Source organism: Barbus barbus (assembly GCF_936440315.1).
Source record: "Barbus barbus genome assembly, chromosome: 10".
In the NCBI taxonomy this organism is placed as follows: Eukaryota; Metazoa; Chordata; class Actinopteri; order Cypriniformes; family Cyprinidae; genus Barbus; species Barbus barbus.
The window spans coordinates 14152148-14223959 of record NC_136738.1 but is presented as its reverse complement, the minus strand read 5'-3'; the positions used below and the strand labels follow the sequence as shown (position 1 = coordinate 14223959).

Here is a 71812-nt window from a genome sequence, read left to right as displayed (position 1 = left end):
AAGACGTTTAAAAAATACATTTAATAGTCAGTTTAATCAGATTTTCATTGGAATTATTAGGCATCACGAGTGTTCATGTGCGCATGTAGACGTGTGTGTGTGTGAGCACAAGTATAGTAAATTTGGACCTTGTGTGGAGAAAATTGAGGAAAAGGGCTTATAGATAAGCGTTTAAAAGACTTACAGAATGATAAAGTTTTGTTACATGCAGAATGATTTTTTATTTATTTATCTAAAATAGAAAGTTTTTTTTATGATGGGTAGAGATAGGGTAAGGGGATAGAAAATACAGTTTGTACAGAATAAAAATATATGACTATGGAATGTCTCCATTAGACATGGAAACCCAGCATGTGTGTGTTTATTTTATGTGTTTGTATGTGGTCATACATTCATTTCAACAAATTAATAAGTCTTTGAATGTATAAAAATATTTATTACAAAACAAAAAAAAAAAGATTATTTACAGATTAAAATGTGTACAAAATGTTATTCAAAAAGAACAAGATTACCATGTGAACCATATTTGGACACTAGACAGGGAATGTTTATGTGTGTTTTAATGATAGAGAAGATAATTGTGTAGGATATGTGGTAAGCAAAGCATCTTGGTTTTCTTTAGTCCTTTTTGTCCCAGGGAACGTCGAATACACCATCTGCACAGCTGAGACAGGGTGCACGGACCTGTAGAACCAAACCAAAATCAGTATCGCAGCACACAGGTGCACACTGAGTTTTCATATGATATCCTATGTTTTCATTTACCTGTAGTCTGCAAGAGATGTTTGACGCTCTGATCTGTTGTCAACTCCGGAGCTTTCTTTCCTTCAGAGTTCCTTGAGGTCCGATCAGCCCCGTGCTCTAACAGTAGCTCCACCTCTTTTGCCCCGCCCACCCTGATTGCAGCATGTAAAGGTGTGTCAAGACCCCGCCCACATTGTACATCAGCACCTGGAGGAAGACAAGAAGCAGTGTTAAAATTGCCACCAAAATTGTTATTACTTTTAATATGTAATCTGCAAGAGATGTTTGATGCTCTGATCTGTTGTCAACTCCAGAGCTTTCTTTCCTTCAGAGTTCCTTGAGGTCCAATCATTCCCGTGCTCTAACAGTAGCTCCACCTCTTTCCCCCCGGCCCCGCCCACCCTGGTTGCAGCATGTAAAGGTGTGTCAAGACCCCGCCCACATTGTGCATCAGCACCTGGAGGGAGACAAGAAGCAGTGTTAAAATTTCCACCCAAATTTTTATTACTGCATTTAATAAAAATAGTAATATAGTATAAATATAGTAACATAGTAATAAAAATTTGGGTGGAAATTTTAACACTGCTTCTTGTCTCCCTCCAGGTGCTGATCAAAGGGGTCTTGACACACCTTTACATGCTGTAACCATGGTAATAAAAATAATTTTATTACTGCATTATAAATTTTTATTTCTGTATTGGAAAAATCTTATTCTCATTAGCAGTTTTGGTATTATTAACTAAAACCTGGAGAGCTTTGATAATCTCTCCTATATTTTGCTGCTACTGCTGCTTTTTAATAATATTCAATTTAACTTATTATATGCATACTTATACATTCATGTACATCCAGTACTGTATATAGTGTACATGTCAATGTCTGTGTAGTTTGTTTTCACTGCCTGTTCAGAATTTCATTGTACTTAGTACACTGTACATATGACAATAAAAAGACATATATAGACATTGTTGACAATGTTTGTTTAGTACTAAACTTACTAAAACTAAAACTGAACTAAAATTAAAAATTAATGAAAGCTACACGTTGTAGAAATATAAAAAAAAACAACACAAATGTTCTAAAAAACAAAATTACTAAAACTAAAATTAAAATGTACACTGAAAAAGCTAAAAATAAAAGCTAATAAAAATATTAATAAATGCTGGAACAGTACATTAAAAATAATGTATATAATGTATTTGTTTGTGTGTGTGTGTGTGTGTGTGTGTGTGTGTATGTGTATTTAATCTACTTACAGCTAAAAAAATAGAAAACATGATCTCTATAGGATATTTTTTATTATACTACAGAATGTAATGAACCTTTTAGAACACGCAAAATTAAACACTGTATTACTGTAAAATGCATTACCAATTTCTGTAATGATCGTAATGGCCCTAAAAATGTATTTATTAACCTTTTAAGAGAGGTGTGTGTGTGTGTGTATGATTCTGACCTGAGATCAGCAGGCTCTGTACACATTCTGTTGCCTTGGATTCACATGCACAGTACAGCGCTGTTCCTATGCTGGGAACCTCCATGTCCACATTCACACCATGAGACAGCAGCAGTTCAACACATGCTGTGTGACCTGAAACATATACAAAACGACATCTGGTTTACCGATATCCCAATGTTTTCAGTGCATTGCAAATTCACACAAATCATCACACATACCTCTCTTTGCTGCTTCATGGAGAGGCGAGCTCTGCAGATGAGCTGGATGGCGGACAGAGCTGTAGATCAGAATGAGGCTGACGAGGGCGGGGTTTCCACTACAGCATGCATTGAAGAGAGGAGTGGCTCCATCAAAAGAGATAGCATTGGCCTGAATGCATATATATGTTAGCCATTAATGCATGTTTATGCAGAAACCATGAGCAAAATAAAGGCAGATATTGTAAATAAAGGGAAAGGTATATACATACATCAGCACCATGTTCCAGGAGAAGTTTAGCACAGGTGAAATGGCCTCCAACACATGCTTCATGCAGTGGTGTGATTCCATCTAATGTAGCCATTCCCACATTGTACCCCTTTAAACATGCAAACATAGACAATTCATTTCCTTCATTCACAAAAGGGAGTATTCAGTTCATACAAAGTCTGTTTTTAAGGACTGATTTTTGTTATAGTGTTATGATACATATTTAAGTGTCCAGATATTGTTGTGAACTATTCAGTTTGAAAAATGTTATGCCAGTGTTTCTTCCATCAGTACCTGTGAAAGCAGTCTTCGCAATGGCAGCAATCTTCCTTGCAGAGCAGCATCATGTAGAGGTGTTCTGTCATCCCAGGAATCTAATAAAGCAGAGAGATATGGATATTTAAATGAAGATGTGCCATATACACTTTGGTTGTTTTTATGTAAACTGATAATAATGTATATATACAGACAAAACAAATCTCTACTCCTAAAGAACACTTCACCCAAAAATGAAATGTTATCATGAACTCAAATAGTTCCAAATCAAACAGTTGACGCCATTGACTTCCTCAGTATTTCTTTCTTCATACTATGGAAGTCAAAAGTTACCATCAACTGTTTGGTTACCAACATTCTTCAAAATATCTTTTGTGTTTAACAGAAGAAAATTTTACAGGTTTGGAACAATTTGTTTCAAAGTTAATGATGACAAAATGTTCATTTTGGGGTGAACTATCCCGTTAAGAATACATAAAAAATAATATTATTATAATTGCATTTTTTATTGTTATTTCGTATGCATTTGTTATGATTATTTTTTATGACTTTTTAAATCCTTTTAATATAAGGCACTTTGAATTACTATTGTGTATGAAATTTTCTGCATAAATAAACTTTGTCTGTTTATTAATAATTTAATCTTTTAATGATTAAAGGGAAGGTTAAGGGTTTTTCCATTAGTATTATTATTTGATTTATTTTCAGTTTTTGCTATTGTTTATATAATAAAGTATAGTCAGGAAAATTGGTGAGTTAGGGGGACTGGAATTGGAAAATGTACCAGGGCAAATTTTTCATTTGAAAGCCAATGGTTCGTACATGTTTTGAGCAAGTGCATAGCCCACCAAGTCACAACTCTGACCTCAATAAGAGAACATCTGGAGACTATTTCATCCCCAAAGTATAACCAATTAGTCTACACACAATCCATTCTTTTAGAATAAATGTATCCCTTAAAAACATTTCAAACTAAGCCAGAAGAACCAAGACAAGTTAAACAGGCCCCTGGTTTCACAGACAAGGTTTAAGACTAGTCCCAGACTAAAATGTAATTCTGAGCTGTTTACACTGAAATAAACTTGCACTGACTGATCTTAAAACATATCAGTGCCTTTGTTTTGTCTCAAGATGCACACCATTAATGTTTTTTCTAAGGCATATTAATAAAAATTACTTAAATATCCTAATGGAACTATGGCCTAAACCTGGTTTAGTCTAAGCCCTGTCTGGCTTATAGACCATAATTTTAAGCCAAAGTCAAATTTCTTTTTCTATTTTCAGTGTGTATTATAATTGAATTGTATGGACTTGGTATTACTATCATAGCACATCTTTCTCAAGGTCCAGTAGTGACAATTCAGTGGATATCACAGCAAAAAATATGTAAAGAAGTGAAAAGAGACATTGGTTCTTGTGGTGAACATGATAAGTCTGACTACTAAAAACATTCAGGAAGAGAGAGAACAACAGAGGTAGAGGATGAAAACTTACCTGCCATTAGTGTATTACACACATGTCCTCCATACAACTGAAACCTGTAATCCCATGGCTTTTCAGCATGAACCACAGCCATCTTTAAATTTCACAAGAAGCCAACTCAGAGACCTCGCAGGAACAGAACAATTGAGATAATGGAGCACAGAGAAACTCTTCAGAGGAGTTTATATGGCCTTCAGAGAAACAAGAACCCCCCTTGGCAAGAATGCACCTCCCACTGTTATCAGTGATATGTGCTTGCACCCCCATCTCCTTAAACTAGAGAGGTGAGCATCCCCCGCATAAACACATCCCTTCAAAGTGTCAAAAACATACACATACAAAACCCCTTTAACCAGTTTCAGAGAATAAATCAATGAAATAAATTAAACTTTCATTACAATGAATTCATCTTAAAAGTACAAACTTTGATCTATAACCTCAAAAACAGATATGATTTTGCATATACAGCAAGCAAAATAGCTAAAACTTAAAAAAAGACAATGAGCCATGAACCTAAGCCAATATAACTGCAAATGTGATTGGTGATACAGTATCTGCGACTCCAGCAAAACATGATTTACATGCAGTGTTATGCAGGAACAGGACCATCCAAGCTGGATAGGGTGGCTATTGAACATGCATGTGTGTGAAAGCAGTCAGAACGGGCGATAAGTGTGTGTTAACGGCTCCTGGTTTTAGCCTTGAATGGGTGAGGGTGTGTATTATCTGCCCTGTTTGGGTGTTAGCATAAGATTCCTGATCCAGAGAGACCCTGAGGGTTATCTACAACAAAAATAACTTTACCATAATGTACCAAACTTATACTCAACAGTTGCACATTTCGAGTAGAATTTTACATAGATTTTATGTTATTGCATGGACAGAATCCCAATAGCACCCACAAATGCATTCATATCAACATTAAAAAAATAAAGGAATGTATACTTCTGGTATGTTAAAAAAGTTTATAGCAGATTGTGTCAATACAAATTATTTCAATTCACACCCACTTCAGGTAGTCTGAACTTTTGTGCATTATTATAATCATGTTCACAATACTCACAGAGAAGGTCAATATAAAATAGGTGCAACAAAACAAGCAGGTATGAAAAGTATAGCCCCCCAAATCAAGTGTGCTGTATGTGAACTGCACATGTGTTATGTTTGGGTTTAAATAAATGCATTTACACCATTATTCAAAACCTGACAATAAAAATAAACAATTTAAGTAAGAGCCGATTTATAAAGAAACAAGCACTATCAGATCATTAATAAAAAAAAAGAACAGATATAATGCACCTTACATTTCATAACTCCACTAGAGCTCAAAAACCGTGTTTGGCATTAAAACGTTCAGTTCAGCTCATTTATATCGGTTTAAAACACATCTACACCATACAGATGTACTGTTAGAAGAAAAATGTAAAGGTGATACAGGAAAAGCTGGCACTGTTTATCATTTATCTTAAATCCAGACATTAAAACATATTTGTGCAATAATTTCAACAGGTTTAGACTATTTTCTGATGGGGATTCAGTTAAAGGCAGCTTGTCGGTGTGCAAAAGCAGGCGTTGGACTATAGGAGTGGCTGAGGATAGCTTTTAAATGCTTTCTCTTCACCTGAGGTGGCTGTTTTATACAGGAATGTAAACAGTAGTCAGTACATGTTTTGATGTACCATAGCACACAATGGTGTACCGGTACGACAGGTTTAGTTCAGTTCACTACTTGCATCCTTCCCCTTCTAAATAAAGTACATTATGAGACTAATGTGAGGTCATGTTAGATCATTAATCCGGACACAGCTGTGTTTGGTGTTTTACTTTTCTTCTTACTAAGCTGCTTCCCCATGTGGCTGTGGGGACCTGATAAGTCTATAGCAACATCAATCAGATGATCTGGGCGGAGCCACTGCAGGAGAAGCAGGAAGAGGAAGTTAATAACAGCAAAAAAGGAGAAAATGGAGCCTGCCACAGCACCACAGTGAGAGCGCAGTCTATGCAGTCGCTCAGATAATGGCAAAACAGGCTTCCTGCAAACCCAATTATACACCTGAAACACAGAGAGAGAGAGAGTGGCCTCAGATTATACAATTATTCTAATAACATATAATAATAAAATACACTACCTTTCAAAAGTCTGGGGTCAGTAAAATTCATTTCTATATAAAATGTATATTCTAAAGATAGAAAAAAAAAAAAAAATACATTTATTTGAAATAGGATTCTTTTGCAACATTATACATTTCTATGTAAATGTAATGCACATTGATCAAAGTTGACAGTATAGAAATTTATAATGTTCTACTCATTAAAATATTCATGAAAAAATCTGAATCAGTTTCCAGTTTCAGCCTTGGTGAGCATTAAACTCTTCACCAATCGTTACCCAACAAATGTGCATCCAATTCAAGCATGGTATTAAAACTCACCTTTTCTGTGCGATCCGCAACATTTCTCCAAGTGTACAGTGTTCGGACCTTGCGGTGAATGGTGGCAGGAGACACCACGTTTCCTGTGCGTATTCTTGTAATTACAGTTTCCAAGCCATCACAAAGTGAACGAACTGATGGTTCACACAGAGTCACCAACTCATCAGGCAGGACTTCAGGTATACCTCCAACACGGGTGCTCACCACCTGTACACACAGTGCAGTGGTTATTTAGATTTGATCACTGATGAACATCCGAAAATCAGGGCTCAACAATAAGATGGCATGTTGGCCAGGGGATTCTTTTCTTTTTGTAAAGAAAAAAAAAAGTGGAATAATAATAATAATAGCAACAATTCTAGCAAAAACAAACAAAAATACAATAAAAATTGCATTTATTTGTGTGGGAAATAAACTAACAAAGCTGAACTACTAGCCTGTCTGAGCCAAAAGTCCTTGCTGTTCAGTCCTGTCATAGATTAATTACATGTAGGCTATTTAGATATTTTCAATTAAAGAAGCTTACAACATGAAAACCAGTTAATTGTGCATTTAAAACATGTATGCATCTAACATTCATTGTGCATAATGTGACACTATATTCTATTGCACAACTTGCAGTCGACATATGTCATTTGTAAACCATTTTACTTCTATTATGCGTTTTCATTCATACATATTAATAGAAAAAAGAAAAAAAGAAAAAAAAAAAACACATACCTGCAGTCCACAGCTGGCTCCCTCTACTATGGCCATACAGAAGGCCTCAGTGAGAGAAGTGTTGAGAAAGATATGACCCTGAACAAGAACATCCCTCACATCTTTATGATCCAGAGCTCCCAGCAGACGAACTCTTTATATATATACAAATAAGGGAGTGTAAAAGAAATTATAAACAAACTCACATCTAGAGATTATTTCTCATGCCCGATGACTTTCATACCTGTCATGAAGCTGATATTTTTCTCGAACCTCTTCCAGTATGATTCTTTTGGGTCCCTCTCCACCAATCAGAAAGCAGAGATCTGGATGCTTTCCACATAGTTCAGGAATGATTCCACTTAGTAAATCAATCCCTGTAAACAAATTACAGGGTCAATGAGATTTATTTTTTTCCAGATGTGTTTTTCTTTACCTAAAAAAAGGCAATTCATACATTGAATGCACCTCTTCAAAGAAAAACACCTTTTTTCATTTCTAAAATGAATTCATAATAGTTCATTTAATAGTTAATTGAGCATTCATTTAATAAAAAAAAATACTTATTATAATTTTTGGAAAACAATTCAGGGTGGCAGTACAACTGTCCTGATATCAATTTAAAAATGCCTAAAAATAAAATTCTTGAAAAAACCCCTCATTAAGTAGCTTGACATTAGCTTTTATTATTATTGTTTTTAAAATATTTATTAATAACTCATGACTTTTTAAAAAACATGTTTTTTGTTACTTTTTTTGAAAAATATTATTTTCCAGAAAAAAAATCTGATTTTACTTTTAATTTGATTTACTCTTACATGTTTTCAAGGAGTAATTGGGCATTTATTTACTTCACATTAAATTTTTTAGAACTGTTAAATTAAACGTTTCTTGAAGTTTAAATTTTTATTATTACTCCCAAACAGAACTTGCATATATCAATACATTATTCTGTAATGCAGGGGTGTCAAACTCAGTTCCTGGAGAGCCGGTGCCCTGCAGAATTTAGCTCCAACCCCAATTAAACACACCTGATCCAGCTAATCAAGTCCTTCAGGCTTATTTGAAAACTACATGGTTTGTGTGTTGGAGCAGGGTTGAAACAAACTCTGCAGGGCTCCAGGAACTGAGTTTGACACCCCTGCTGTAATGCAAATAAAAACACCATCCTCTACTTACCTTTCCTGTAAACCAGTCGACTGATGACCACAATGGTAATCTTGCTGTTGTCACGGCGACAGGGGTCAGGGGTGAAGTCAGTGGGGTCGACAGCATTAGGGATGACAGAGACGATCTCAGGGTCAAGAGCGGCTCGCAGTACAGTGTTTTCTTTACTAGTGTACGACACACACACAATGTGATTGGTGTCGCACAGAGAGACAGTCAGCAGCTTATTGGTCAGTACAGAGCTCAGGTCTGCAAATCCAAAGAGAGAGTGATCAGTGAATACGGTGTTGAGTCCCATAGTCTTGGCATGGAACAGAGCATCATGGGCCATCGCGGAGAAGGAGCTGTGAGCATGCACGATTGTGATGCGTTCACGCACAAACACACACCGGAGTAACGGCAAACTGTGAAAGCAGGTGGTCGCTGTGGACTGATTATACATGACCTTGAAAGAAAAACACATGGGGATGTGAGTGGTACGTGTGATATGTATGACACTTTAAAGTAATGTAATATATTGTAAAACACACCTGCAGTGGTAGATAATACACCTTCAATCCTTTGGTCAAGTAGCGAATCCCACGGCGGTCTCCATATGCATGAGTTGCAATCACAACCTTATGGCCCTTCTCTATGAGGCACTGTGAGAGCTGGTAGATGTGACTCTCCACACCACCCATATTTGGGTAGAAGAAGTCTGACACCATACATATCCTGTGCTTCATGCCCTGCTCATGATCAGTGTGCCGCAGTGTGCTGCAGGAGGGGTGTGTGTCCAAAGATGAAGGGGTTTTAGGTGCATGAGTGTGACCTCTCTTCCTGTGGCCCATGGTGTTGTGAAGTCCTCAGTGCTTTACAGTGTCATTCAAAAGTAGAGATGCACCTCAGCACAAGACAGTCACACACTTCCGCTCTCCGTCATACTATATATAGATTGCAGTATATTGTGGTTGAATACTTTACTACAGCACTCAAAACGTTCACACACTATTACGGATTATGGTGATGAGTAGCCGGATTTAATAGACGGAGACTTAACAGACAAACGGATGAATGAAAGAATCTTGAGTTTTACGAATTTAACACACTTTACGTACATTAACACTACGTGTCATTTACATGAATGGCACTAAAATACTAAAACACTCACCCAGTCAATCGCTAACGTTAGTTGTTAATATACGAGACTGAATCTTCAACGAATGAATAACGACTGGTTGAAGATGTGTGCTTAAATCCATTGTTAATTCGTCATGTTCTGCCATCACAGAAATTAAAATAGTCTTTTTCTGGAATAAAATACAAGCGAAACAGCAGACCATCACGTCTAAGTTACTTCCGTGGTTTTTGGAGTTTTTTTTCTTCATGGGGTAAAATAATTTAATGCGATGGTAAATGCTGCCCTCTAGAGGGAGTAGGGGGAGGCTGCAGACCTGGAGCAAGGCAGATCTGCGGCCCAAGACAGTTTTACGGCCCTGTTGTTCCTGATGCGTCCAGTAGGGGGAGGCTGTACATTATGAGCCTCGTGCGTTCACGCCGCCGCCGGCGAGAGCGTCAAAGTGGCCGGAAGTCATTCATTTTCAATGTGAGCCGGCGGCGAGCTCCGGCGAGAGCGGCGCGTCTTGGACGGTGAGGGCGTCGAGCGTCGAGCGAGGAGAGTTGATGTCAGGTCAACTTTATGGTAATGAGCTATGACGCGGTTGGGCGGCAACCAATCGGAATGTTATTTGTGCAGGTCTTAAAAAATGTCTTAAGTCTTGCATTTGAGCATAAAAATCTTAAAAATACTGAGATTAAGATGATTTAAGGGAGCTGTTTTGGTCCCTTAAATTTATCAAGGTGAAATAGTTACTAAGGACTTTGTCGCAACGCTTAAGGGAACGCTTAGATAATTAAGTGGAATACTTAATGACAGCCTTAAGGTTCCTTAAGTTGACCCTTAGGATTTTTCTTGCAACCCAAGTTTCACTAAGGGTTCCCTTAACCTTATAACTAAGGGATTTCTTAGCTTAAGGGCTTTCATGCAACCGGGCCCAGGTAAATAGTAACATTTGCATGTAACGTTATGCTATTAGATTCTTTGTTTAAAGAAAGAGCTTAGACTTTTGTGTGTTTGCTAGCTATTTTGATTGTTATCTCTTGCAGATTGGAAATGCCTGCATGAAACTCGTCTATGAAGAGGTTTGAGCACATGTATAAATCTTTCACGTTATTTTATATCAGCTGTAGTTTATCTTCTGTAGTTCTTAATTTCATATTTGAATGGCAAGTGGTAGTCTGCTTAATTTTTCGTTTTACTCTCACAGGGCAAAGACATGGCCACTGCCAACATGCATGTTATTACCACAATCCTCTAGCCTACTCTCCAGTGAGTATTGAATACATAAATCATACTATTTGACATCTACCATAAGTGAGAAGTAAAATAAAAGGTATTCTTTATTGGTGCTATGTGTTTTTTAGGATAATGCTTTCATGAAGGATGCCCTTGTGTTCCCTGCATGAACACAGATAATGCAAATGATTTTACATGGTGTAGCTCATAAAAATATAGTAATTATTAAACATTGTGGTTTGGAGGGATTGTTCTTTTATGCTGGTTTTACAGAGGGTGATTTTTACCCCAATATAATAAGGCAAAGATAATGCAAATGTGAAATGGATTGTCATAGCACTTTTATATGCATCCCTATAGATACAGAAGCCACTCTGAAGAGAGATCCTCCTTCTAGTCTCCCTGTATAGTAATCAAAGCCTGGTTTTGGAGATGACCAGCACAGAGACATCTTTAGGTCCACAGCTAAGGGACGATTGCCATGTTCCTATGGCATATAACGCTGACAGTATGGCCTCTACACCGGGCTGAACATTCCAGTCAATTTCCCTCAGGTGAGCTTTTCTGTTTTCTTCATTAAAAGGTTGCTAGAAAGTTGTTGTACTTTATTGCTGGTCATTGAGTCCTAACAATAGGATCTGAGTACTAATCCTGTAACATTTCAATTTCTGTTAGCTTGACATTCCTGCAATCAGAGTCTTATTGAGCAGTTTGAGACAAAGGGGTATGTGTACTAGTTTCTGAACATCTCAGTTTGTTGTTTCATTGGAAATAACTGACCAAACTGAAGCAACACAGCACAGATGAAAAATGCAATAAATCATCAGTATAGTCATAAGGCATCAATCAATCATGCCTCGTCATTGTTTTCATAATCACCTTAGTAAAATGCCCACATGGCAATACTTACATTTCTATTCTTGATAAACAACATTCAAACAATTTAAATGAAATAAAAAAAAAAAAATTATGAATGTGCCTGTTTAATGTTTACTGAGTTGTCGTATTGGGGGGTCAGCAAATTAAAATGTTTTCTTTCTTTTGAAAGGCAAGGCAGTGGCCAGAAGAATTCAAAGTGGATTTACACTTTTTCCAAGCATTCCTCCAAGTCACCAGTGCCGATATACACTGAAGATCAGGAGCAGATTGATGCAATCCACTCTCACCTGACTTCAATTCTGGACAGCACACCCACAGTGACCAGATCAAATTCATCATGAATGCACTTTTTTCCAGAGGTTGGTCTCATGTGTTAGCTGAGCTCTGCATTATGTCAGATTCACATTGTTTTAAATGTCAAATAGTTTATCCATAATGTGAGACCATTGCTCTAAAAACAATGTTTTTTGTGGTTATTATAGAAGAGACACTTTTCATTTTGTTGTAAAAAGCTAAACATGTGAAATGATACTTGGCTACTTGGGATGTGTGATCAATCTCAGTTCTTTCTCTGGTAGTCCATTATCTGTGCCCTGGCTTTTGTGGAATATTTGTCCATCCTGGAGGCTGAGGAGAAATATCTGCGAGGACCTGTCATTTACATAAGGTACTGTAAGGATACTATAAAGGAAAATGTAGTCAAACATGACATTCTGCAATTATTCACAAATAACCATTTCTTTCTACAACTATCCAGCTTTAGTTTTTTTTACCAGTGAGTGGGAGCATTTTGACAGGAGGACCGAACAACAATTAAAAGAGAGTCATCAACCGGAGTCATCCTAGTTCATGTTTCTAAATGTTGTTAATAAATAAGGTTGTTGTACACAAAAAAGTTGTCTTTTTCTTCTCAGATGGCTAAATGGCCCCAGGAAAGGGGTGAATTGTGTTTGTCTTTATAAAATGCTTTGTAGGACACTGTTCTGTAGCTGTATGACAACCATTAGTGAATACTAAAGCATAAATATTAAATATTTAATTGATGGTTCATATGATTACACTGTAAGTCTGATGGGCTGAATATGGTTAATATCTGAATGTAACTTTATATATAAATTCACAACAACATATATATTACTCCATCTCCTGTATGAAAACCTGAATATAAAGGCTAAAGTGGATCATGTACCATTACATTGTCCATTTGATCCAAATATGTATATAATTAAGTTTTTAATTCACTAATTAAATGTTTAAAGAACATTTTTTTTTTTCTTCAAAAACACTAATTAATTTGTCTCCTGTAGGCTATGTATGTAGACCAACATTGAATATTTGCAGATATTTTAATCTGTAGTGCAGGTCATCTGATATCTTAATGTAATTTTTATAAATTCACACAAAAACAACAAAACTCTCAATTAGTCAATGTTTATGGACGGGACGGTTATCAATGAAATTTCGAGCGTCGTAGTTTAATAATTTTGCTGTATATCCTCCTCCCCCTGCTGGACGCATCAGGAACAACAGGGGCGTAAAACTGCCTGGGCCGTAGATCTGCCTTGCTCCAGGTCTGCAGCCTCCCTGTATAGTCTAGACGACGCACAGTACCTTGACAAAGAGTTAAAAGTCATAAAAATTTGTTCTATTGCATAAAAATGCAACATTTTTCAAAACTAGAACCCCCGATGAAACACCCTTGGCACCAAACAGTGTTCCATACAAATTAAGTAGGCCTACAACACTCAGAGCTGTATCTACTTATTTGCTGAAACATCATGCCGATTTAGAAAATGAGGTATGATAGCAATATTTAACGATAAAAATACCAAGTACAGGTGCTGGTCATAAAATTAGAATATTATGAAAAAGTTGATTTATTTCAGGAATACCATTCAAAAAGTGAAACTTGTATATTAGATTCATTCATTACACACAGACTGATATATTTCAAATGTTTATTTCCTTTAATTTTGATGATTATAACTGACAACTAATGAAAGTCCCAAATTCAGTATCTCAGAAAATTAGAATATCAATTAAGACCAATGCAAAAAAAAAAAAGATTTTTTAGAAATGTTGGCCAACTGAAAAGTATGAACATGAAAAGTATGAAGATGTACAGCACTCAATATTTAGTTGGGGCTCCTTTGGCCTGGATTACTGCAGCAATGCGGCGTGGCATGGAGTCGATCAGTCTGTGGCACTGCTCAGGTGTTATGAGAGCCCATGTTGCTCTGATAGTGGCCTTCAGCTCTTCTGAATTGTTGGGTCTGGCGTATTGCATCTTCCTCTTCACAATACCCCATAGGTTTTCTATGGGGTTAAGGTCAGGCGAGTTTGCTGGCCAATCAAGAACAGGGATACCATGGTCCTTAAACCAGGTACTGGTAGCTTTGGCAGTGTGTGCAGGTGCCAAGTCCTGTTAGAAAATGAAATCTGCATCTCCATAAAGTTGGTCAGCAGCAGGAAGCATGAAGTGCTCTAAAACTTCCTGGTAGACGGCTACGTTGACCTTGGACCTCAGAAAACACAATGGACAAACACCAGCAGATGACATGGCACCCCAAACCATCAATGACTGTGGAAACGTTACACTGGACCTCAAGCAACGTGGATTATGTGCCTCTCCTCTCTTCCTCCAGACTCTGGGACCTTGATTTCCAAAGGAAATGCAAAAATTTACTTTCTTCAGAGAACATAACTTTGGACCACTCAGCAGCAGTCCAGTCAAGACGCTTCTGACGCGGTCTCTTGTTCAAGAGTGGCTTGACACAAGGAATGCGACAGCTAAAACCCATGTCTTGCATACGTCTGTGCGTGGTCGTTCTTGAAGCACTGACTCCAGCTGCAGTCCACTCTTTGTGAATCTCCCCCACATTTTTGAATGGGTTTTGTTTCACAATCCTCTCCAGGGTGCAGTTATCCTTATTGCTTGTACACTTTTTTCTACCACATCTTGTCCTTCCCTTCGCCTCTCTATTAATGTGCTTGGACACAGAGCTCTGTGAACAGCCAGCCTCTTTAGCAATGACCTTTTGTGTCTTGCCCTCCTTGTGCAAGGTGTCAATGGTCGTCTTTTGGGCAACTGTCAATTCAGCAGTCTTCCCCGTGATTATGTAGCCTACAGAACTAGACTGAGGCCCCGTCCACACGAAGACGGGTTTCTCTGTATACGCATACATTTTTACCGTATAGGTGTTTCGTCCACACGAAACCGGCGTTTTCGAAGAGTGAAACCGATCATTTTTGAAACCGGGTCCCAGGGTGGATAAATTTGAAAACGCCGGTTTCATGTTTTCGTGTGGACGGCGAATCCATATATTTTCTGAAACGATGACGTCATCAGCCCACGTCTCGCCCCTAATCGGACACCGCTACGTCACATAACAGCGACAACAACAACAACAATGGCTGTGTCCAAATTCAGGGTCTGCATCCTCCTTAGGATCCTTCCTACCCGGTTGAAGGAGGAGGGATCCTCCGACGTCCGCAAATCCCGGAAGTCGGTGTTTGTGAATTTGGACAGCCTACCCTTCTTTCAGTTCCCTCCCTTACCCGTTGCTCATATCCTGTCGCCTAGCAACCATGACAGCGCCAAGCAAGAAGCGGGAAAATGGACAAACAAAGAGTTATTCTCCTCATTTTAATTCTTTTGGAAGAAATAAAGCAATTAAATAAATTAAATACTTTCTTTGCTCGTTGTCGGAGAGTTTTTTATATCAGACTACAAGACAGTCACATCCAGGTAAGCCATTATAGCCTATTTTTATTTGTTTTTAAGTATTCTACTAATTTCTCCTACAAATTCATTGAGCCGAAGCATAAACTTTAGCTTGTTTTGTCAGAGAAACTCCTCTCCCACTCCGCTACCGCTCGCTTCGTCCGCCATTATGCTCTGCCGAAAAGAATTATGGGATAGGTAGGACGGGAAAGGATCCACCACACCCATCCTTCCAATTCGGGGAAAAGGAGGACGTATTTGTGGGCCGCATTTGAAGGATCCTACGAATTTGGACAGCCTTCATCGCGGCGCTGTGACGTAACATCCTTCAAATGAGTACTCCGAAGGATGCAGACCCTGAATTTGGACACAGCCATTGTCAGACTACGTGCTTGTGTTCGTGCTGCAGAACCTACTGAGCTCATTAGTAAAGCAAAATCTTCTGCTTTGTGTGTTAGTTTATATTCAGCGCGCAAGGTTTACGCACATGGTCCAAGTCTTCTTCTCTGTTTTTTTGTGTATCTCTGTGGCAGAATTACAGCGCCACATATTGGTCTGGCATGTGTACTACATCGTTTTCAGTCGGTTTCAGTGATTCCGTGTGGACGCAGATATTTCCTGAGACAACTCCGTGTTTACGGAATTTGAGGCAAAAAAAAAGATCGGATACGGAGAAACCCATCTTCGTGTGGACGTAGCCTAATTTTCTGAGATACTTAATTTGGGACTTTCATTAGTTGTCAGTTATAATCATCAAAATTAAAGGAAATAAACATTTGAAATGTATCAGTCTGTGTGTAATGAATGAATCTAATATACAAGTTTCACTTTTTGAATGGTATTACTGAAATAAATGTTTTCATGATATTCTAATTTTATGACCAGCACCTGTATATGTAAAAAAGGCCCTAACTGTAAATCTAGATTCTTTGAGGTCCACTCATTGTTTTTTTTCTGTACAGAAAATCATGTACCTGTATTATCATTCTACATTTTTACATCCATAAGTGACAACAGAATATGGCTGATGCCTGCAAAAGAGTATGTATAATAACACAGATCACAGACATAGCCTACAGTAGAAGGGCATAACAATGTGACAAACACTACAAACTTTACAAATCCTACAGTCCATGGGAAACATAGCAGTGGGTGGTTTCACAAGACAGGGTGGAGTCTAGTTTATATAAAAAAGCTGTACAACAACACCCGTTCTTTCGACTGCAGTGACAGTCAAGGATGTGTACACAAGAGCTCTTGCTGGATTATGATATACGTGAAATATGGAATTTGCAGCAGCTGGTATGTATTTTGTTAAACTTTCATATCTTAAATTTGGAGTGCAAGGGGAAGACATCGTTACAGATGTTTTGCCATCTTCGTTTTCTCAGACATTCTCTTGTATGGCAGGAATTTGGAATAGTGCAACAAATCTATTCAAAGTATGAGTTTTGATGTGTTAATGTATGGTAACTTTGTTAACATAACTCACATACACTTGTTGTTTTGTACAACACAAGTTGTTTGTAGAGAATGTCTGTAACTCTGTGGCAAAAACAGTTTCGCTTTCTGTTGTGGTTGATAAATTCACAGACTGTCCGTCTGTAAATGTTGCAGAAGACAAAAGCACTGGAATTACCTCAAGTGATGTTAGTCTCCAGGAGCCACAAATAAAGAAGAATGCAAGATCTTCTGCATCATTTCCATTTCTCAAGCCTAATCTGAGTGCTACGTCACAGCAGGTATAATGTCACAAACATCAAAGTTGTTTTTTTATATTTTAATTCGAATTTTCAAAATCCATTGTTGTTATTATCAACTTGTTTTTGAGTATGTTTTGAGCAATTTTTTTAGCATGTCCTTGTTTTTCTTGACAGAATTTTGTTAAAATAATCAGGAGGGTCTGTTACCAGGTAAACATATGCATGCAATATAAAGGATTATTAATGATATTAAGCCTCTAGAATTCACTAAATATGTAAACATTTCCTTGCAGCAGTTCAAAATAACACCCAGTATTCAGCAGGAAGATGACATATCTCTTGATAAGTCAAAGCACATCATCAGAGAACTGGCTACTGAACTGGACAGAGTGGTACAGGTAAACATTTGGCATTATTAGAGTTTAACAGAAGTTTCAAATGATCTGCATAATGCCCACAGTCCAAGATGTCTTTGGTGACACGAAAGATAAAAAAAAAAGGAACCGAGCAAGAACAGGAATATTATATTTTGCAGTGGGCTGAAGATGTGGAGAACATACAGACAAAACAAATGGACAAGCAAGAGGTTTGAGTTTACTTTATTTATGAGGGATTTGTTTTACAGACATCTGAGAATTTTTTATGATAACGTATCCTAACTAGACATGATGCCATGCCATAAAGCAACAAAATTGTGCCTCTTCTTGTAATGAGAGTTTGTCTGGAGTAAAGTCACAACAAGCCTGGTTATAACACTTACAAATATAATATAATTAAATAGTATTTGTTTACTTTTTTCTTTCATTTCTTTTGTTTGCTGTAGAAACAGCAGTCCTCTGAGCAGTTGTCAAACAGTGAAATTAAATTAAAAAAAGCAAATAAAATCTTGTCTGAATGGTCTTGGAAACTGAAAGAAATGAAACAGGTTTGTGCCCATATGTTTACAGAAATCGGCAGGATAGCACGTTATCGTTATGCACAAGATTAAATCAGCTCATCAATCTCTCTGTGTCTGTTGACTAGAACTCAGTATGTCTGAAAGGTGAATGTAAAGAAACACTGAGGAGTCTTCACAAACAGTGGAAGCAGGGAGAGTCCAGCATACTTCCTGTAATGGACTGGATGGTATGGACTGTACTACAGTCAGAAAACTCAGAGGTAAAGTTGATCATATAACAATATTAAAAGAATATAAGTATAATTGAGACAGTAGGCCAGTCATTTCTTTCTAACTGAACATGATATAAATAATTTACACATGACATTTAAACTAATGTTTTAAATTTTGAATAAATGTCATGAATAAAACATTTTATGACATGTTTATACATACACAGAAAAACATGTTTTAGATTTATTTAATTTACTTCTTTCATTATTATTTGGCTCTTTAATTACATTTCATTCACAATTAATAGAACATCTTGCAGCAGTGTATCCACCTTATTTTGCTACAGAAAAGTATATTTTCTGTGAAAGTGCAAAACTTCCATTAAGCCACTATAGGTAAATAACTGAGAATAACAAATGCAGTAAATGATAAAACTATTTGTCCTACAAACCATTATATTCATGATCGCACTATTAAATTAAAATATGCAATATCAAGCAGCATAATAAAAAAGCTGGAAGCAGATGACACTGAAAGCATATTCAAGTTACACATGGCTGTGCTCTTACATTTAAAAAGGCGGATAAAGAGCAAAGAGTTTTCTTGTGGATTTTCTTGTGGTAAATTATTTCTCTTTCAAATGAAAGGATTCGGTTCCTAGACAGTGGGTGAGGAGTAAACAGAGATCCAAAAACGCAGGTGAACTTTGCTTTGGTTTCTCCCTTAGATGGTTTACCTATGATTTCATGCTGGTGAAAGTTTTTGTCTGAGAATGACTAGAAACTGCATTTAAATGTATGTGTAAAAGGTTATATAAAGATGTTTTCTTCTTGTCTTTTTTTCTCATCTGTAGTTGGATTACGCATTTCTAACAAAGGTATTTTCTTAAGACTCACTCACTTTCAGAAAATCATGGCAAAAATCAATAAAATCCATAAAAAAATGTAAATGATGATGCTGAATTTGGCATCAGTTTTCTGTCATGTTTAATCCAATGTTACTTTTGATTTTTCAGTTTGGAACTGGATTACAAAATCAACAGGTAAAGCTCAACTGATATAACTGCAGCTTTCATAATCAGGGGATATAAATGTAAATAAACTACAGAGTTCAAGATTCAATACAATACCTTTTCCTTTTGTTCTTGAAGCTGACGTAATTCTGGATCCAAACACCGCCAACCCAGATCTCCTTGTCTCTGAAGATGGAAAAAAATTGAGAGCAAAAGAATATACAGGTCTTGATTACTGGCAGGGGTATCAGTGGAAGCGATCTAAATTTGATGGTTGGACGTGTGTTCAAGCTAAAGAGGGTTATGGCACAGGTCGTCATTACTGGGAGGTAGGTGTGAGGAAGAAACGTGAGTGGCGGGTGGGAGTTGTGAAGGAATCAGCCCCTCGAAATGGCTATGTCACAATGAACACAAAAACAGGGTACTGGAATCTGCGCCTGCAGCTGGGAACTTTGATGGCTTTGACTGAACCGGTCACTAAACTGGACCTACCAACACCCTCTAAAATAGGAGTGTATCTGGACATAGAAGAGGGCCACGTCTCTTTCTATGATGCAGAGAAAGGAAGACATATCTACACCTTTAACGTAGATTTTAAAGAGACTGGAATTATTTACCCAGTGTTTGGCACTGTTGAGACAGACAGAGCTTTGGTGATTTCATTGTAAAATATGTGTTGAAATGCATTTCACTTACTTCTAGGTACTACTGTAGATTAATCCTAAACATTTCACATTAAGCATTTTGCTTATTTTAGTGAGTTTGTTACAATAGGAGTTCTGACTCTTCTGACTGCTGAATAGCATATGTCAGTAAAGCTTTTAAGTTTCAGATGCTATAGTACTTTGCATTACCTTTAGATAAGATTAACATGAATAGAATTCAAATTTACTTGAAAGGTTTTTTTTTATTATTATTATTATAAAAATAATTTCTAAAAGCCATGAAACTGCACGTGCCATCAGGAACAGAGTATCTGTACTTGTGATATAAAGCAATAAAGACATACAATTTTACAATAAATATATTTTAATCCCTAGTCTACCCTATAAGGAAGTAGGAAGATGGCAAGTTTATAATAGCCTATTATTTATGGTCTCATGGTCATGGATAATTAGTCATTTGACTCACATTTCATTCTGAGCAGTTTCCTTTAGCACACACGAAGCTGAGAAAAAAAAAAAGTATGTAGCAAAAACGTATTATATGTAAAATAAAACTGCAGCTGTTTGGGAAGATTTCTTTAATGAACCTTGTGGCTTGTAGTAAAATTCCAGAAATTCTCATTCATTCAATTAAAATTCTCATTCGATTCATGTAACAGTAAAGCCTTTCAGTAAAGTAAAGTTTCATTGCACTAAATGCTGTTTTTACAATTAATACTTCACGAAGATTCTGGAGCTGACCACCGAGGAGACCCATCACCTTATACGTTTCACGACAGTCGTAATCAGTCATAGTACTCGATCAATCAAACAAACTTCATTACAGACTCAAGGTCCAGATTTAAAAAAGACAATATACAACCCATAGCATCTATCACAGACATAAAGAGTTACAAAATACAGCAATACCAGTGTCTCCACAGCTACTTTGACAGATACCCCTATATTTGATAGACCCACAATAATCTCATTTTTAGAAGCATTAAACCGGCAGATAAATCTATACATCTAAGATTTCGATAAATCTAAGATTTCGTAACAGTGCTTTACTCTTGCACTCACAAACATTTCACTTGCACACCATCTAGGTCTTCTTAGTAAGAGTCTCATTGCATCATTATAAGCTACTTGCAGCTTCTGTAAACTAGATGTTCTGTAGTAAACCACAAATGAGCAGTATAAAGTGTTGTACAGTATGCTTTGAAAAGTGACACCTTCACCTCATCTGAACAGAAACTGAACTTACGTAAAAGTATATTCGCCTGCATATATATCATACGGCGTTGCCTTTCAATATCCTCATCATGCCATGCGTTCAGTGATTAAATGCAGGAATAATCCAGTTGTGACTGCTAGCAGTCCACTCAAGTGTAAGATATTACTGATATCTGATATTACTTTTTTTTTTTTTTTACTAGCGTTACGTTTTTTACTTCCAAACTTACTCCGAATAGCCTAGAGAAATGCACAAAGTAGGCTAAATGAATTGGAAAAGCAAAAGCATTATAAGTAAAATAAATAATAATAATATTTTTTTTTCTCTGCCACTTCATTGCCACTTATGTACAGTCAGGCACCCAACTGAATGCTTTGGCGATTATATTCAATGGCATCAGTCGCATTTCCTTCTTCCTCAAACTGGGCAGTCCCCTACGAACCCCAGTGCACCGACGAAACTTGCTAACTTCAGATGCACATGACGTCTTCTTCTTCTTCTTCTTTGGTGTTTATTGGCGGTTGGCAAACCAACTTGTAGGTGCATTACCGCCACCGACTGGACTGGAGTATGGACAGGATACATGTTTATAGGATTAACATAATATGATAGATGGGGAACAAAAAAAAAAAATAAAAAAAAAAAATAAAAAAAATTTAAATAAATAAAATAAAACAAAATTAAATAACTGTCTAAATTCTTTTACTTAATTCCGTTTCTTTAATAAACTTAGTAATAATGTCATATATAGCCTTTTCCTTTAGTATACCTATTATTGAAAAATCTTTATGCTCAGCTTTAATTAGTGACTGAATAAAATTATGTCTTTCTTTGTTGTATTTCCTGCAGTGAAGTATTACATGTTCAACTGTCTCTTGCTGACTACAGTGATTACATTCCCCAGTTGGATGTTTGCCGATTTTAAACAGTGTACTATTCAATCCTGTGTGACCTATTCTCAAACGGGTTATTATATTCTCTTCATTTCTGTTCCTGCTCTCTCTCCTCCCAGTACCAACTTGTTGTTGAATATTATATAAGTGTCTTCCTGTTTCAATACCATCCCAGTGTTCCTGCCATATAGATTGTGCATATCTCCTAATGAACACTTTAGCTTCTGCTTTACTTAATGGAACTTGTAAATCTATCTGCTTTAATTTTAAAGTTTGTTTAGCCATAACATCCACCTTCTCATTTCCTACCACACCAACATGAGCAGGAACCCAAATAAATTTAATTGATATACCCATAAGCTTTAAGTTATACAATTTATGGAATATATCATTAATTATATCCATCCTAAAAGATGATCTACCAGATTTTATGCTTTCCAGTGCTGAGTAGCTATCAGATGCAATAACTATGTTATTCATTTGCTTTTCTTCTGTCCACTGCAGGGCCATTAAAATTGCCAATAGTTCTGTAGCATAAACTGATAAATGATCAGAAACTCTTTTCTTAATGTAAGAATCATTCATTGGAATATACACAGCTGCACCGGCATATCCTGTCTTCGGGTCTTTTGATCCATCCGTAAATAAAAACACTGAATCATGGAAATGTCTCTCAATATACTTCCACACTATATACCACACTGGAAGTTGTTTGGATTGATCCTTTATTTCCTGTTGTATACTGAGGTCAACGGTTGGTAAGGGGAATAACCAGGGAGGGATGGAGGATATTGAGACTGTGTTGCTGTACTGTACTTGATTTAGTCCTATATACCTCGCCTTTGCGTCACCTATCCACCCAAAACTCATAAAATTTGTTACATTATGTTCCCAACAGTCTGTCAATACACTTTTGACAGGATGTAAAACACTTTGTCCCTGGATATTAACCCAATATGCCAACATTAACTTCATTCGTCTTATACCTAAAGGCATTTCTCCCATCTCCACCTGCATAGATGATACCGGCGATGTTTTAAATGATCCACTGCAGATTCTTAGGGCTTGTGCTTGCAGTATATCTAATTGTTTGAGGTTTGTTTCTGCTGCTGATATATAGGCAATGCATCCATAATCAAGGACAGATCTCATGAGTGCCCAGTATATACTCTGTAGGGATGTCCTACTAGCTCCCCACTCCCGTCCTGATAAACACCTAAGAATATTAATAATATTTTTACACTTGTCCTTAATTTTATCCAGATGAATTTTCCATGTAAGTTTTTCATCAAACCAAACTCCTAGAAATCTTATAACTTTAACTTGCTCAAGAGGATTCCCATATAATTTCAAAGAGAGGGGTATGCTTTTAAGTCGCCTTGAGAAACAAATGACCTGCGTTTTTGATACAGATAATTTAAACCCCCATTTATTAGCCCACTTTTCAACTTCCTCTATTGCCTTTTGCATTTTTTTATGAACATATGATATATTGCGACCTCTAGTCCACAAAGCCCCATCATCTGCATATAAAGATTTTCCAATATTCTGTTCAACTTGTGAAAAGATGCCATTAATCATTATGTTGAATATTAATGGACTGCACACACTACCTTGTGGTGTTCCATTCTCCACTGTATGCATTCTAGAGTATTCTTCACCTACTTTAACTTGTATTTTTCTGTCAAATAAAAAGTTCTGAACCCAGTTATATGCTCTACCACTAATTCCTAAAGACTTTAACTTGATTAATAATCCTTCTTTCCAGAGCATATCATATGCCTTTTCCACATCAAAGAAGATAGCTACTACTACTTCTTTGTTTGTCTGTGCTTTCCTAATGTCTGATTCTAGACATAATACAGAGTCCATTGTATTCCTGCCCTTACGGAATCCACTCTGATAAGGAGACAACAGATTTTTACTCTCTAAAAAATATGTTATTCTTTCTGTAATTATTCTTTCCATTGTTTTACATAATTGAGAAGTGCAATAGGCCTATAACTAGAAGGATCTGATGGGTTTTTTCCAGGTTTAAGAATAGGTACTATTATTGCTTGTTTCCATACTGAAGGGAGTTGACCAGTTTCCCATACTAGGTTAAATAATTTTAGTACTTTTTCCAGTGTATTATCTGTCATATTTGCCAGCATTTTATAACACACTCCATCTCTTCCTGGAGTGGTCTGCCGAGCAGTTTTGATTGCTCTTTTTAACTCAAACATGTTTATAGGCAAATCTAATAAACTATCTGACATCTCATCTTTCTTTACCAAATTAGGATAATTCATTAATGTGTTACTCCTACACTGTTTTGCTTCTTCTGAAAGATTATCTGAGCTATGAACTTTCTTAAATGTTTCTACTAGAAGTTCAGCCTTATCTAAATTGGTGACAGCCATTTTGTCTTTGCCTATAATCACTGGTAACTCATAATTCCTTCTAATCCCCCCCATTTTCCTAATCATATTCCATACATCTGACAGATGTACTGTTCTTCCAATACTATCACAGTACTGTTTCCAAAAAATACGCTTTTGTGTTTTTATTGTTTTCCTTACTACTGCCTGGGCGCTTTTATACTGAATCAAAGCCTCCATAGAATGCTGCTTTTTAAGTTTCTTAAATGCTTTATTCCTTACTTTTATAGCTGCTTGACAATCATCATTCCACCAAGGTACATTCTTTACATGTCTTATTCCTGTTGTTTTAGGTATAGTTTGTTCAGCCGACTGAATTATTTCATTAACTAACTTACTATTGAATATATTTACGTCCATCTGGTTTTCTTCTTGCAGAATCATACATCTATCTTCACAAATTACTCGAAAGACTTCCCAATCTACTTTCTCCAACTTCCATCTAGGACTTCTATTTTCTTTTTCATGACATATTTTTGTACCAACCGTAGTCACTAACGGATAATGATCACTCCCTATTGTAGTATATTTGTTTACATTCCATGTAGTAATCCCTGCAATAACAGAAGACACAAATGTTAGGTCAAGTGCAGTTTCTGTATTTTGCATACTGTTATATCGTGTTCCCTCTCCATTATTAATACACACCAAGTGATTATCATCAATGAATTCTTCAATTATTTGTCCATTCACATCAGTATTATTACTTCCCCATAATGTATTATAGGAATTAAAATCACCACACCACACTACTTTGTCATGCAAATAACCTACAACAGCTTCTAAAATAACTTGACTTAATTTTTCACATGGATTATAATAATTAACAATATCTATACTCCCTCTTTCAGTCCATATCTTAGTTATGATTGATTCATACTCTTTATTTATTTGTTCTACCTTATATTTCATCCCATTTTGTATAAATGTTGCTACTCCTCCTCCTCTGCCAGATTCTCTATCTCTTCTAATTATACTATAACCATTTATTATATAATCCAACTGTGGTTTTAACCATGTTTCCTGAATACATATTACATTAGGTTTCACTGTTAACATATCGATGTATTTCTTAAGCTCTTGGCCATTTGCAATTAGACTCCTTGCATTCCACTGTAGTATGGTCAGTAACATTAAGAAAATCCAACACATGCCTGAGAAGATTGTGTCTCTTCAGTAAGGGAGTCTCTTACGGTCTCCCATTGCAGCCCTTTAACATCTAGATATCTCTCTGCAGATTTAACAATTATTTTAATCCTTTCATTTCTACTTTTTGTCTGTGCAGAGCAATTTATTATTTCTGCCATGAACATTACAAAATCATTCTTTTTCACTATCAAAGTTTCCTCCTTCAATTTATTACATCCTTGACATTTCTTTCCTTGATTAATTTCTTTCCTGATAATTTCTGATTGCTTAACTACTGTCACATTCCCTGAGACTTTCTTTGCAGCTTCTGCATAACTGATTCCCTGAACAACCTTGATTCGTTGCACTTCGGTCTGCCTCTTACTAACTTCACATCCTCTGTAAGCGGCACTGTGTTCCCCCCCACAATTACAACACTTCAGCTTTGTACCCTCCTGGCATTTTCCATACTCATGTTCTCCACTACATTTTCCACATCTCTGCTTTCCCTTGCATACCGCAGCTATATGCCCATATCTCTGACATTTAAAACATCTGATTGGAGGGGGAATATACAATCTTACGTCATAGCACATAAAGCCAATGTACACTTTTTCTGGAAGTTTTTCCTGATCAAAGTTGATCATCACCGATAGACTATCCTGCATATTACCATTTCTGTTAATTTTAAGACGTCTAACTTCATTTACTCTAGCATTTGTTATGTTTCTCTTCACATCATCAACTGATACGTTTACCGGAATCCCAGTAATGACTCATTTTGTAAATTTCTTGTAAGTCTTGGAACATTCCACTTTCTTTCTGTTGATTATGTTCATTTTGATTGCTTTCCCTTGCTGTTTCTCATCCTTACACACAATCATCAGGGCTCAATTTCTTAGTACTTTAGCACTCTTTATTTCACCTATTTCCTTATTTAACGATTTTGTTAGTTGAATTGGATTCATACCTCCAAACGAGTCCCCTTCGTCCATAAGTTTTGCAAAAATTACATACTCCTCCCTCCGCTTCTCCTCCGTATTTGATCCCCTGTCTGAATCACTTTCATCGGTTTTGTTTTTCCTTTTCTTTTTCCGTTTATTATTCCTAACCGACTCCCAGCTTTCGTATATCCCGCCACCTACTTCCATCTCTCCTAACGTTAGTTCATTTCCTGATCCGTCACTTCCTTCCACACGCTCCTGTCCATTCACAGTCCAGCTGTTGCCAACCACCCTGGGAATCGACATCTCCCCCTCCTCCATCCCTGCACATGACTTCCGGCAGGAAAATCAAGATATCACACAACTAATAGCCTATATCGTTAACATGACTTATTAACACGTGAGCATTTTAAGAAGATTTTATTAATTCGCTTACTCGATTTATTTAAAGTGTGGTCACGTTTAACTAATTAAATGACTTTTACTAATTCTGCTTCCTCCTAGATCAGACAGCCGTTCTCGTAAATCACGTGATTACAGTTTATGTTCAAGCCCATAGGGGGAAGTAGGCATCCAGTGAATATACTGCAACAACAACAGTTCAGTAGCCTATTTTTTCTCAAGCGGTCGTCTATCTGAAATATCCTACGATATAAGAATATGGGGATTATGTCCAAATCCATTCGGAGCATGCATGATTCGCCAAGGAACGGTAAGTCAATAAATATACAGACAGAGTAATGAGTATGTGATGTGGAAATATGTGTAGCCTAATCGTTTAAAGTCAACAATGACCGGTCATTCAATTGGCTTTACTTTCTCATTCAATATGCAGATTTGCATGCTAATGTGAGACTTTATTTTTAAAGGACAGGATGTCATGTCCACATGGAAAACTCAAATTCTTTGCAAGACTGTTAACATAGAATATGATCGCACGTCTGAACCATTCACAAAGCCAGAGTTGTCTACCACAATAGTAAGTTTTCATCATGAAGCATCTACTTCTACTGGTATTATCTGAATGTGTGCATAGTTTTTTGTTTGTTTGTTGATGAAAAACATGAACAGACAAGGAGGGCTGAAACAACTTGTCTGATTTATTTTAACCAAACTTTCTCTAACAGGTAAACAGGTTAAGGAATACATTAGGATTAAAGGAAAAATGTATACAGGTATACTTACATTGATTTAGTTACTAATTAAATCAGCCTATAAATTCATTATGCTTTGTTTTGAATGGCAGTTACACGTGCATGTGTCTATGTCTTTGTATCCACACAGAGGCAAAACACCTTGGACACTTTCAGCATTATAATAGACCTAGCAACAGAGTTAAACAGAATCACAGCAAAGGTAGATTACACACTGTTTCTGCTTATAAACTTTCATTCCATTATAAGATCATCTCTGTCCTGACAGCTAAATTATGAGCAATTGAGAGATTATCTACATTGTCATTCTTCTTGTCAAGATGAATAACTCCTTCTGCTATTTGATATTTCAGGTTTCTGGGCAGTCCCAAGCTTTTAGGATGGTTGATGACTTGAGTTTAGAAGAATGTAAAGGTTTTATTTTCAGATGGTATAAAGAGCTGAAATGTTTGAGGACAAAATATAAGAACAACATCGGCAAGGTAATAGTGAATCGAGATCTTATGTAAAAAAACGGATTTGGAATTTTAAAAAATAATACCACATCATTTTGAACCCTGCCTACACCCATTAAATTTTCATAGAATTTCAAATGCATTGGAATTTATGATTTGTGTGTTAAGGTCATGGATCTGTGCATTTATATGAAAATGAAACAAGATGACCAGTTAGCTTCTGTAATTAGTCGCTTTGGTTCATCTTAGCTAATTATTACTGATAAAAATGGAATGCATTCAAAACAACAAATAGTGAATCAGCCTCAGCTGTATCTCTTGAAATGTAATATAATTGCAGAAAAGTTATTACAGATACATCAAAAATATTAGTTATAATGTATTTATTGTTAAAAACTTGGTATCTCATCAGATTTCCACTGTTGAGAAATTCAGGAGTCTGGAAGCTCTGAACATCAGAGAACATCAAGATCAGAGCCTGAAAGATGCTCTAAAAGATTTTCAGTGGTTGATTCATATTTTGCAGTCACTTCCAAAGGTCAGTGATGAGAAAAAAGCTTAATTACCTGATCATACTTTTAAATTATATGAATATGAAAGTGTATTTGACTGTTTTGTTAATTTCTCTTTTCGTTTAGTCCTCAGTGTGTCAAGAGGGATGCTCTAGAGTTGAATTGTTGAATCTTTACAGACAATGGAAAAAAGGGCAGCTGATCAGCATGCTTCCAATTATGGACTTTATCATGAAGACATTACTTAAGGAAAAGGTATCATACTGAGATCATGTTTCTACAGATGTTTGTTTGCTCATGTAGCACATTTATATAGCAGAAACATGAAAAGTAAAATATGCAGAAAACCTTTATAATGGTCAAAATGAGGGTGAGATAAACTGTTTCATATGTAATTTAAAAATCAAGATTTATATTACAAAGACTGGATCAAGGGGCTCTTCCAATAAAATGTTACCCTGGACCACAAAACCAGTCTTAAGTTGCTGGGGTATTAATATTAATTAATACTTTGAGATACTGGATTTTTGACTTTCATGTTTATTTTATATGTAATGAATCTAAAATGTATGAAAGTTTCACTTTTTGAAATAAGTTAATAAACAAGAAAAAATGAACTTTTTCACGATATTCTATTTTTTTTTTTTTAGATGTACCTGTAGATGATCTAACTTTCTTTTTTTTTAGGATTTAATTTTGATACAGAAGCCTCAACATAGATCAGATGGAAAAAGGTGAGGCGCTTATTTTACGTATGTGATTTTTAAGTAAAATTACTTTTACTCTTGAATGTGTCAGTGGTCCCTTCTTGTAAGTACAATAAGCTGTGGATTTACAAGAAATGGCGAGATGAAATTCTTCCTTTAAATAGAAAGAGGAGCAAAGAAAGCATAGGGAAGGAAAAGTTATTTGCAGTAGAAGGTTATTTTCAGTGACGGGATATTTTCTTTCCATTTTTAGGTTGACAATCATCATTTGAACTGCATCTTTTGAAAGACTTAATTATCAAATCCTCACCTTGGCATCACCATACCACCAAGATGACAGCTCTCAGTCATAAAATAGGAGCATGAATGAACCACCAAATACCCTTCACAGACAATGGGTAACACAGGACATTCACTTGCTGTAGTAAAACTTGAAATACTCGACATTCCAAAAATTCTTTAAAAATTAAGTGAATTGAAAATAGTCTTTGCAGTGTGATATGCATAATACACTGCTCTTTTTTGTGACTGCACTTCTGCTATTACATATTTAAATAATTATGTATGTGGGTGTTTTATGTAAATAAATACACTGTGTGGTTTTCATGTTGGCCATGGAGGCATGAACAGAACATATCTTGTGAACAGACACTCTGTCGACACTGGTTTTGTAAATGTATGACTATGGTCCTGTTTGTCAAGGTTGCAAAATATGTCTAATGTTGCAAACACCCTCAATGTCACGCTGATACTAAACAAAAATATTTTGACACATTTCATGTTTTTTCATGTTGGTTTGAAGAAGGGTTGTTTTGAGTCTTCACACATCTGTCCCTGACCTTAATATTAAAATTTTCTGTTTGGTTGTTGTTCTTTCAGCGTATGACCACTAGAGGTCATGCATGTGTATTTTGTTTTTGTCCAAGTTTACAATGTAATGTGTATTTTTATACCTTTTCCGCAAACACTATTTTATTACACTTTTAAAAAAATCATTTTGTTGACTTTTTGTCAGATGTTGTTGTTCATGAACAGGTGAAAAATTATATGAATACAAACAGCACAATTGGTCATCAGTCAGTGGTATCTTTATTTAGGGTCTTCCAAAAAAAAAAACACAGGTATTACACGCATTTGTTTTATTTTTTGTGATACAGTCCATATAAATATTAGTCCTGCTACCTGCATTCAAACCCTACCACTTCTCAATTACAATATTCTGTATTTTTTATTATTAAATTTGTATCAGAAGTCCAGATGTTACTGAAAAGGAATGCCAATGTTGTAAACAAATTGATTGTAGATTTATAAACAATAACACAATTAGTATGCCCCAGGATAATCATAAAACAATAATAGGCAAATGTATAGATTAACATAAATAGTCAAAGCAATAGACAGATAGAAATCCAGAATGTCACACTCTGATTATCTTGCAGCTTCTGTAAACTAGATGTTCTGTAGTTACACCACATAGGAGCAGTACAATACAGTATAATACATTGAATAAATAAAGGGACTTTTTGAAAAGCAAGACTAAAAATAATATTACAATTATGTTTGAAAGTATGCCCTTAGAAATGTTCACTGTGAGAAATAAGCTACTACTTTTTTTTATAGAAGATTGTCATTTATTTCCATAATCTATACAAATATTTTATTGTTCTTGTACCTTTGCCTTTCTTTTTAGATGAACTTGTGTGTAAAAAAAAAAGCGTCATCTAGAATAGGGGTTTTCAAACTTGTCTAGAACTCCTAGGTGGTTACAAAGAAATTCCTAATATTTTTTTCTCATACAGTATTAATGGGCCTTTATTCATGAAGTATATACACTCAGTAAGGGATGATCATACTTTGGGCATTTCATGACATTTTGAAAACCCATGATCAAGAAAACATGCTTGTTCAATGATTCACCTGATAATGTGAAACTTGGGAATTTGGGGATTTTTCTATGTCAAGATTTTGCTTGTTTAATCATATTGTAAGATCATCTGACCTGGCTCTGCTGCTACCTTTGCTGAGACGACTTAATGATCTGGTTTCCTCTAGTTCCAAAGCTACAAGTGAAACATCCATCATCTCCTCTGTGGCCTCCATGACCTTCATTTCTTCAGAACACTCCTCCTTCTCTGGGCCTCCAGTTTCCACAGAATCCTCTTTTTTTCCTGACCCATCACACTCCTTAAAGACTTGGACCTCCTCTGGATCCTCTTTCTTCAAGGATACCTCCTCCTTTCCCAAAGTTTCCACCTGTTCAGTGTCAACAGCATGTCCTACATCTTTATCTAGAACCTCCTCACCTTTATTGACTGCAGTATCAAAAGGTCTAAGTTCATTTAGATTTTCTAAAGCTTCATTCTTACCTGTTTGTAATACATCTTCTAAAGCACAACTTCTTCCTACATCCACTAGACCCTCTATAGATTCGCCCTTTCCTATATCTACTACTTCCTCTGAAGCTTTGCTCACTTCTGAGTCTACTACATCCCATTGAACTCCATCCCCTTCCATATCTTCTACACACCTCTTAGCTTTGCCCTTTCCCATATCTACTTCATCCACAATGGGCACTATGTCAGATAAATTTGACCCTGCTACCTCCCCTAAAGCCTCAGACTCTTGCTCCCCTTCAGATATTTTAGACACGTCCATATCTCCAGTAATCTTACCATCATCTAAAGTTTTTGCTTTTTCCAAAATGTCCTCATTTACAAAAGGCTCAGTTTCACAAAGTTCCGTCTCTTCATCAGACACCTCAACTGCTGTCGCTTCCTCAACCACATCAGGTAAACTCCCTTCTTCCCTCAGCCCCTGGACCTTAAAGGTGTTATGCTCTTTTTCCTCAATTTCCTGTAAGGTTTCCTTCACTTCTTCAGCTCCTGAAAGTTGTTGTTCTTGTGTTTTCTCAGCTTCTATTAAGCTACTCTCTTTCGTTGACTTTTCCTCAGTCACCTCTCTACAGGCCAGTTCTCCTAGATCTATATCCAAACTCTCTTCAAGTGATATTAAATATGTTTCTTCCACACTCTCCCCTTTTGAACGCTCCACCAGTACTTCTGGTAAAGCTGTCGGAGACTTTATGCTGTCTACCTCATCTCTTTCCCGAAGTGGTTCTTCTGGTGGAAGCTTTGGTAGTGTCTCTGTGACCTGAATGAAGGAGGGTTGAGTCTCATCGCATATGATTGTCTCTACAGGTGGCGTTGTTAGCATATCCACCTCCTGACTCCTTTTCTGCTCCTTCTCCAGCTGAGGTGAGAAGAACTGGCCCTCTTCTATACCGACCTCAGCTAGTGGATATATGTGCGCCACCTCGTCTTTCTTCTCCTCTTCAAGGCGCCTGTAACCCTTGGTTTTTTGGACTGGGGTGGTCGGAAGAAATGGTAAGCTCCTCTCAGGTGGTCCAAGAGGCTCCAACTGCGCTGGAGCTGGTCGCTGGAATACAAATCGGATCTTCTTTAAAGCGAGGTGGCTGATCTCCACAAAGTTAAGGAACAGTGAAACACAAGCAACTGCAAGCATAAAAAGGATAAAGATGGTCTTTTCAGTGGGCCGGGAGACGTAGCAGTCCACTGTGTTGGGGCACGGCCAACGACTGCACTTGTACAGCGGCAGGATGCGGAAGCCATAGAGGAAGTACTGTCCAACTACGAAGCCTACTTCAAAAATAGCTTTGAAGATGATATGGCATATGTAGGTGAAAAGCAGAGTGCCCTCGAGTCTGAACTTTTTGGTACCTTTCGAGCTGGTTTCCTTGGTGGTGTGAACACTTCCCTGATCTGGATGTGGAAGACGCTCCTCGCCCATTTCCTGTTGGTGACTCAACTCGGCTTCTTCACGCTCCTTTCGCTTTTCCTCCATGTGGATGTAATGGACAGCATGACCGACGTATACAAGTGAAGGTGTGGATACAAAAATGATTTGTAACACCCATAGACGGATATGTGAGATTGGAAAGGCCTCATCGTAACACACATTCTCGCAACCTGGCTGCTGAGTGTTACATACGTAATCAGACTGCTCGTCTCCCCAGACAAACTCTGCTGCCGTGCCCAGAATTAAAATGCGGAAAATGAACAGAACTGTGAGCCAAACACGGCCAATCACAGTGGAGTGTTCATTTACTTCCTCCAAAATATTACCCAAGAAGCTCCAGTCTCCCATGGTTGTGTATTAGCTGTGTACAAGAAAGACAAATGGGAATTAGGGAGAAACAAGATGGTCCAAGAGTATTTTACTTACTAAATAAACCTGACATATCATATACCCTTGCGGTTGAATTTTTTATATACAGAGATTTCATAATAAATTTATTGTTAAGATATTACGAAAAATATTTTCCAAATGAACCTTCTCATTAATCAGTAAACTTCTTGATAAACAAAACTAGACTGAACTGACCATTTACAAACAGGACCAGAAAACAACTGTAAGACTTAGATATGCCATTAACAAAACCACATCACCAACAGACTCACATCATTCAACAATTTAAGCCATCTTAGACATTAAAACAAAACTGGACAAAAAACCCCAAAAAACTATTGCATTAAAAGGAAAGCCAAAGTGAACTGAGCCTAAATGGTCACCTTTGCACAGTGGCGGGTCCAGTGCAGTCCAGTTCAGTCTGTTGCTCCTGGGGCCTGTGAGGCGAATTGAACTCCTCTCCCCCAGTCACCCAGACTCAGTCCTCGTCCTTGTCGCACCACTGAGCAGATGTGAGCGAATGGGCTATGATGGCTGCTTTTCATGCCTGCTGTAGAGTCTAAGCTGCTAACCAGATGCCCTTTATGCACCAGACCACGAGTGTTGATGCAGAAGACAATAGGATCAACAGACCCGCAGCCAGAGGGACAGGACACCATCCACAGGCCCGAACCAAAAGTACACATTTAAAAGAAGTGAAATAAAATTGGGGCATGAGGTCCACAACAATGGCCTACTTGATCATGACATGCAGTAAGGATACATCAGATGATGAAAACCAATTTGTGATTGTGAAACGTCCTGTTCTTTTGATAATATAAATACATATAGTATGAATTTTTATATTATATATTGATTTCATCATTTAAATATTAAAATAGGTACATTCCACAAAGTTAGACAACCAGAATATATCCAAGAATGGTTTTTATTGTATCAAAGAAATGTAGCATTAGTTAACATAAGACACGTCTTACAAGTGTACAGTAGGCCTATATATATATATATATATATATATATATATATCATATATTGAAATGAATGTTTACCCAAACAGACAGTATAAAATAGGTACTGTTTTAAGATTCATGTGTTGTACATCAGTGGGTATTGGGAAACTGTGACATAGACTTCATGACATGGCGTCTCATATTAGGTGGAGCAGCATTTTGGTATTTCAGTGTTTGCATTTCACTGTAGTGGGATACACACAGTAAATTAACCACCCACAAATCTTCAACAAAAAGTTGGTGGTGTATTGGAGCCAAAGGACCTTACAACAACAGTGATATTTCACAAGGGAGACAGCCTTAGGAAATGGTGATAATAAAGCATTTGGGCAAACACACACATGCAGGAAAGCTGGGTGTTGGATGTATAAAGTTTAATGGTTTTGTTATAACGGGGCAACCGTGCAGTGGCATATTTATGATATCGGCCAGGAATCTCAAACACACATACACACATGGATAAACTTCAACAATACCCTGTTAAAAAAATTTCCTGCGCAACTGAATCATTGGCCAGACACATTCTTGTCAGTGTTGGTTCACACCAAGATTTTGAACAGTACACAAAACCCAGTAGTTAAAAGACAGAAAATGTATCTCAGAGACGACAAAAACGCTGTTTTCCATGCTGTAGCAATCCTAAGACAGTGGAATGGTTTATTTAAAGTTTGGGATTGTTTAGCACTTATCTAAACTGTTGAATTATTGTTGTCAGGGGAAACAGTTTGGGCTACAATTTTCGAAGGGAAAACAATATGACTGACAGTCAATGGGCAATGTTTTATGCCACATTGACGGAGAGTTTATTCCAAGTTACACAATTAATTTCCCCATTCTGCAGAGTATCTCTCATAAACATTTGACTGGTTGCTGTGTACATTAGGACTAAACATCAAGATAAAGAGAAGAGCATAATTAAATAACCGCTTAATAGAAGACTGAAGTCTGTGTCACTTATGTTGTGTGTGTGTGAAAGGCTATATCAAAATAAATCTTTTAAACGTGTCATCATTTAATGAAATTATGATGCCAAATCTGTCATCAAAATTGTAACAAGTTTTGTTCTATGTTACCCTCTCACTATTAATCAATCTCCCGTTGATTATAGTATGCTGCATGTCAAAAAAGTGTCTTCGGTTAAAACTAAATATATTTTCTGTTTAATTTATTATTTCATGTCAGCACAGGAAAGAAAACTGTACCTTAAAAATTGATGTTTCTCTTTCATAAATTTGTGTATATAGAGGAAAAATAAAAAGTGGAACTAGATAGAATTATATCAATGCAATAGTAATAATGTCATTTACGTTAGGAAGAAAATAATATTCTAATTTTGCATACATTAACCCATCTTTTTAATTCATTAAAAATATATATTAATATCAAACTGGATGCTATATAATATTTCATTGACTTCATGGTGATGGTATACCCTGCATTTCGGACCCTGGTAATTGTGCCCTCGAGGGGTTTGTGTGTTGATATAGTAGACACTGGCAGGATCAGCCACATGAATAGTGATAGGATGACACAGAAAGACATGATGTCATTCTAGAGCATTGAGCCTATGGAGCATGTGCAGTCAGGCCTGAGCTCACATTGTGCCAATGCAGCAGACACTCATGAAGCTGTAACACAACTAACAAATGCTAATCGGCTCACAATACATTTCCTGTTCTCCCTTAAAAGACCAATTTATGCTTAGATGTAATGAAATTTGATGTATTTACTTTTCTAAAATAAATAAATAAACAGTTATAAACTCTTCAAAAAGTCATATAAGTCTTCGCAGTCTGGCACCATTTGTTTGCAAATGACACTTTGTCGGATGTTTTATAAAATGTATTTAATTACACTGATACATCTTTGACAAGCCAGACTTAAAATGCTTTTTTGGGGCACTGTAAAGTTGAATTATGCATTCGAAACCAATGCACTTTAGGTACAGTACAGTACCTAATAATACACACACAGTCCAGCCTAGAGAGAAAATTAAGTATGCTTGAAGATTACTAAATGAAGCCTGAAAATTATATTTCCCTAACAATATTCATGTGTCATACAGAGATACAACCATTTGAATTTAAGTCAAAGCAATTTTTTACTCTGTCTAACATAACAAATCTCCTACAGATGAATGAATGCAGACTTCAGCAGTTCTTCATTGCTAAAGAGGATGAGGATGCTAAGGAAGGATGATTTAAATAGAATTATCATTTAAAAAGACACCGAAGGGTGAAGTCACAATGAAATAGTACAGATTTTATTTAAAACTCTCCACAGAAATTAAAAGCTTCAAATAGCCAAGATCATATTTATCCTGCTTCTGGACATTAAGGAAAAAGGGTACCTATCATATATATATTTTTAAACCTTTAAACTTGAAGTTTTGAAACATAATGGGCGTTCATTCTTATGAACTCTCAGCCCTGTTCACACCTCCAGCATATCTCTTCATTTCTCCTCATTATTCCTGAACTGAGCCTCACTTCCTCTGGGAATTATATTTTCGACCCTTTCCAACGATTGTTTAATTAATTTATCCGAATACACAAAGCATTCTCTTCACTTCCCTCCATGTACACACAAACTGTTCTCAGCGATCACAGTTTATACACACTGAGTTTTTCACTCACCCAAGCGGACATCAGTCCGAGCCAACCTAAACTCCTGATTAGTGTGTGCGTTCGCATGATTACGTGTGGTGTGTTTATGGGAGTATGGAGCAGGTAACTGCACTGAGGTCATTGTGCTGGTCGACCGGTTGTGGCCATAAAGAACACCTCGATGGGTGTGACGGCCGGCTCTGCCCAGTTGCAATTGTGTATGCGACAGGAACAAATGTTGATTTTGGACGGAGGTAAAAGACCTGGCCTTCTCCGTTTTTCCTCTAGACAGATTTTACACACCCTCACCTCTGTTGACCTGCTGATATGCCGGATTCTCGGACCAATGTGCTTAACTGACCCTACTGATATGAAACGTGCGATAACAATATAGCCACTCACTAATGATGCATTAGACATTTTGTCTGACTTAAAAAGGTACCAGCACTACATTACTGTGATCTATACCATATAAAATAATAAATAAATTTAATCTAACAGTAGGGGGGGGGCAATAAACATAAAATGGTCATATTATATTTATTAAATTATTTTGTGTCCTCCACATAGTATTTTAGGTTATATTAGCCTAATATCAGTTCACACACAAGCTTATTTTCTGCTGATTACGGTCTGGAGAAGTCGACGCTAGCTGCTGAAAGTTAGAGCCATTTGCAAATTAGAGTTTACAGATTCCCAGATCGCGTAGTGTATGATGGTCACAGACTTAGATTTTTTTAGCTTCAGACTTTCTTAAAACCCAGTCAGAGGATATCAAACATGATATTTTCAGCCGATTTTAGAACACATATTGTTTTCATTTATCAAGCGTCTCAAGTCTGCTAGTGTGTCATCCTCAGTTGTTTAGTGTATGATGGCCAGTTTTCCTGTCACTATTTACAAAATCGTTAAGTGTATGATGCCTAGTGTAATCTGTTTGGATTTTAAAAATCGCGTAGTGTATTCCAGACTTTAGTTGTAGTAGGTGACTTACTATCCAACAAGCTAACCTTATAATCACTCATAGAAAAATCCAACTCAAAACGTTTCTAAACTTAAAACGCGTTTTTGCGTTTATATTGTTTTACTACATACACAATTATTTTAAGTATATGGCCATTATATTAATACACAGAGTGGTTTGTAATGATATTTTTAGGGGGGACAACCCTCAACCCTCCCCGTAATTTACGCCTTGTATCGAAGGAAAAATGTTTCTGTTGCTTAATGAAAACTTCTGAAACATTTGTGTATTTGATAAATATTGCATCTGGGGGCATTCATGAGACTCTTTTTACTCAGACATGAGCCCCAGTGAAATACTACTGTGCCCCTGTATTTTATCACTGATGAATCCTAAATAAACCCAATATTTCAGAAATCATATGTTTTCTATCAGCTGTTAAAGGGTTAGTTCAACCAAAACTGAAAATTTAAAAACATTACAATAAATGTCCAAGTTTTGTTTCCTAAAATGGATTGTTGGTGAATATCGACCTCATCAGACAAGCATTTTATTTTCTGTCTTATAAATTATGTGAGAAAATCAGTGCATGAGTCAACTGTTCAAATGAACAGTTCTGTACGTCCTACGTCATCCTTGCACGTATGACAGTCAGCAGAAGTGAGAAAAAAGTGTTTTAAATATGATATTTTTCTTACAAAAATGCATCAATTCACTATAGGAGGCCTTTATTCACCCCCCAGAGCCTTGTGAGGCACGTTCTATTACAGATGCGCATGTTTATTTGACCACTTTTGGACTGTTGAACAAAAACACCCGCCTACTCTCATTATAATGCTTGGAAGAGCCAGAATACTTATTAATATAACTACCATTGGATTTGTCTGAAAGAAGAAAGTCATATACACCTAGGATGCTTTGAGAGTGAGTAAAACATGGCCTAATTTTCATTTTTGGATGAACTAACTCTTTAATTTGAAAAAAGACCTTTGCAAAAAGGTCTGAAATTGTGTGTAGTTCAGTTTGATTCATTTGAACAGTTGACTCATGCACTGATTTGTTTTCTCACATACTTTATAAGACAGAAAATAAAATGTGTGTCTGATGAGGTCAATATTTACCCACAATCCATTTTAGAAAACAGAACTTGGACATTTATTCTAATGTTTTTCAGCAGATATTTGTGTGTGGCTTGTGAATGAATCTGTGCTGCAGGTAAAGATTATTTATATGCATATGAAATTTTTTTTAAAAATGTGGACACTTTTATTATGGGCACTGATAAAAAAAAAAAAAAAACTAGAAATGGCCCTGATTGCATCTAATCCAGTTCACTTATGATAAAATAGGCAAACGTGTGTGAGCATCACTACCGGAAGCAGAAAGTGTCCGACTTGATGACTTCCCTTTTCAACTCCACCCTGACTGCAAGTGAACGTTCTTGGTGGTTGGTTAAATCCAGCTAAAGTCAAACACACCTATTCACAAACACTCTCTCGTAGCCTCATGCATGGGATAATAAAGTATCTATTGGATGCATACTTCAGAATCTCACCAGAAGTAGGTCATTTGGGACCTTTTCGCTTACTATTTTATGAGTACTAAGAATTTGGACATACTCATTTCACACAGCCCAGAGACATCGTATTAGACATCTTCAAAATGAACTACACAGCATAGAGTAAATGCGTCATCTGCGTCAGAATGTTATGATTGGCCCAGAGCCGTTAAATTGGCTCAGAGTAGATGTCTTACATCAGCGCATTCTGAACTTGTACATGCTCGTTCTGGTAATCTCGTTCTGCATTTACACAGAAGAGGTCATTGGTAATTTACTGATAATGTTGCGACTTCTCATACCGGTAAATTGCCGGAACGAATTTACCGGTATTTTTGAAAAGGTCCTGTTCACACACGGTCTGGTAATTTACCAGTAAAATCTGTATGTGTGAAAGGGGCTATTGATTCATTCAAGAGTGAAACACCACTACTGTCTGCTGTTTGGAGAAAGGGACTGTCGATTTTGATTTGATTTCCTATGGAAATATTTATTTATTTATTTTTGCAAAGTAAAAACAGACAAAATAAATGGCAAAATTGTGTTTAAAATGTAAGTTGCTCAATACTGTATTAACTTCTAATTTAAGAGTTGAATAAAAGCAATATGACACTAGCAATTGTGCTGTTTGTGTTGTTCACAGCTTGCTGATATGCGGAACAACAGCATTCTGTAAAATTGTAATAAAATACAAAACATAAAATAAGAGCCAAAAAAAAAAAAGTAAAGGAAGAAAGCTCTCCATCCCTGATTATTCCATTACTAGAGTAATGTATTAGAGACAAATACCAGAACGATGTGAGTAACCTCCTTTGGGAAAACAGACTCCATGCATGAGAAAGAATGAAAGACAAGGAACCCGAGTTCCAGCAGGCATACGTACAAGCAGATACAAGCTTCCCTTTCCTCAAATTGAAATTCGAAACGTCTAATGAACAAGTGATTTCCTATGGAAGTTAGTGCCACAAAGGGTTCAAAAGCACGAACTGCCGAAAAGTGTGGCAGCCGACTATTTAAACCAGTGCTTCAACATTCTGTTGTTTGAGTCATTCACATTGCATTAATATCACTAAATTAATATTGGTCAGATAAAAGGAGTCAGTTTTAAAATCAAGGCAAGAGAAACCATTCTCTGAAAGTTCTCTTGAGAAACTTATGACTCACAACACCAAGTATTTACTTCTATTGTTTTAGTGAATATGGTTTGGTAAACCAATCAGTAAGGAGACACATAATAGCCATTCAAATATTTTTCCTTATTAAGTTATGGTATTTAGTCTTTCCAGTCATGAGTTTAACCCTATTAAAACTGCTATTTTAACCAATAAATAAAATTTTCATATTAATTTTGTTTCACCAAAATAACTGATAAACAATAAAAGTATTGCGTTATTTATTTTTTAATAATATATCTGAATGTCTTTTGAATTATTTATTGTTAGAGAGTATATGTGTGTGTGAACCTTGAAAGTACTTGGTGGGTCTTATGGCTCTCATACTTTTCTTAATTTAGAGTGACATTCTGAAAACTTCAGATTCAATTTATATGGTTTCTGTGGTGCTACAGAAGTAAACTATTTTTTTTACAGGCATAATAAATAATATATTTCTTATTGCAAATATATTATATATTATATCATACAGGCAGGGGGTCGAACACCAGCAAATAGATATGGCAGTCGACGGCAAACGTAATCCAGAGGGCGAGGCAAATGGGAAATCCAACAGACAGGCTATAGTCTAGACAAGGGGCAAACTGTATCCAAACAGGGCGCGATGACAGGGGTAATCCAGAACAAGCAAAATCCAGAGTAGGCAGGGAAAAACAGAATTGAGATACACAGGCTAGGATCTAAACACAGGAAATTAGGCAAGGAACAAGACTAGATATGACTGGGAACTATGACTGGAGAAACTAGACTGGCTCCGCAATGTAGCTATCAGGAGAGCGATAAACACTAAACAATACACAGCGATTTGAGAAGGATCTGAGTGGGTGTTATATAGTGTGTGTAACTGGCTACAGGTGAGCGTGTGGTTGGTGAAATAGAGCATGGGAAATGTAGTCTGTGGTGGCATGTGGAAGTCTGTGTAGTGTGAGAGTCAATATAATCAGAAGGCAACCTCTGGTGGTGAGCAGACAGAAGACCACGGGCAGGATTCGTGACATTAATATTTAATTTTTTTTTTTTTTTTTTTTTTGGCAAACTGAATGATTATCGTTTACCCAAATTAGGACACTTTATCAGTCAGTCCGTGACCTATCACCCTGCTTATTATCGAGGTGCACTTATAGATCTGTGCTGACTGCTGTTCAACAGAAAAAAAGGAAACAGTGGTCACCAAGTACAATAAGAACCACTTGTAAACGGTCAAGAAATCTGGTTCACATGTCTAAATGTTCTGTAGCCCTTGTTATGTACAAACTACTATAAACACGCAAGCATATAAACTGGCAAAATGTATTTGTAAAGGTCAAAGGAGGAAATGATTGATTGTTCTCTTCAACCTGACAGGAAGCAGACGCTGGACTTCCTGTAAGCGTAGCACTGGTCACTCTAGGGAGCCAATGCTGAGATGCTGTTAAAACAATGGATGAAGCAAAAGATGAGGAGACAAAATGTAGAGAAGGGGGGTGAATGAGGAACAGAATAAACAGGAGAAAGTAGTGAATGGCAACAATGATGGAGTCGAGGTCTGTGGGAAAACTGTGGACATGTCAGTCACTATAGAGACACTGACTGCATACGATAATAAAAAGCCGTAGAATGTTTTACATTTGTGGTTTAAGTGGCTTTTAGTGGGGGTTTAATGGTATTGCTCACCCATAAATGACAATTCTGTCAATTTACTCACCTTCCACTTCTTCCAAAACCGAGTTTCTTTCTTCTGAGCACAAAAGATACTCTAAAGAATGTGGGTAAACAAAACAGTTGACAGTAGCCACTGACTTCCATAGTATGGAAAAAATATATATATATATTGTGCAAGTCAATGCACATAAGCTTCTGGCATCGTATATTCTCATAGCAATAACAAACCTTTTCTGTCATATTTCTAATAACAGTCTAACACAACTAATTATATTATATTATAATAAAGTATATATAGACCTACTATTAACATAAACATAATTTAAACATAACTTAAACATAACTTAATCATAACATTTAAGCACATTAAAGCACAACAATGTGATGATTGGTTCCAGAAGATTTTGCATCAATTTTGCTCTGTCCTGATGTGTGAGACTTTCTCAAGATTTCATTTTGTACTCAACTTTCTCAGTTTCTTTCACTGTGCAGGACTGGAAGTTGCAGTGTGACCACTGAGACCAGTGTGGAAGCGATTGTGAATAGAGTCATTATCGCTTTTTTGAACAAACCCCAAATACTAAATATGAGTTGTAGTAACAGTGATGTTTGTCTTAGCAAGGACCATTATTAACCCTCTGGGGTCTGAGGTGATTTTGGAGCCCTTGAGGTGTTTTGACATGCCCTGATATTTGTGCTTATTTCAGCTACTGAAAACATACTATTGACCAACATGTAATTTTTTGGTATTCAGCACAAACTGTGCTATAATATTATGGGACCAAGATGGATGTACATGTTTGCATTTTTTAGGAAAAAAATATTATGCGTGGTTAGTAAGTTTTTGGGGAAAAAAATCAGAATCAGAATCAGAATGAGCTTTATTGGCCAAGTATGTTTACACATACAAGGAATTTGTTGTAGTGACAGAAGCTCCACAGTGCAACAGAAAGACAGCAACAGGACAGGACACAGGTAATAAAAGAATAATATACAAATATCCAAATAGGCAATGTACAAAACAGCAAAAACACAATATATAATATAGACAATTATGTATGTACAGGTCAAGTATGTGCAAATTAGAAATGAGAAAATAAAAATAAAATAAGTGAGTGTGGTGAATGGATAATGTATTATAGTTGTGTGTTCCACGTTTATTGTTGAGTGTTCATGAGATGGATTGCCTGAGGGAAGAAACTGTTCCTGTGTCTGGTCGTTCAGGTGCTCAGAGCTCTGTAGCGTCGACCAGACGGTAACAGTTCAAAGAGGGTGTAGTGTGCTGGATGTGAGGGGTCCAGAGTGATTTTACCAGCCCTTTTGCTCACTCTGGATAAGTACAGCTCTTGGAGAGTGGGGAGGGTTGTATCAATGATTCGCTCAGCAGTCCGGACTACTCTCCGTAGTCTTCTGAGGTCAGATTTGGTAGCTGAGCTGAACCAGACAGTTATTGAAGTGCAGAGGATGGATTCAATGATGGCGGAGTAGAATTGTTTCAGCAGCTCCTGTGGCAGGTTGAACTTCCTCAGCTGGCGAAGAAAGTACAACCTCTGCTGGGCCTTTCTGATAATGGAGTCTATGTGAATATCCTACTTCAGGTCCTGAGAGATGGTGGTGCCCAGGAATCTGAATGACTCCACTGCAGTCACAGTGCTGTTCATGATGGTGAGTGGGGGGAGAGCAGGGGGGTTTCTCCTGAAGTCCACAATCATCTCCACAGTTTTGAGCGTGTTAAGCTCCAGGTTGTTAAGACTGCACCAGACAGCCAGCTCCTTAACCTCCTGTCTGTAAGCAGACTCGTCACCGTCCTGGATGAGGCCGATCAGTGTGGTGTCGTCTGCAAACTTCAGGAGCTTGACAGAGGGGTCTTTAGAGGTGCAGTCGTTGGTGTAGAGAGAGAATAGCAGTGGGGAGAGTACTCAGCCCTGAGGAGCTCCAGTGCTGATGGTACGAGTGCCGGATGTAAATTTACCAAGCTTTACTAACTGCTGTCTGTCTGTCAGGAAGCTGGTGATCCACTGACAGACGGAGGTGGGGACGGAGAGCTGGGTTAGTTTATTCTGAAGGGTTTCCGTGATGATGGTGTTAAAAGCGGAGCTGAAGTCCACAAACAGGATCCTCACATAAGTCCCTGGTCTGTCAAGATGCTGCAGGGTGAAGTGCAGTCCCATGTTGACTGCATCATCCACAGACCTGTTTGCTCTGTAGGCAAACTGCAGTAAGGGTCCGGTGATGTCCTTCAGATAAGCCAAAACCAGTCTTTCAAATGATTTCATGGCTACAGACGTCATTAAGTCCTGTAATTTTGGGTTTCTTTGGGACGGGGATGATGGTGGAGTGTAGACACTCACGAGAATGAACGAGCAGAACTCCCGCGGCGAATAGAACGGCTTGCAGTTAATGAAGAGCGTTTCTAGATCTGAACAGCACATCTTCTTTAGCACAGTTACATCTGTACACCACCTCTCATTGATGTAAAAGCATGTCCCGCCGCCGCGATTTCCCTGTTGATTCTACGTTGCAATCTGCTCTGATCAGCTGGCAATTAGGCAGATGTAGTACACTGTCCGGTATGTCACCATTTAGCCAGGTTTCCGTGAAACACAGAGCAGCAGAGTTTGAAAAATCCTTATTTGTCCTGGGAGAGCAGAAAGAGCTTGTCCGTTTTGTTGGGTAGAGAGCGGAGATTCGCCAGATGGATGCTAGGCAACGCCATTCGAAATCTGCGCTGTCGAAGCTTCATGAGCACGCCGTCTCGCTTCCTCCGCCTATGCCTCCTGTAGCGTTTGACCAGAGCTATGGCTCCGCCAACTACAATGTCCAGCAAAACGTCCGAAAAATCTAAATCCGGTAAAAGATTTTGTGGTGTGTTCTGCCGAATGTTCAGCAGGTCATCCCTGGTAAAACTGATCGTATTTGAAAAACAAAAACAGGAAAAACAAACAAAAACAGTACAAACACTGGAGAGCAACGCACAATAGCTGCCATCAGCGGCGCCATCTTGTCAAGAAGACAGAATGTAGCTGAAATAAGCTCTTGAGGGAATTTTTGAGGGAAATCCAGCCTTTACTTAGTACGTCTTCTTGCAGAAACTAACAGTAGCCGCATTGAACAATCTTGCTTTGTTTATGTTGGGCGTCTCCATGTGCACGCGGCTTTCATCATTTACATATGAAGACAAAATGTTTGTTTTCGATAAGACTTACTTGAAAGTAGACACTTCAGACTTTCTATAGAGATAACTCCCATGTTTCTGTGTTGAGTATTTGCTGAGTTACAGCTCATTTTAGTGATGTGTTTCAAAAAGCAGTTCGCGAAGATGGAGAAGACAAAGAGCACACCCAGTTTGTTTTCTTTTTTTTCCCCAAAACCACAAAGTTTTGTTCTAATTGTGAGTGTACACAAACACTTGCGTGTACACACTTAACAGTTTCGATTGATGTACAACACTTATTTGTGTGACCAAAATAAGAGTATTTTTTGTGTATTTTGCACTGATCTTTAAAAAACCGAGCTGGTATCGCCGGCAATACCGTCGATCTCAGAGAGATTATTAAAGAGAATATAAAGAACGGATGGAGAAGGATCAAAGGAGTAGTAGAGGATATACAAGGAAAAGAGGCTGATCGCCATTTAGATGCTCGGCTTCAAAATATGATTTCATCCCACCATTGGACCACTGCAGAAAACAATGTTATCATAGGATGTGACAAACTAACAACATGAAAAACACTATCCATCTTTCTCTCAATTTCCCCACACTCTCTCTCTCCACTTCTTATCTTATTTTCTCACTCTTCCTTTCTGTTCTTGCCCTGTCATTCTGTCTCTGTCTCTGATAAAATGTCTTTATAGTTGTTGCAACTTCAAATGTTTTTGCTTAAGTTTCACAGAAATAAAATACAAACAGAAATTTAAAAAAGGTAAAACCATTATTGGACTAGAAATTAAAGTTTATCATCAGCATAAACTAGACTGCAGGGCCTGTTCATTTCACATTTACACATGAATTTGGCAGATGCTTTTATGCAAAGTGACTTACAGTGCATTCAGGGTATATATTGTGTCTGTCCATTTGCTCCTTAGGCATGGAACCCATGACCTTGGCATTCTTGAACAGTTGTAGAGTACTCTCTGATTAAATTAGCTGAACTGACAATGAAATTAGCCAAAGTCTACACAGACACACATTTTTTAGACACGTCTGGGGTCGCTGTCTCAGGGTGGCTCCTTTCCTGTGTTTGTCTGAATGGTCGTGTCTGTCCACCGAAATCCATGTTTCAGCTCCAGTGCAGAAAAACAGAGCATCTACACGTCCAACTTCCTCCTTTCTCAGAATAACGTATCATATAATCAGCATATTCAAAATAAAGGGTGATAAAAAATTGTTGCGTTTCAGAATAGATATAGAAGATCTGAGATATACTTTGGAAATTGTTCTCTAATTATGTGATCCATGATTGTTTTGATTAGGAAATAGTGTAACTGTGTATATTTAATTTCACAGCAGTTGCACAATTTTCAGTTATGAGAAATAATATGCATGTGTAAGTTGTTTAGTTTGGCTGTTTCTCTCTCTTCACACACATACTGTAAAACCAGGATACATTTTTCTAGCTTAGGCAAAAAGATAAAACTCAAGAGATGACAGGTGGCTCTGGGATTTACACAGGGCATTGAAGGCATCTGTGGCACTCTCTTGTCTTCATAATTCTGTCTGTGCATGTTTAATGTTTGTTTAAGATTGTAAGGCAGCCGTTTTCTCCAAAGTTATTTCAGTATAAAAAAGTATTCCAAAACTTAAGTATAAACTGTTAGGACATCAGTGAATAATATGGTAAAATATATATTTTTATGAACTAACTATTAACTATTTCTCTTTCAAATAAATGTTTATTTTTTTTTACTTTCTATTCATAAAAAAAAAAAATCCAGAAAGAAAAATGCATTACCGTTGTAATGTACTATTAAACCACTGTACTATTAAACAGTTTTCAGCATTGATAATAATGAGAAATGTTTCTTGAGCACGAAATCAGCAAATTAGAATGCTTTCTGGAGGATCACGTGTCACTGAAGACTGGAATAACGATGGAGGAAATTCCAAGTTATTTTAATTGATAACTAATGTGGTTTATTTTGTAACATGGATGCTGACATAGTCTGAAATGCATTATTATTCTTTATAGTATAAACTAAATACAAACTTCACAATGTCGAAGGTCAGAAATGAAAGCAGTCAGAAATTTGAGTCCTAATAAAGATGTTACACTCCATTTGGAACCTCTTGCTATGGTGCGTCACTAACCAAATCCTCATTGCTATCACCAGACTGATGATAACTGTTGCATGTCATACTGATGTCTGGAGAGTTTCGGTGAGCATCATTTAAATGGGTCACATGAGCATACGACGTACCCACCAATCAACACCCACCAATCAACACCCACCAATCATTTTTTCTTCAAACAGGGTGACTGAGACAAAAGTCATGAGGGCATTATGCGTGTGTGTGTGTGTGTGTGTGTGTGACAGGTATAGATTTGTTATATTTCACAAATGTGCTGATTTTTTCTTTTTATGAAGAACACAACATCTAATGCATTTGTTTTATGTGTCAGTCCCTTTAATTTATTGGCATAATTCTGTACCCCCTTATATGAATGTGCCTTGTTAACTGTCCCTCTTCCCTTTTGGGATTGTCTGCAATTTGAGACTGTGAATTTTACTAACCGTTATGTTGTTCTAAATCTGTATGATTTATCATGTTCTAAGATATTTTGCGAAATGTCTCAGGGTTTTTTCCCCATACAGTGGAAGTCAATGGACTCCACTGTTGTTTGGTTCCTAAAATTCTTGGGAACAACAAAGAAGGTAGTTTTTGAACAAATTTTCATTTTTGGGTGAGCTATTCCTTTAAGTTCCAAGTAATATAGAGCATATAATATTAAAAACAATGTTAAACATAATATGCAATTATTTTTATTGTTCATTTACTTTAAATGTATTATATACTCAAATTGACTGAGAGCGTTCCTGTGATGTGTGGAGCTAGATGATGCCCAACAAAGAAATGGCATGTACATTTGATAGTAAAACAGATGCCTGATGGGAATTTTCATCCATTTTCCATTTTGATGGACACGATGGTTACTATGGTATTAAAGTAAGCAGTTCTTAAAATAGGTTAAGAGATTTCACAAGAAAGCTTTCCATTTGCTTGTTTTTCCTTGCTTTCTATTTATATTCTTTCTCTATGGCTCTTAACAAGTAAGTGATATCTGTTAATGACACAAATACATCATCAGCCCTTATTAACCTTTGGTGTCCCTTACACCAAATTAGCATCATTGTGCACATTATGCTATATATTTTCATGCTGATTTCATGCTCAACATATATATATCCACACACACACACACAAACAGACATGGACCCAGCAGCAAGGAGTACTCAAATACCACACACACACACGGACACGTGCGCGCACACACAAACACACACAGACCCTTGAGCAAGGAGGAATGAAACCTAAAAGATTGCCATTATATAAAGCTGACATACATCTTCCGGCTTTTAGCCGATGAGCAGTAGAAGCAATGAAAGAGAAGTGAAGAGAGAGAGGGGTTATAGCTCTGGCTTCTGTTTAAATTAGTCTCTGTGAAGTTGGATAAATTTCATTCTCACTTGGATACAGTAGCCTAACAAGACTGTGTGAAGGAGAGAGAGAAGGACACCTGGATGAAGTAGAGAAAGGGATCATGTAATCAGGTACAAGATTTTATTATCCTATATATACTGATACAATCATTGTTGCTACATTGAATTCTGATGCATCATATTTTTCAGCTCATGAAGAAAAAAATTACTACACTTGTACATTTTCTGTAGATAATGTGAGTGTTAAACTCACAAGCAGGATGTTAGAATGTTGTGGTAATTGCACAATTCTAAAGTGGTTAGAGTGTTGCTATGTAACTCAATGCCCATTTTGTGAGTTAGGTGCCAATAACTTCAGCTTTAATTGTCATAATTATTTGCCAACCTAGGCCTCTACCTACATTTTACACCTCCAAAAACATCTACAATTCCAAAAAGTTCACACAATTCACTGCACACTTTCAGCTGAAATGTCAACAAGTGGCAGTAAAACATCAACAAATTTTATACTTTTCCATATGATTACCGGGAAGATTATCAATTGATAAACTCTTATTTTCGCGAGGCTCCTTGCACAATAATATGACCTCAAAACACTTTTTGTGTGATTTGAAAAACAATATGTTTTGACATTTACATACCCAACTCTGTATGTATAATTTTTCTCATGTAGTAAACTTGCTCAGTAACTCCATTAGCTCACCTGGTACGGTGGAGTGCTTGTGTATGAGTCCTGTGAAACACGCGCCATGATAAAAGACACTTTTGGTTGATTTATCGGAGGGCTTAGTGTAGGTGGTAACAGTATATTGTTTTGCAAACGCTATAGAGTATTAACCTTTTAGCGCCATTTGCTGTACATTTAATGCCTGAATTGCCGCAATACGTACAACAAACAAACAAAATAAAATGATAATCTGTTTCAGAAGATTTTAGTTTAAAAGAAAAGTATTTGCATTTATAACGCTGTGATTGAAATCATCCATTCGCATGGTTATTTGTAGAATAAAGCATTCAATCAATCATTTGCTTTTATCTAAAAAAAAAGAAAAACCTGTTGCCATTTACCCACCCTCAAGACCATTTTTCTTTCCTTTTTAATATGACGTTTAAAATGTTCAAAATATCACACACTGATATCTGGTTCAGTTGAAATGTCCCTTATATATCATTTTAATTTAATTTAATTTGAACTAGTGTGCCTTTGCATTCTAAATAAAAACTGCACTACAAAGCTATTACATGCAATTATAAATATATGCATAGAGAAAAAGAGAAAGAGAGAGAGAGAGAGAGAGAGAGAGAGAGAGGGAGAGAGAGAGAACTACTTGTTAAAATGGAGGTCATAGTTCACGTGTGGAAGTGCATGTATGGTGCAGATATGTTTGTGTGGTTGTTGCATGAAAAGGTTTATTGATCAGGGCAGGGGGTAAAACTTCAAACTTCAACAAACACATATAGTGACATGAGCACAACGCATCACATCACCAACAAACTGCCTGAGAAGAACAGCCATTGTGTTCTATTACAATCTGACTTCCTCTCTTTACACGGTGGTATTCTTCTCACCAAAATAGAGTGCCACCAAGTGCATTCTGATGGGGGAGAGGATGGGGGGGCAACTAGAGAGAGAGAGGGAGGGAGGGAAGGAGGAAGAGAGGGGGAGGAGGAAAAGGAAGAGTGGAGGGGGGTTTGAAAAACTCCCTGAGATGGCCCAACACTTCTCAGAGTGTCCCACACTTGTGCTCTATTCCCACAGTGGGACGGGCACGAGGGGGCCTGTGCTGTATATGAACTCCAGAAATTGCTGGAGTGTTTTCTATAGAGATACACTGCCATTTTTCTCCATTGCTCAGTATCGTACAGACGCCAGAGCTGGGCTACATCTACAGCACCCCCGGGCCACAGAATAACAGCCCACTCATTCTTCTGAAGAGGACAAGACCACAGAAGACTCAACCGAAGACAGTCTCATTAGTCAGAAGTCAGACAGGTAATACACTTTTATGCATTGGTTTAATTGTTTTAGAGATCCGTGGGTCCAATAAGATTTTATATTTTTAATTTCTTTCATTTACTTCCATATTTTCAAGGTTTAGTGCAGAATTTTGTAATAAAAAATAAACAAGAGATAATTTGGTACTTTTATTATTTAATTAATGTTAAAATATTGATATTTTAAATTATATTTATAATATGTAAATATTAAATAATTGTACAATACTGTATTTCAAACAACAAAATCAGTTGATTTGGTAGTTTTATTTTTTATATAATATTTAAATATTTTAAAATTATATTTATATTTCAACATTTATGAATGAAATATATATTTTTTAAACATTTTAATATTTCCTTTTTTATGTACAGATTTTCTGTTAATTTTTTTTTTTACAAAGCCACAAATAATAATTTTGAATCAAATCTTAATATATTTGCACATTATGACATCACTTTTGTCATTCTAAAGGATTATGATTTTATGGTTTTTCTTTGGCCAAAGACTGACTGACTGTCTAGTCTATTTTAAGTAGAAAAGTGAATTAGATCACCTGTGCTGTGACTGATGTATTAGTTTTACTTGTATAACTATACAGTGGCCCCACTTAACCTACACCTACAAATGTATTAATGTTCAATTAAATTGAATATCAAACAAAGTTGCAACTACAAACAAATTATGCTTTTTTTCAGACCTAATCCCCTCATTTTTGTTTAAAACTCGACCTCTTTTTATTTTGTAAAATATTTTGCTTTAAAAATGAAAATTCTATTGGTCTTATTGGTTTGCTGTTTTGTTTCTTAATGCAGTGGCATTCATATATTCATACAAGTGTGGCTTGAGTGTCCAAATACATTTTAAGAATCACTGTATGTTAAATTCTATATCGTTCATATCCCAATAGCAAAGTGCAAAAGCCCTGTATGTGATGTCAAGTGGTGTCTGTCTTGATCAATAAGACCAGTACAGTTGCTTTGACAGTAAAGAGAGAAACAGAACCACCATGTAAGGAAAGACATCACCCTGTTAGCAGCCTGACAAGCAGAGAAAGGATTGCCTTCATAACCCATATGAGGGATCCCACTGGATGGCAGGTGTTGATATGTGCGGGTGTCATTGTATAATGGGGTTCTGCATTGGGCCGAGTCAGGCGAGGGGTATTCTCACTTCATATGGCTAAACTCAGCGTCTCATCCTTGACCTCTCCATCCATTAAAGTGGCCTGTGTCAGTCCTAGAATGCCTGGCTTAAACAGTTGTTCTGTCCTTTGCTTTTTAAAGCATGTGTTTAGCATTGGTATGCAAGTTCAAGTCCAGTAACACAAGTGCATATACACATTTAGACTTCAACTGGAAATGATGATAGTTTGCTTTGTCTAGTAATTGTGACTTCACAGTGTACATGAATATTTTATGATTGGTTGTAATGTTCAAGCGCTGCATTGATTCACACTGTATTTTACAATGCAAATTATGGCGGTATTATGCAGGTAATGCAAATTAATAATGGCCTGTACAAAGTATTTTATATATATATATATATATATTATAGTGAGCATATTAAATATTATAGTGAGTATATTAAATATAGTGAGTATATTAAATACCATGCTAAAAAACAGCATAACAGAATATTTACATATATTTCACAGGACAAAATATTCTATTAATTTACATATACATGATCCTATAAGACAAAATGCTTAAAGAAGTAACACAGCATATTAATAGCCAGGGGTATCCATGCTACTTTGTGTAAATGTACTTGATACTTTGTCTTGTGGACTAGGCTAAACCATTAAAAAGTTTAGGGTTAGTAAGATTTTTTTCATGTTTTTGCATTTAATTAATGAAAAATATAGTAAAAACAGCAATATCATGTTTGAATATATTTTAAAATGTAATTTATTTCAGGCTTCTTTGATGAATAGTAAGTTTAAAAGAACAACATTTATTTGAAATATTTTTTAACCTTATAAATGTTTTACAGGCCTTTTTGAGCAATTTCATATTTTTTCAAAAACAACAACAAAAAATTTTGTTGACCCCAAACTTTTAAACTGTAAATTTCTGTGGCAATAGCTTCATCATTCATTCATATATGCAATTTTTATGATCCCTCTTATTTGAAAAAAAAAGAAAAAAAGATAAACATCATGCAGATTCTGCAGAGGATAAACTTAAAACTATATAAACCACAGTGTTTGTCTTTGTGTCTTGCCTAGTTTACACTTCTGGTATACTGGAACAAAGATGAGACTGCAGTCTGTGGTGTCATCCTGATTCTGGTAGTCCCTGACATCAGGTTGAGGGGAAAGGGCTTAAATAAATATTTATTCAGAGTTAAGGGGTCGGTCTCATGCGTGGGCATTGCAGAGCCTCTTATGGTGTGTGTATCAGTGTGCCCGCAGCAACATGATCACTGTGAGAAAAACCAGCATGCCATCACTTGCCAACAGTGCCTGGCACTGCCACCTTTCTGAAGTGCTACTAGAATGTTTCAAAGGTGTTGTGGCAATGTTCCCAGCTTGTTAAACTGATGCAAATGGGAGTGCAAGGCTGCATGTTATTCTAAGTTTATTTTTGTTATTGAATGTTTGACAGTGGCTTACAGTCATAAAGAACAGACCAAGAATCCTTGAGAGCTAAAGGAAGCTCTGATGTTTCCTAACAAACAATTTAAAGAAGCTTAAGAATAGTTCTGAAAAGTTTCTCAGATCCTGATAGGCACCTTTTCACTGGAACTAAATCAAATTATTAAAGGCCCTGAAAATCAATGTTTTACAGAAGTCACTAATGATTTACTGATTTAAATCATGTCTCTATTTTCTTGCTTTACATTTAAATCCATAAATTAAATATCTATCTATCTATCTATCTATCTATCTATCTATCTATCTATCTATCTATCTAACATACAGTTTACATATATATATATATGCACAATGGGGCAAATAAGTATTTGATACACTGCCGATTTTTCAGGTTTTCCCATTACAAAGAATGGAGAGATCTGTAATTTTCATCGTAGGTACACCTGTGAGAGATAGAATATAAAAAACAATACAGAAAATCACATTGTATGATTTTTGAATAATTAATTTCCATTTTATTGCATGAAATCAGTATTTGATCACCTACCAACCAGCAAGAATTCTGTCTCTCACAGACCTGTTAGTTTGTCTTTAAGAAGCCCTCCTATCCTCCACTCATTACCTGTATTAATTGCACCTGTTTGAACTCGTTACCTGTATAAAAGACACCTGTTCACACACTCAATCAATCAGACTCGAACATCTCCACTATGGGCAAGACCAAAGAGCTGTCTAAGGACACTAGGGACACAATTTTAGACCTGCGCAAGGCTGCGATGGGCTACAGAACAATAGACAAACAGCTTGATGAGAAGGCAACAACTGTTGGCGCAATTATTAGAAAATGGAAAAAATTCAAGATGACTGTCAATCTCCCTCAGACTGGGGCTCCATGCAAGATCTCGCCTCGTGGAGTATCGATGATCCTGAGAAAGGTGAGGGATCAGCCTAGAACTACACAGGAGGACCTGGCCAATGACCTGAAGAGAGCTGGGACCACAGTCTCAACGGTTACCATTTGTAACATACTACACCGTCATGGATTAAAATCCTGCAGCCTGCACAAGGTCCCCCTGCTCAAGCCAGCACATGTCCAGACCCGTCTGAAGTTTGCCAAAGACCATCTGGATGATCCAGAGGAGGCATGGGAGAAGGTCATGTGGTCAGATGAGACCAAAATATAACTTTTTGGTATAAACTCCACTCACCGTGTTTGGAGGAAGAAGAAGGATGAGTACAATCCCAAGAACACCATCCCAACCGTGAAGCATGGGAGTGGAAACATCATGCTTTGGGGGTGCTTTTCTGCAAAGGGGACAGGACGACTGCACCGTATTGAGGGGAGGATGGATGGGGCCATGTATCGCGAGATTTTGAGCAACAACCTCCTTCCCTCAGTAAGAGCACTGAAGATGTGTCATGGCTGGGTCTTCCAGCATGACAATGACCCCAAACACACAGCAACGGCGGCCAAGAAGTGGCTCCGTAAGAAGCATTTCAAGGTCCTGGAGTGGCCTAGCCAGTCTCCAGACCTGAACCCAACAGAAAATCTATGGAGGGAGCTGAAACTCTGTGTTGCCCAGCGACAGCCCCAAAACCTGAAAGATCTGGAGAAGACCTGTATGGAGGAGTGGGCCAAAATCCCTCCTGCAGTGTGTGCTAACCTGTTCAAGAACTACAGGAAATGTCTGACCTCTGTAATTGTAAACAGGTTTCTGTACCAAATATTAAGTTCTATTTTTCTATTGTATCAAATACTTATTTCATGCAATAAAATGGAAATTAATTATTCAAAAATCATACAATGTGATTTTTCTGGATTTTTTTTTTATATTCTGTCTCTCACAGTTGAGGTGTACCTACGATAAAAATTACAGATCTCTCCATTCTTTGTAAGTGGGAAAACTTGAAAAATTGGCAGTGTATCAAATACTTATTTGCCCCACTGTATGTATACACACACACACACATACTGTATATGTATGTATTATTAAATTATTAATCTATTAAGTAATTAGCAGAAGCAAAAAAACGAAATATTAATTATAAATATTAATATCAAATTAAAGATACATTGGTTTTGTGTATTGAGGTGTAAATGTATCTTAATTTAAAATGCTAACAATAGTGTATGAGTATATACATTAAAGGCCCTTCAAGGTCAGTAACTAATGTCAAATGTTTCCTTTCACAAACAGAAAATCATATGAGAGCAGGTGAAAGTTCTTCCTGTCTGTCATTCATCTCACAACCCGTGTATGTGCTCTGAAGTCCCATTGTTTGCTGTCGTCAAGAAATACAGTGGTCTTTGACCTCTAATAATACCTCATGATAAGAGTTTTGGGGTTTTATGATTTTGTGCATTAACCAGATGCAAAATAATCAGCACAAATGAACTCTTATCTCATGTCGTTCTTTTGCTCTCTTTGGGAAAGAAAACACCCTTGCACTTGTAGACCCTAAGAGACTCATTTCCTTTAAAGTAGCAAGTCTGGAGGAAATCATATTGTTTGAAATTGCTTCCTAAGAGAAGAAGAAAAGGAAGATGAAAAAAAAGGAAAATGGAGAGACAGAATGAAAAAGAGAGAGCACATTGGCGACAGAGATCGTCAAGTCATTGTGAATCAGATGGATATTTCCGTCCTTATTCTGTTTTTTTCTTACTTTTTTGAATGTCTAAGATTCCGTTCCCAACGATGCCATTCCGAACAGCCTTTGCCAACATAACATGCTCACACGAGTTTACTGAGTTCCCGCCACTGAATGACAATCACTTCCAAAGCATTTGGTGTGAGATTGTACCCCTACCACATAAAAAAAACACCTTTGAGACGGCATGCATTAGCAACATCATAACTGAACAAGAAAATGCTGAATTTCTTAAAACAAATAGTATATATAACCAGCAATATAACCAAATGTGCATGTTCTAGTATAAAAGAAACTGCGTAGGGCCCCCGAAACACCAGAAAGAATTTGGTCAGCGATTATGAAAACATGAATGATCATTTCTTTTAATGCGGTGCGCTGTCACGCTCTCTACGTAAAAATATATTTTTTTTATTTAATTTTTTTTAGCTAAATTTTTTTAGCTTTCTGACCATCCATAGACAGCAACGCAACTACCACGTACAAGGCCCACAAAGATAGTAAGGAAGGCCATTGTTAAAATAGTCCATGTGACATCAGTGGTTCAACTGAAATTTTATGATGCTATGAGAATACTTTTTGTGTGCAAAGAAAACTAAAATACAAGTTTATTCAACAATTCCTTTATTCAACAATTTCTTTTCTTGCATGTCCATTTCTGCTGCGCATTCACAAGAGTAACACAATGCATGCGTGTGGTGCTGCTGACGTAGAACCCAGATGCACTGTGGCTTGTTTGCAAGTGGAGGAATGTACACATATGTGGTGTGCTACTGACATGAACTTGTGTCGAATTCTGACAGAGAAGAGAGGAAATTGTTGAATAAAGTCGTTATTTTTGTTTTCTTTGCACACAAAAAACTATTCTCGTATAAAATTAAGGCTGAACCACTGTCACATGGACTATTTTAACGATGTCCTTACTACCTTTCTGGGCCTTGAACGTGGTACAGTACTTTCCTTGCTGTCTATGGAGAATCAGAAAGCTCTCGGTTTTCATCAAAAATACCTTAATTTGTGTTATGAAGATGAATGAAGGTCGACATGAGGCTGAGTAATTAGTGACACATTTTTGGGTGAACTATCCCTTTAAGACAGCTAACTGAATTTTCTCATAATTAGATTTGACACACAGTAAGATTTCATTGTTCAGTCAGCTGTTCACTGCCCCTTTCTTTAGTAGCTCATTTAAAGACCAGAACCTGACATGCACAGGAAATTGATCAGGTTAAAATTCATGTCTCAAGTACATTCGGAACAATTTAACAAAACATTTTTTTTTTTTTTAAATCAGTAAACCAGCATATACATTAGAGTGAGTGCAACAAAATAAGCTTCTTCATTCTATAAACTCAATTTAATACATAAGTGCCCACTTCTTTAATTGTCTCACTAAATACTAATCAGACATTTTGACTATTTTACATCTGCTCAAAAAGTAGGAGGGCCTCTGTTCAAACCGGTCTGTCCATATTTGACCATTCTACAGGAGATCAGCCAGACCGGTACTAGCAAAACAGGGTTTGGTACAGGATGGGTGTGAGAGCACAGGCAGGCACAGACACATACACACACATACACTTTAAAAGGTAACTCTAGTGTGGCCACAGTTGTGCTTCATAAAACATTTGAGATTTAATGGGTATTCAAGTGACAACATCTTGTAAATAGCATTAAATCGAAAGCCCTTTCCGAGGTAACCTTAACGGTGTTAAAGAAAACAACTAAAAAAGGCACATGCAGACCCGAAGAAAAGATCAATGTGTGTCAGAGCAAAAGACACATAACACACTTTCTCATTGTTTTCACACATTTTAAGCTGTTAGATCAATTGTATCAATTTCACTTAAAATTAACTAATCATTTAAGAGATAAACAAGATGCTTTACGGAATGACTGGAATTTAGAGTGATTTATTTAAAGGGAGACTGACGCGGCTGGACTGGCATTTACGGAACTGAGGCAGTGCTCACAGATGTTATTTTGGAAAGCAGAGCAACACTGAACAGTGTTAATGTTAATATCTAAGATTAATACACCTGAGCTCATGTTTGACACCTTTTCGAGAAACAGAGAGGAAACTTTAGAGTATTTACTTCAAGTAATATAGAATATATAGTTCTATAAAAAGCATCTCTTTAGGAAAGTTTTTATTTTTGTGCTCCCAAAATATCTAAAAAAAAAATACTTTTTTTAAATTAAAAATTAATGACCTTTCTAAAATTAATGACCTATTAACCTTTTAGCCTAAGCTTTTCATCCCAAATACTAAAACTGTTATTCTTGCTATTACCCTGTTATTCATTAAACTTCATAAAATGGAATTTATAAACATACATTTAAAACTGCTAATACATTTCTTAAAATGTAAGTATTTTTATTCCCATTATATAGTGCATAGATAGATAGATAGATAGATAGATAGATAGATAGATAGATAGATAGATAGATAGATAGATAGATAGATAGATAGATAGATAGATAGATAGACACATTTGTCTGAATTTGGAACACTGACCCCGTCATGTCGTTTGATTTGTCTCGGTGTTGAGAAGTTCAGTTAGTCCAAGCAGCATCCTAATAGCTTCGTCACTCACACAGGAACAAAAACAGAAGCACAATGGCTGGCACACGTGATGCAGTTGGCAGACATCTGTATTGTGGTAAAATGATCACCCTATCTAGGCCTGGACAGGGTCATTCAGAGTGGCAGTTCTCAGGGCCCTTGGCATCACCTTGCCCTGCTCTACCCTGCCAAGACCACTGTTCCCATCCTACCCCCAAAAAAATGGGTCAGGCCAGACTAAAATTAGAACAGTGGTCCCCTCTCAGGCCCTACTGTAAATATACAATACATGACGCACAGCATGTGAAACCTCCGAAAATGTTTAAGTGGATCATAAGAACAGTCTTTCTAGATGCAGTGTCATTGCATTTGACAGCACACAAAAAGAAGTTTAAGTTTTTAATAATAAACCAATAGATAATACCATTCAAAAGCAAGACAAAAAAAGCATTTTGATACTTTTTGTCAAACTGGGACTGTGGATCATGTTCGTAGTAGGCTAAATGTGATTAACCGTAATACACGTTTCCTTTTTTAAAAATGTTGTGTTTGTTATTGTCTTTGTTTGGTTTTCTTGAATGCATTGCACAGCTCACTGGGCTGCTCTTGAGGCAGTAGAAATGTGCAAGAAACTAAACTAAACCACACCTGGGGGTACTCTGCTATAAAGCACCAGATATAAAGCTTGACACCAGATTATTCAAAGTACTTATAAAAATGGCTTAGAAAATGACAAAACGTTCAGCATAGTTTTATCTAATGCACTCACAATTTAGACAATGTTTAAAAAAATCAGATAAATTAGGAATAAGATGTAATTAATTAGGTTCAATTAAAACAAAATTAAGGTGGTCAGCCATACATGCACAATACTCTTTTACAAATGATTCGCAAAAATGGGAAAAATAATTTTCAATGTTTGCAGACCTTTAAAACGGAAATTAAGACTTAGCCTATATATATCTAATATTGAATAACAATAGTACATAATTAAAAGTAAGTACTTTTATTTTCTTTCTTTCTTTACTTTTTTTAGGTAGGCTATAATAACAATACTATTTTTGTAGATGCCTTCAGTTCAGTTCACCATTTGAAGAAAGGAAACGGAATGTGTAAGTTTTGGGTTTAGCAATTTGTGGGGTGACACTTGTAGACCTGTGAGGGAAGACTGCAATGCATTACTGCATTATTTTTTATGCACACATACACAAATGATATCCCTTTGATATATTAAAAAAGTATTGATTAATGAATTCTACATTATAATCTCTCCAGTTACAGGGTTTTTTTTTTTTATTCGCTTTGGTATTATTTTCTATGGTACTATTTTCACAAGCAACTGTTAAATTTTCAAAACTCTTAGTACTTGTATCACAACAGATCATCAAAAGTGCACTTTTTTTCAAACATTTCAGCATATTTTCAATTGTCTTAGTATAATACACACAATCACAAAGTATCCTTTTCACTACACAAAATAATTGCTTCATCTACATAAATGTTTCATTCACAGTAACTGCTTTTCATAACGCTCTTACTATCAAATTTTTCATTTGCATATCTTCTCATTCAGTTTCATACATTTGTCTATTATTTAATCTAACTCATCTTAATGGTTAATCAGTGAATCATTTGGTGCATCTATAGATATAGATTCAATAGATATATAGTTTCTATAGAATGTGATTGCAATTTAGGGATAACCAAATGCAATGAATTATTTTTACACTAAAAGTGATTTGTCTAAGATGATAACCACTATTTTGTATGTGTGTGTGTTTGCTACATTGTGGGGACCATATGTCCCCACAAGGATAGTAAAATCTGAAATTTGTGACATTGTGGGGACCGGCCTGCTGTTCCCACAAGGGGAAAAAAATATTAAAAATAGTAAATGATGTTTATCTGAAAGTGTAACAATGCAAACAGGTTTTTCTGTAAGGTGTAGGTTTAGGGTTTAGGGGGTAGAAAATATTATTTGGTCAGTATAAAAACAATAGGAGTCTATGGACAGTCCCCACAATTCACAGGATCAAAAGTGTGTGTGTGTGCTTACTGTACCCATATTTTAGGGACAAATTGGTAGAAGTAAGCAAAACTTGACAAAATCATCTAAAACCTCCCTTTGAGGACGTCCAAAGTTCTATTTGTTGATATTCTCATTTGCTTCATAACCAAAATATTTCCAGATATAGGGCCCTATGAAATCCGTTTTATTTTTCCCCAAATTCCGTTAAATTTTTTTCTACATTCAATTTTTTCCATTTTAATTTTTCTGGATTCCGTTTTTTTCTGTTTAAATTTTTCTGGACTCTTTTTTTTTTATGGTCAAATTAAATGCTATTAATCTAAAAGCATGTCTAATTCATTAAAATCATGAAAATTATGCAATTTAACATTTAATTTATTAAAAGTGTAACAAAAATGACATGTTTAGGGCCGTATGAAATGTTTTATTTTTTTCTCACCTTATGTTGTATTGTTACCAAATTCTGTGTTTTAGCATGTCTATTATTTGAATGCATACAAAAATGTTTTATTTATTCTTACAGTAGCCTTATGAAATGTGTTTTCCCCCTCAGAAATTCTGTGTTGTGTATTTAAATTTTACTGGATATCAGATGAAGGCATAAAACAATTTTAATTAATTTATATTTGAATTAATGAAAATTAAACATTTACATTTTTGGCAAATGAAGTGGATTTACTATTAAAATTAAAATATTTTGTGATTATTTCTTTAAAAAAATTAACAGTAGTAGTAAGTAGTAGTATTATGTACATTCTACTAAATAATAGTAATATAGCCTATTTCTGGCACACAGTCTTTAATAGGCTAAGTTAAACCGAACTGTTATTTTGACGGGTTGCCGTGAATACTTTTAAAGTTCTGTGTGTGTATGATATGATGCTAGTTTTACTCAAATTAAATGGTAAAATGCTGGTAAAGTGCCTTTCAGATCAGTTCTGGAGATATTGTTGATGTATTTATGTCCTCATTGAGACGGCAGACGCTGAAATCACCGCGAGCGCCACATTAGTAAACACAACCGCACGTGCAGCACATTCACACAGAGACGCACGCGCAGAACATGCAGGATTCATATTTAAATCCACTTTTGCAGCTTAATATTTACAGATACTAGTCCATATCGCGATTTGATTTAAGTGTAATGACCTACTTTTGATTAATTCATCCAAACTTTGGCAAATTCCGTGACATTCCGCGTTAAACTGTAAATTCCGTGTTTATGACTGGATTCCGTGGCGTTCTCTGCATCGCGGAGATCATAGATCCCTACAGATAGCGCTCCTGCTGTGTTCTTTAACAACCAGAGCAGTCATCTTTCTATTCACTTCACTTTTGCTGTTTAACCAGAGCGAAGGAGACGAGTGCGGTCACGTGTGGTGCTTGTCCACGCGCCTTTGGAGAGAAGTGAAAGTGACAGCTCGGCTAGTATCGGTGTATCGATACTTCGGGAAATTAATATTGGTACCGTTCAGATATTTCAGTATCGATATTTATCGAAATATCGATATTTTTGACAACACTAGTAAGAAGTGGACTGTTATGCAATGGCCAAGTCAATCACCTGACCTGAATCCGATTGAGCATGCATTTCACTTGCTGAAGACAAAACTAAAGGGAAAATGCCCCAAGAACAAGCAGGAACTAAAGACGGTTGCAGTAGAGACCTGGCAGAGCATCACCAGGGATGAAACCCAGCGTTTGGTGATGTCTATGCGTTCCAGACTTCAGGCTGTAATTGAATGCAAAGGATTTGCAACCAAGTATTAAAAAGTGAAAGTTTGATTTATGATTATTATTATTATGTCCCATTACTTTTGGTCCCTTAACAAGTGGGAGGCACATATGCAAACTGTTGTAATTCCTACACCGTTCACCTGATTTGGATGTAAATACCCTCAAATTAAAGCTGACAGTCTGCAGTTAAAGCACATCTTGTTCGTTTCATTTGAAATCCATTGTGGTGGTGTATAGAGCCAAAAATGTTAGAATTGTGTCGATGTCCCAATATTTATGGACCTGACTGTAGGTACTGAATATAGTCTATTTTTATTTAGATATATAGATTACATTTATGTAATGTGTATACACACACTGCCGTTCAAAAAATATATATATTTTAATGTAATTTATTTCAGTGATGCAAATCAGAATTTTCATCAGCCTTTACCCCAGTCTTCAGAGTCACATAATCCTTCAGAAATCATGTTGATTTATTATCAGTGCTGCTCTTTTTAGCTTTCTATTCATCAAAGAATACTGAACAAAATGTCACAGGTTCCAAAAAATAAGTAGCAAAACTGTTTCCAACACTGGTAATAAATCGATATATTATAATGATTTCTGAAGGATCAAATGACTCCGAAAACTGGAGTAACAGCTGATGAAAATTCTGATTTGCATCACTGAATTAAATTATATTTTAAAGTAAATTAATTATCCTATAACCTCTGACACTGAAACCTCTGAAAACTCCTCACATGACTGCTCTGAACATAACGAAACAAATGCATATTGACGGATCTTCTGTCTTGCAAAATGTAAACAAATGTAGCCTATTTTTGCAAGCGTAAATATTGTAAAAATATGAATATTAATTGTGTCTAGAACAGGCCGCACGCCGCTGCGCAGAGCTAACGCGGGTTCCGCCGGTGTTCATTTCATACTCTGTGACAGCTTATTTAATGTATAAATTATACATTGTACTTAATGTAAGGTACATGTACAACAAACTGGTAATGTCATAGTGGTATCGTGACGTGGCCTACCTGTGGAACAGTAGACAGCACACGCGGTGTTCATCTAATAAAAGATCTTCATATAGCTCTAGCAAACAAGCCTTTGCAGATTTGCTTTCAACTGACTGTAGATCCAAAGCCACGTCTTCAGTGCTCTTGATGTTCTTAAACTCTCTGTTATCAGAGTGAGAACCGCTTCAGAGACTCAGCGCGTGCGGCAGGGAACTGAACGAATCATTCAAACTGATTCGTGAACTGATTCACTGGTTTGCCAACTGGTTTGATAAAGCCTTCAAACAGAATCGACTCAAAAGAATGAATCATTCGCGAACGGGCATCGTTCATTGCCCAAAGAAAAGTAGACTGCGCGTTTGGAATAAACATTTCTTATAGGAATTACAAAACCATGTTAAATACAATCAGGGACATGTGACCTATAAGAAAATGTTATTTGTATCAAAGAAATTTATTAGGTAACCATTCTAACATATACAAATTTGTCTGTGACAGGGCCTGATATTTTAGGGGTGAAATGCATATAAAAAGTTATTTTATTCAATCATAAAAACATGCTGAGATGGGAAGATGTGCGTTTCTCATAGTTTAACATGTCCTCCATATGACTCAATGTATAATAATAAAAATTCCCAAGATTTTTACAAGTGGAAATGTACGTTTCTGGTAGAATGTCCCAGGCTACATTATGCAAAACAGCTCAATCTCAAACAGTGGATCATTTTTATCAACATCGCCCAGCTACAACTGCTCAATGTTAAAGTATGTCTGCTTTTTGTACTGTGAAAAGTGCAATAGCCTACTATCTGACTTCATTTAATGTGCTATAGCATAGGTAGGACTATATCATGGCCACGAATTAAGAATTTGTTCCCCAGACTTAATTCGTGAGCCGCTCATGTTACACAGCTCTGTTCTGCCTGAAGTACTCGGAGATGCCGCCACCAAGCGTTTGATAGGAACTTAATCTAACTAATTCGTCATTAGTAAAAAACAAAACAAAAAATCACATTTGCTAATTGATTCGAACTAAAATCGCTGTTGTTGGCACATAATAGTTCTGTAGTACGGCCAAACAGCGTAGAGCATTCATAAAAACGTATATGAAAGAATGCTCATGCGCAAACGTCTACACCAATAAGCTCTGCTGTATCATAAACCAATGAAATTGGGGTGGGCGGAGCGACACGTGTCGCCCCACCTTAATGTGTCCAGGGTGCACTCTGGGGTTACTCCTTTTTTTTTTTTGCAAAAGACAACACACAATTCTCTATGTAACACACAAATTTAACAAGAATTAATATTATGGCAAAGGTTTTTGCAAATGTTTGCTTTTGAGATGTGTTTGTGATATTTTGAATGCAGTACTTCATTTAACAAAAGATGTGAGGCATTTTGTATTTTATGTGTGCAATTCTTGGATTTGTGTGTAAAGATTAAAAAAAAAGTTTTTAAAATGTGTGTAAGCAGTTGACAAAAACTGTAAAACTTGACTGGTTGTGTGCATAATAATAATAATAATAATAGTAAGCATGTGCATCTGAATTTTATTTGTGGGCTAACTCATTTAAATGAAAGTAAACTGGTAACACTGGTAACGCACAATAAGGTTCATTATTAAACAGTAGTTAACAACATCAGTTAACATTAACTAAGAATGAACAATACTAGCCTACTACAGCATTTATTAATCTTAGTTAATGCTATTTTCAGCATTTACTAATGCATTATTAAAATCACAAGTTGAGTTTGTTAACATTAGTTAATGCACTGTGAGCTAACATGAACTAACAATGAATGATTGTATTTTTATTAACTAACGTTAACAAAGATTAATAAATACTGTAATAAATACATTGTTCATTGTTTGTTATACATTATACATTAACTAATGTTAACAAATGAGACCTTATTGTAAAATGTTACCAGTAAACTTTATCAACTTCATTGTTATGTTCCTTCAAAATGCATTTTTGAGGAGACTCAGCCTCCCTTGTCATCATATATTCAGCAGGAATACTTATCCATATATCATCCTTACACTTAAAACAGCTTCAAATGTTGATACCATGAAACCATTTCATGGGTCAACAATACCAATGTTGTTTTTCCTTTTATGCTCTCTCTTAGTATTGGCGTGGAGTGATGGGGGACTGGAGTCTCTTGGGTAATTTTCTGGAGGAGGTGCAGGAGCACTCCACATCAGTGGGGAAGGTGTGGTTGACCGTGCTGTTCATCTTCCGTATACTGGTTCTGGGCACAGCAGCAGAGTCATCATGGGGCGACGAGCAGTCTGACTTCATGTGTGACACACTACAACCCGGTTGCACCAATGTCTGTTATGACCGAGCTTTCCCCATTGCCCATATCCGCTACTGGGTGCTGCAGATCGTCTTCGTATCAACACCGTCCCTCATCTACATGGGACATGCCATGCACATCGTCCGCATGGAGGAGAAGCTGAAACTGAAGGAGCAGGAGGAGAAGGGTGAGGAGGGCAAAGGAGAGAAGCAATATTTGGAACAGAAAGAGAAAGCCGAAGATGCAAAGACAAAGATCCACCTAAAGGGGGCGCTGCTGAAGACGTACGTCCTGAGTATTGTGATCCGCTTGGTCATGGAAGTGACCTTCATTGTTATCCAGTACATGTTGTATGGAATCTTCCTGCATGCTCTGTATCCTTGTGACATGTCACCTTGTCCCAACCGTGTGAATTGTTACATGTCCCGTCCAACTGAGAAAAACATCTTTATTGTGTTTATGCTGGTGGTGGCGGCTGTTTCACTGCTTCTAAGTGTAATAGAACTGTACTACCTTGGATGGAAACAGTGTAAGCATTGTCTTCGAAAATACGCTGATAAACACGCCAATGATGTCAAAAGCAAAAACACAAAAGTTGGTTCTGTAGTCCAACACAGCATGACAAGTATTCCAATGGATCTGCCTGAGACGGCTCAGTCGCATCCCTCCCAAACCTGCACCCCACCCCCAGATTTCAACCAGTGCCTAGCATCAAGCCAAGGTCCAACATCACCCCCGCATCTTCATCACCACCATCTTCATCACATCAACCAAACCTGCCAACCCTTCACCAACCGCCTGGCCCACCAGCAGAACTCCATCAACATGGCCACCGAGCGGCATCATCACAGCCACGATGATCTGGAGCCGGCCGTGGACTTCCTGCAGATGAGCTACGAGAGCCCGGAGGCTCGAATACTGGGTGAGATGACACCCAACACCCCCTCCACACCATCCTCCCAACCAGGCTGCTTCAGAGACAAGCGCCGACTTAGCAAAACTAGTGGTACTAGTAGTAACCGAGTCAGACCAGGTGATCTAGCCGTGTAGGTTGGCTTAAAGGACCGTCCCGGAGGATAAGAAGCTGGGAGTGTGTACTAGCCTTAAGATGAGAGATATGGATGCGAGGGCTATACATGCTTGTGTGTGTATGAGTATTCTTGTGTGTTGGTACCATATGGGATATTTCATTTATTTGGGATATGGAAGGCTTAAATAACAGCATGAATCAGAGGATAATGGGAATGTGTCAGAGAGAGAATCTGTATCAGAGCATTTAATATGGTTTCATTGAAACTGTTGTTGTAAGTGTTTGTTTGATTTTTATAGGGTGGATCAAATAATCCTGAATAAAAGGGTGTTGATATATTTAGATGAATGGATGGATGAATGGAAGATGAAAGGACTACTGAAATAACTTTGCAACATTTACAAGACAGTATTAGGTAGTTTTGCACACTGACAAGGTTCATATTGTAAGAAAAATTATTTTGATTTAGTTCTTTGTTTTTTGCAATTCAAAACACTCCAATCAAACACTTATTTGAGCCAAAAAGCAATAAACCACTTAAACATATCTTAGTAAAGATCATTGCAAAAAAAGAGTAAGTAATAAATGAAAAGAAAAAAGTAAGTAATAAATAATAAAAAAAAAACGTGTGATGATTTTATTAAGGTTTATGAATTTTATTAGCAATAAATGGGTATCCTATGATATACTTTATATTTTGATCAACCTACCATTGATTCAAATATGTGTGAATTAGCACAAAACTTATTTGTGACAGTAGTGAGCCTATAATGAGATATCAAAACAGAGGAACACTCAAATCAGTTTGATATTCAGTTGACATTAAAGATTTGGCAAAGGCAAAAAACAAAAAAAACAAACAAAAAAACAACAACAACAGCAACAACAAAAAACATAAAAAGGCCAATTGAAAATGCCTTGAAAAGAGTAGATAAAAAAAGACGGCAAAAGCAATCACAGCTTAATAAATATCATAATTTGATATGGCATACACAATTGCATTAACAGTCTGAAAACAATCGTTTTTTTTTTTATTATTAATGGTAAGCAGGGCTTTTATTTATCAAAGCATGCACTTTCATTGATGTCTGCAATATGTCTCATAAAGTGTCAATAAAATTAACTGTCAGTGTTCCATTCAGAAAGATGATTTACTGTCACTGACGTTTCGAAACATTGTTTAGTCTTCTGATGTATAGTCATCTCTATTTCTTTATATGTAATACTTAATCTTGTATTAATGTATGGAGTTTTTACAATTAAAAACAATTTTATGACAAATGTATGACAGATGATTAGAGTTGGTCTAGGTAATCCTTCTTTCACAGTTAATGACATCTGAGCTTTATTTCACTTAATTTTTCATATTTGATTGCGGCCACACAGTGTCTCCTCTGATCTGTTTACAGCACACAATAAAAATATTCCAGCACTAATAAAGCATGCGTGACGAAATTGTTTTTCTGCACATAATAAAATTAAACCAGTATTTTTACACCATTCATAGGCTACATTTTCATTCACCTGATTGCCTATTGACGGCAACATTGCCCAAAGTTGCCACGTACATCATTAGCCTCATGGTCCTGTTCAAGGACCTTTTTACAATGATCATGTGCCTTTGTTTAGCGCCAACAGCCAACCATTATCATGAGATAAATTCTTTAAAGCATATTTTCTTTCTTGTATATTAAATTCAGACATAATATTTGACCACAGCTGTTTGATTTTTCCCTGTGTATCGCTTAATTGCTTTTACAAGCCTGCAGGTTATGACCTTTTTTTATTTTTGCTTTTCCATATTGGTGTTGAAAAGTTCTGCAAATAGCTCGTTATTGCCTCTCTGTGGCCTAGATGAGAATGCATGGCACTTCACCTACCTAGAACTGAACATATTGTGAAGCACCACAAAAAAAGAAGAAGTTAATTTTGTTGTTTTAAAAATGTTTTGTTCCCTTTCAAGGGAACTTCGAACTGCGTCCTCTAGAGGTCGCTATGGGGAACTCCATCTACGTGACCCGTGTCTGAAGCATATATATAAAAACACCAAATATTGGCCGGCGACAGCCTATGACGTCATCCTCTTCTTCGTCTTCAATGACTGTTTTGTTGGAGGCGTGCATCTTACGAGGTAAGTATGCTTTACTTTTGTAATGGCGAGCACTAGCAAGGCGTTTGAGAGATGTGTGCATCCGTGTCCACGTTATCTGATGCTTGATGACTCACATGATCTTTGCGTCTTTGGTTTGCGCGCTGCATGTACTGCGAGCGTTTTTCTAATAGCTCCGCTCTCGTCTGTCTCTCTTTTCGAGGAAAGAGGGGCAGCCGTCTGCTTCCCACGGTTCAGGACCCTCCGCTGCTGAAGCACGGGGGAAAATGAGCTCGTGGGGTTTGCAGGTGGTTCTCGCCAAACGAGTTATAGAAGGGATTTTCCTTCTCGCGCTCGTCTGCCGCGAGCGAGGGCGAGCTGTTGGATGACAATGACGCGATTTCGCTGAAACCGCTGGAATGTGATACATACGCAGCAGCAGGTCAGGCTGTCGCCTCATTACACACTATGGCAGTGTTTCAGGCATATCAGGCTGATCTGTTGAAAGACCTGGATAAAAGTCAGGGTTTGTAAAAAAAATATTTTTACTTGACGAGGTTGCTGAGCTGTGCCGCACCACCGATTTAGCTCTTTGAGCCACTAAGCAGGCCTTCTCTGCTATGGGCAGTTCTATGGCAGCCATGGTGGTAACGGAGAGACATCTGTGGGTGAACCTGGCAGATATTGAGAAGAGAGAGAGGGGCTTTCTTCTCAGTGCTCCGGTTTCGTCTTCCGTACTTTTTGGTACCTCCGTCGAGTCGGTGGTTGAAAGGTTTAGGGAGGCGAAGGCGCGTTCAGCGGCTTTTTAAACCTTCATTTAAATGAGAAGGTCCAGGTCTGAGCTCAAACAGCGCAGGGGTCCTGGGTCATCCCGATCTGAGGATCAGAAATGGGCACAGAAGGCTAGTGTCGCGACTCGCGCCCTTCCCTGCCTGCGGGTAGGGCTTCAGGGTGGCGCGGGTCAAAGAGAGGTAGCAAGACCTGAGGGAGGTGGTCCGGACGAGGCGTTGCGATGCTCTCGCCCAGGCCAGGGTAGAGTTGAACATCTCTCCTTCCCTCAGGGGGCCTGTACATCTAAAGCCCTCATCTTCCCCTCTCTAATTCCCCTGCAACCTCGGTTTTTTCTACCACCTGACCGAGGTTAGGTGAGCACCTCCTGCGCTCTTATTCAGCCCCTACACTGGACCGTTCTTCTGCGCGGGATCCATGGATGGGTGAGTACGATCCAATTTTATCAGATTTGCTGGTATGTGTGTTTTATACCATTCGAACTAACCTTTCTTCCAGTACTGCAGGCTGGTATCAGGTGTGGTGCTGAGCAACTTTATTACAATGCTTTGGCTCTGAGGAGCAGCATTTTCTAGTCTGGCCCTTTTGTTCTTCAAACGAGGCCATGATAGGTGCATTGAGGTTTAGGTTAGAACTGCTCACCCTTATTAGGGTTTTAAGTAGCAGTTTCCCTGACCCCTTGTTGCCTTCTGTTCAGCTACCTATTACCCTGATACTATTTCCAGCAGCTTGTTCGGGTTGTTAGGTATGCCTCTGTTTGTAGGTCGAGCTAGCTTTGCTCTCCTCGCCTAGAATGTGGAGGGTTATTTACGAGCATGCCGCTCCCTCCTGAGTGTCTGAGCTCTCATGCTGAGAGTAGATTCTCCGCTCTCTAGAGCTTTATCATGGTAGAGCTAGTTTTTGCTCCCCTCACTGATTGAGGGTCACCTTGAGTATACTGCTCTCGTATGAGCGTGTGAGTCCCAGAGCTTTGTTACTTAACAACCTGCTCCTCGTTGCTGCTGTACCCCTCCGAGCTCTACCCTGTTTCTGAAAGCCACGCTGTGGTAAGATCGCACACCAAGTGTTTTGCGGTCTTTTCTAAAATCCTGTACGGTATGGGTTACGCGCTGAGGCTTCGTACTATTCTTTGAGTTGGTCAGGCCTCGGTTTTCACCTTAGGCCCCACTCTACTTATGTATGTGCTGAGTATCCTCTCATGCTGAGAGTTGAGTTCTCCGCTCTCCAGAGCTCTGCCTTGGTGGAACTAGCATTGCTCCCCCTCATTATAGAGGGTGACCTATGAGCATGCTGCTCTCCTTGTGGGTCGAGCTGGCATTTCTCTTCTCTCTGTAGAGGGTCACATATGAGCATGCCGCTCCCTTATGAGCGTCTGAGTCCCCTCTCATGTTGAGAGTTGAGTTCTCCGCTCTTCAGAGCCCTGCCTTGGTAGAGCTAGCATCGCTCCCCTCAATATTGAGGGTCACCTATGAGCATGCTGCTCCCTCCAGAGCATTTGGAGAATAAAATTTGCAAATCCAAGTTATAGTAAGTGCGCACGCTAGTCTCTGTGCACTTTCTGAAAGCCACGCTGTGGTAAGATCGCACACCAAGTGTTTTGCGGTCTTTT

The 71812-nt window shown here is 37.2% G+C and overlaps 6 protein-coding genes across 22 annotated transcripts; 3 read left to right on the top strand and 3 right to left on the bottom strand.

The window, feature by feature from the left end:
* Positions 1 to 559: 559 nt before the first annotated feature.
* LOC306875609 (ankyrin repeat and SOCS box protein 11-like) lies at positions 560 to 4523 on the bottom strand (the record flags this gene model as incomplete). Its single annotated transcript, XM_079426296.1, has 7 exons — positions 560 to 684; positions 766 to 951; positions 2201 to 2335; positions 2422 to 2572; positions 2673 to 2780; positions 2966 to 3045; positions 4442 to 4523. 7 exons carry the CDS (start codon positions 4521 to 4523, stop codon positions 560 to 562), a joined length of 867 nt encoding a protein of 288 aa, XP_079282422.1.
* An 855-nt stretch (positions 4524 to 5378) lies between these two features.
* piga (phosphatidylinositol glycan anchor biosynthesis, class A) lies at positions 5379 to 10096 on the bottom strand. Its single transcript, XM_079426846.1, has 7 exons — positions 9878 to 10096; positions 9258 to 9650; positions 8740 to 9172; positions 7805 to 7937; positions 7582 to 7714; positions 6862 to 7068; positions 5379 to 6482 (listed from the first exon to the last, which is right to left on the bottom strand). Exons 2-7 carry the CDS (start codon positions 9555 to 9557, stop codon positions 6213 to 6215), a joined length of 1476 nt encoding a protein of 491 aa, XP_079282972.1. The 5' UTR covers positions 9558 to 9650; positions 9878 to 10096; the 3' UTR covers positions 5379 to 6212.
* A 6736-nt stretch (positions 10097 to 16832) lies between these two features.
* On the top strand, positions 16833 to 21993 carry LOC306875977 (E3 ubiquitin-protein ligase TRIM7). Of its 12 annotated transcripts, none has more exons than XM_079426844.1 (11): positions 16833 to 16967; positions 17283 to 17407; positions 17543 to 17578; positions 17662 to 17766; positions 17904 to 17954; positions 18192 to 18293; positions 18392 to 18526; positions 19127 to 19178; positions 19333 to 19356; positions 19495 to 19521; positions 19630 to 21984. In XM_079426844.1, the coding sequence occupies exons 1-11, from the start codon at positions 16949 to 16951 to the stop codon at positions 20157 to 20159; spliced, it is 1206 nt and encodes a 401-aa protein (XP_079282970.1). In that variant the 5' UTR covers positions 16833 to 16948; the 3' UTR covers positions 20160 to 21984. The 12 variants fall into 12 exon arrangements, with proteins under 12 accessions (XP_079282970.1, XP_079282966.1, XP_079282971.1 ...); XM_079426840.1 differs by having other exon boundaries at positions 16834 to 16967; positions 17829 to 17954; positions 19630 to 21993; XM_079426845.1 differs by having other exon boundaries at positions 16834 to 16967; positions 17665 to 17766.
* Positions 21994 to 27016: 5023 nt separating this feature from the next.
* Positions 27017 to 30662, top strand: LOC306875975 (uncharacterized protein). Of its 6 annotated transcripts, none has more exons than XR_013784788.1 (10): positions 27017 to 27157; positions 27262 to 27469; positions 27627 to 27736; positions 27885 to 27932; positions 28042 to 28113; positions 28265 to 28393; positions 28779 to 28904; positions 29005 to 29133; positions 29529 to 29612; positions 29839 to 30660. XR_013784788.1 is itself a non-coding variant. In XM_079426830.1 (10 exons), the coding sequence occupies exons 2-10, from the start codon at positions 27452 to 27454 to the stop codon at positions 29855 to 29857; spliced, it is 693 nt and encodes a 230-aa protein (XP_079282956.1). In that variant the 5' UTR covers positions 27017 to 27157; positions 27262 to 27451; the 3' UTR covers positions 29858 to 30662. The 6 variants fall into 6 exon arrangements, 4 of the variants coding, with proteins under 4 accessions (XP_079282956.1, XP_079282955.1, XP_079282957.1 ...); XR_013784789.1 differs by having other exon boundaries at positions 27632 to 27736; positions 29839 to 30655; XM_079426830.1 differs by having other exon boundaries at positions 27632 to 27736; positions 29566 to 29612; positions 29839 to 30662.
* LOC306875973 (uncharacterized protein) lies at positions 30454 to 59251 on the bottom strand. Its single transcript, XM_079426827.1, has 3 exons — positions 59165 to 59251; positions 34175 to 34371; positions 30454 to 33762 (listed from the first exon to the last, which is right to left on the bottom strand). The coding sequence occupies exon 3, from the start codon at positions 33747 to 33749 to the stop codon at positions 31563 to 31565; it is 2187 nt and encodes a 728-aa protein (XP_079282953.1). The 5' UTR covers positions 33750 to 33762; positions 34175 to 34371; positions 59165 to 59251; the 3' UTR covers positions 30454 to 31562.
* On the top strand, positions 51129 to 68166 carry gja5a (gap junction protein, alpha 5a). The gene is made up of 2 exons (XM_079426828.1): positions 51129 to 51395; positions 66125 to 68166. Exon 2 carries the CDS (start codon positions 66140 to 66142, stop codon positions 67343 to 67345), a length of 1206 nt encoding a protein of 401 aa, XP_079282954.1. The 5' UTR covers positions 51129 to 51395; positions 66125 to 66139; the 3' UTR covers positions 67346 to 68166.
* Positions 68167 to 71812: the final 3646 nt, after the last annotated feature.

Bases quoted from the DNA above. Each gene is read 5' to 3' on its own strand.
- piga (XM_079426846.1), bottom strand. From the start codon at position 9,557: ATGGGCCACAGGAAGAGAGGTCACACTCATGCACCTAAAACCCCTTCA. The intron at 7,938-8,739 runs GTAAGTAGAGGA...ATTTGTTTACAG, and splicing joins TCGACTGGTTTACAGGAAAG to GGATTGATTTACTAAGTGGA. The intron at 7,069-7,581 runs GTATGTGTTTTT...CTGTGTGTACAG, and splicing joins GAGCCAGCTGTGGACTGCAG to GTGGTGAGCACCCGTGTTGG.
- LOC306875977 (XM_079426834.1), top strand. The intron at 17,579-17,661 runs GTAAACATATGC...ATTTCCTTGCAG, and splicing joins TCAGGAGGGTCTGTTACCAG to CAGTTCAAAATAACACCCAG. The intron at 17,767-17,828 runs GTAAACATTTGG...TAATGCCCACAG, and splicing joins AACTGGACAGAGTGGTACAG to TCCAAGATGTCTTTGGTGAC.
- LOC306875973 (XM_079426827.1), bottom strand. From the start codon at position 33,749: ATGGGAGACTGGAGCTTCTTGGGTAATATTTTGGAGGAAGTAAATGAA.
- gja5a (XM_079426828.1), top strand. From the start codon at position 66,140: ATGGGGGACTGGAGTCTCTTGGGTAATTTTCTGGAGGAGGTGCAGGAG.
- LOC306875975 (XM_079426829.1), top strand. From the start codon at position 27,418: ATGGGGATTATGTCCAAATCCATTCGGAGCATGCATGATTCGCCAAGG. The intron at 27,737-27,884 runs GTAAGTTTTCAT...TTTCTCTAACAG, and splicing joins CAGAGTTGTCTACCACAATA to GTAAACAGGTTAAGGAATAC. The intron at 29,134-29,565 runs GTATCATACTGA...CTTTTTTTTTAG, and splicing joins AGACATTACTTAAGGAAAAG to GATTTAATTTTGATACAGAA.